Genomic DNA, 72,089 nt, shown 5'->3' with positions numbered 1-72,089 from the left:
GTGAAATTTACCAAAAATCACCGTGAAAGTGGTTTTGGAGAAAAGCACAATCTTCCTGTTCGGCAAATCTTTCCAATGTCATGTTTACAGAAAGAAATATCATGTTTTCTCAGGTTTCTGAAGCTTTCTTCCTAGAAAACTCGAATGTGTGGAGGATTTGACTCCAGGTGGAACCAATGAGCGTTTGCCAGCAGAAAACAAAAAGGGTCCTGCTAAAATGCATTCAAAACCTTAAAGTCCATAGAGAATATCCAGAAAACACAAACACACACAGAGGCTGTAGCAAGATGTGGGATTGAGATAGCTACAAATCACCAGATAGTTTTGTTTTCATCCAGGAGTATCTGGACAAATTGTTGTGGATTTCGGGTGAAATTTAACCAAAAATCTCCGTGAAAGTGTTTTTGGAGAATAGCACAATCTTCCTGTTCGGCAAATGTATCCAATGTGATGGTTACAGAAGGAAATATCATGTTTTCTCAGGTTTCTGAAGCTTTCTTCCTAGAAAACTCGAATGTGTGGAGGATTTGACTCTAGGTGGAACCAATTAGCGTTTGCCAGCAGAAAACAAAAAGGGTCCTGCTAAAATGCATTCAAAACCTTAAAGTCCATAGAGAATGTTCAGAAAACACAAACACACACAGAGGCTGTAGCAAGATCTGGGATTGAGATAGCTACAAATCACCAGATAGTTTTGTTTTCATCCAGGAGTATCCGGACAAATTGTAGTGGATTTCGGGTGAAATTTCACCAAAAATCACCGGGAAAATGGTTTTGGAGAAAAGCACAATCTTCCTGTTCGGCAAATGCATCCAATCTCATGTTTACAAATACAAATATCATGTTTTCTCAGGTTTCTGAAGCTTTCTTCCTAGAAAACTCGAATGTGTGGAGTATTTTACTCCAGGTTGAACCAATTAGTGTTTGCAGCAGAAAACAAAAAGGGTCCTGCTAAAATGCATTCAAAAACTTAAAGTCCATAGAGAATATCCAGAAAACACAAACACACACAGAGGCTGTAGCAAGATCTGGGATTGAGATAGCTACAAATCACCAGATAGTTTTGTTTTCATCCAGGAGTATCTGGACAAATTGTTGTGGATTTCGGGTGAAATTTACAAAAAATGACCGTGAAAGTGGTTTTGGAGAAAAGCACAATCTTCCTGTTCGGCAAGTGTATCCAATGTCATGTTTACAAATACAAATATCATGTTTTCTCAGGTTTCTGGAGCTTTCTTCCTAGAAAACTCGAATGTGTGGAGTATTTTACTCCAGGTTGAACCAATTAGTGTTTGCAGCAGAAAACAAAAAGGGTCCTGCTAAAATGCATTCAAAACCTTAAAGTCCATAGAGAATATCCAGAAAACACAAACACACACAGAGGCTGTAGCAAGATCTGGGATTGAGATAGCTACAAATCACCAGATAGTTTTGTTTTCATCCAGGAGTATCTGGACAAATTGTTGTGGATTTCGGGTGAAATTTACCAAAAATCACCGTGAAAGTGGTTTTGGAGAAAAGCACAATCTTCCTGTTTGGCAAATCTTTCCAATATCATGTTTACAAATACAAATATCATGTTTTCTAAGGTTTCTGAAGCTTTCTTCCTAGAAAACTCGAATGTGTGGAGGATTTGACTCCAGGTGGAACCAATGAGCGTTTGCCAGCAGAAAACAAAAAGGGTCCCCTAATAATGCATTCAAAACCTTAAAGTCCATAGAGAATATCCAGAAAACACAAACACACACAGAGGCTGTAGCAAGATGTGGGATTGAGATAGCTACTAATCACCAGATAGTTTTGTTTTCATCCAGGAGTATCTGGACAAATTGTTGTGGATTTCGGGTGAAATTTAACCAAAAATCACCGTGAAAGTGGTTTTGGAGAAAAGCACAATCTTCCTGTTCGGCAAATGTATCCAATGTGATGGTTACAGAAGGAAATATCATGTTTTCTCAGGTTTCTGAAGCTTTCTTCCTAGAAAACTCGAATGTGTGGAGGATTTGACTCTAGGTGGAACCAATTAGCGTTTGCCAGCAGAAAACAAAAAGGTCCTGCTAAAATGCATTCAAAACCTTAAAGTCCATAGAGAATGTTCAGAAAACACAAACAGACACAGAGGCTGTAGCAAGATCTGGGATTGAGATAGCTACAAACCACCAGATAGTTTTGTTTTCATCCAGGAGTATCTGGACAAATTGTTGTTGTTTTGAAGTGAAATTTAACCAAAAATCACCGTGAAAGTGGTTTTGGAGAAAAGCACAATCTTCCTGTTTGGCAAATGTATCCAATGTCATGTTTACAGAAAGAAATATCATGTTTTCTCAGGTTTCTGAAGCTTTCTTCCTAGAAAACTCGAATGTGTGGAGGATTTGACTCCAGGTGGAACCAATGAGCGTTTGCCAGCAGAAAACAAAAAGGGTCCTGCTAAAATGCATTCAAAACCTTAAAGTCCATAGAGAATATCCAGAAAACACAAACACACACAGAGGCTGTAGCAAGATCTGGGATTGAGATAGCTACAAATCACCAGATAGTTTTGTTTTCATCCAGGAGTATCTGGACAAATTGTTGTGGATTTCGGGTGAAATTTACCAAAAATGACCGTGAAAGTGGTTTTGGAGAAAAGCACAATCTTCCTCTTCGGCAAATGTATCCAATGTGATGGTTACAGAAGGAAATATCATGTTTTCTCAGGTTTCTGAATCTTTCTTCCTAGAACACTCGAATGTGTGGAGGATTTGACTCTAGGTGGAACCAATTAGCGTTTGCCAGCAGAAAACAAAAAGGGTCCTGATAAAATGCATTCAAAACCTTAAAGTCCATAGAGAATGTTCAGAAAACACAAACAGACACAGAGGCTGTAGCAAGATCTGGGATTGAGATAGCTACAAATCACCAGATAGTTTTGTTTTCATCCAGGAGTATCTGGACCAATTGTTGTGGATTTCGGGTGAAATTTAACCAAAAAATCACCGTGAAAGTGGTTTTGGAGAAAAGCACAATCTTTCTGTTAGCAAATGAATCCAATGTCATGTTTAGAAATGCAAACATCATGTTTTCTCAGGTTTCTGGATCTTTCTTCCTAGAAAACTCGAATGTGTGGAGTATTTGACTCCAGGTGGAACCAATTAGCTTTGCCAGCAGAAAACAAAAAGGGTCCCCTAATAATGCATTCAAAACCTTAAATTCCATAGAGAATATCCAGAAAACACAAACACACACAGAGGCTGTAGCAAGATCTGGAATTGAGATACCTACAAATCACCAGATAGTTTTCTTTTCCTCCAGGAGTATCTGGACCAATTGTTGTAGTTTTTAAGTGAAATTTAACCAAAAATCACCGTGAAAGGGGTTTTGGAGAAAAGCACAATCTTTCTGTTAGCAAATGAATCCAATGTCATGTTTAGAAATGCAAATATCATGTTTTCTCAGGTTTCTGGAGCTTTCTTCCTAGAAAACTCGAATGTGTGGAGTATTTGACTCCAGGTGGAACCAATTAGCGTTTGCCAGCAGAAAACAAAAAGGGTCCTGCTAAAATGCATTCAAAACCTTAAAGTCCATAGAGAATATCCAGAAAACACAAACACACACAGAGGCTGTAGCAAGATCTGGGATTGAGATAGCTACAAATCACCAGATAGTTTTGTTTTCATCCAGGAGTATCTGGACAAATTGTTGTGGATTTCGGGTGAAATTTACCAAAAATCACCGTGAAAGTGGTTTTGGAGAAAAGCACAATCTTCCTGTTCAGCAAATGCATCCAATGTGATGGTTACAGAAGGAAATATCATGTTTTCTCAGGTTTCTGAAGCTTTCTTCCTAGAAAACTCGAATGTGTGGAGGATTTGACTCTAGGTGGAACCAATTAGCGTTTGCCAGCAGAAAACAAAAAGGGTCCTGCTAAAATGCATTCAAAACCTTAAAGTCCATAGAGAATGTTCAGAAAACACAAACACACACAGAGGCTGTAGCAAGATCTGGGATTGAGATAGCTACAAATCACCAGATAGTTTTGTTTTCATCCAGGAGTATCCGGACAAATTGTAGTGGATTTCGGGTGAAATTTCACCAAAAATCACCGGGAAAATGGTTTTGGAGAAAAGCACAATCTTCCTGTTCGGCAAATGCATCCAATCTCATGTTTACAAATACAAATATCATGTTTTCTCAGGTTTCTGAAGCTTTCTTCCTAGAAAACTCGAATGTGTGGAGTATTTTACTCCAGGTTGAACCAATTAGTGTTTGCAGCAGAAAACAAAAAGGGTCCTGCTAAAATGCATTCAAAAACTTAAAGTCCATAGAGAATATCCAGAAAACACAAACACACACAGAGGCTGTAGCAAGATCTGGGATTGAGATAGCTACAAATCACCAGATAGTTTTGTTTTCATCCAGGAGTATCTGGACAAATTGTTGTGGATTTCGGGTGAAATTTACCAAAAATGACCGTGAAAGTGGTTTTGGAGAAAAGCACAATCTTCCTGTTCGGCAAGTGTATCCAATGTCATGTTTACAAATACAAATATCATGTTTTCTCAGGTTTCTGGAGCTTTCTTCCTAGAAAACTCGAATGTGTGGAGTATTTTACTCCAGGTTGAACCAATTAGTGTTTGCAGCAGAAAACAAAAAGGGTCCTGCTAAAATGCATTCAAAAACTTAAAGTCCATAGAGAATATCCAGAAAACACAAACACACACAGAGGCTGTAGCAAGATCTGGGATTGAGATAGCTACAAATCACCAGATAGTTTTGTTTTCATCCAGGAGTATCTGGACAAATTGTTGTGGATTTCGGGTGAAATTTAACCAAAAATCACCGTGAAAGTGGTTTTGGAGAAAAGCACAATCTTCCTGTTCGGCAAATCTTTCCAATGTCATGTTTACAAATACAAATATCATGTTTTCTAAGGTTTCTGAAGCTTTCTTCCTAGAAAACTCGAATGTGTGGAGGATTTGACTCCAGGTGGAACCAATGAGCGTTTGCCAGCAGAAAACAAAAAGGGTCCTGCTAAAATGCATTCAAAACCTTAAAGTCCATAGAGAATATCCAGAAAACACAAACACACACAGAGGCTGTAGCAAGATCTGGGATTGAGATAGCTACAAATCACCAGATAGTTTTGTTTTCATCCAGGAGTATCTGGACAAATTGTTGTGGATTTCGGGTGAAATTTAACCAAAAATCTCCGTGAAAGTGGTTTTGGAGAAAAGCACAATCTTCCTGTTCGGCAAATGTATCCAATGTGATGGTTACAGAAGGAAATATCATGTTTTCTCAGGTTTCTGAAGCTTTCTTCCTAGAAAACTCGAATGTGTGGAGGATTTGACTCTAGGTGGAACCAATTAGCGTTTGCCAGCAGAAAACAAAAAGGGTCCTGCTAAAATGCATTCAAAACCTTAAAGTCCATAGAGAATGTTCAGAAAACACAAACAGACACAGAGGCTGTAGCAAGATCTGGGATTGAGATAGCTACAAACCACCAGATAGTTTTGTTTTCATCCAGGAGTATCTGGACAAATTGTTGTTGTTTTGAAGTGAAATTTAACCAAAAATCACCGTGAAAGTGGTTTTGGAGAAAAGCACAATCTTCCTGTTTGGCAAATGTATCCAATGTCATGTTTACAGAAAGAAATATCATGTTTTCTCAGGTTTCTGAAGCTTTCTTCCTAGAAAACTGGAATGTGTGGAGGATTTGACTCCAGGTGGAACCAATTAGTGTTTGCCAGCAGAAAATAAAAAGGGTCCTGCTAAAATGCATTCAAAACCTTAAAGTCCATAGAGAATATCCAGAAAACACAAACACACACAGAGGCTGTAGCAAGATCTGGGATTGAGATAGCTACAAATCACCAGATAGTTTTGTTTTCATCCAGGAGTATCTGGACAAATTGTTGTGGATTTCGGGTGAAATTTACCAAAAATGACCGTGAAAGTGGTTTTGGAGAAAAGCACAATCTTCCTCTTCGGCAAATGTATCCAATGTGATGGTTACAGAAGGAAATATCATGTTTTCTCAGGTTTCTGAATCTTTCTTCCTAGAACACTCGAATGTGTGGAGGATTTGACTCTAGGTGGAACCAATTAGCGTTTGCCAGCAGAAAACAAAAAGGGTCCTGATAAAATGCATTCAAAACCTTAAAGTCCATAGAGAATGTTCAGAAAACACAAACAGACACAGAGGCTGTAGCAAGATCTGGGATTGAGATAGCTACAAATCACCAGATAGTTTTGTTTTCATCCAGGAGTATCTGGACCAATTGTTGTGGATTTCGGGTGAAATTTAACCAAAAAATCACCGTGAAAGTGGTTTTGGAGAAAAGCACAATTTTTCTGTTAGCAAATGAATCCAATGTCATGTTTAGAAATGCAAACATCATGTTTTCTCAGGATTCTGGATCTTTCTTCCTAGAAAACTCGAATGTGTGGAGTATTTGACTCCAGGTGGAACCAATTAGCTTTGCCAGCAGAAAACAAAAAGGGTCCCCTAATAATGCATTCAAAACCTTAAATTCCATAGAGAATATCCAGAAAACACAAACACACACAGAGGCTGTAGCAAGATCTGGAATTGAGATACCTACAAATCACCAGATAGTTTTCTTTACCTCCAGGAGTATCTGGACCAATTGTTGTAGTTTTTAAGTGAAATTTAACCAAAAATCACCGTGAAAGGGGTTTTGGAGAAAAGCACAATCTTCCTATTCAGCAAGTGTATCCAATGTCATGTTTCAAATACAAATATCATGTTTTCTCAGGTTTCTGAAGCTTTTTTCCTAGAAAACTCGAATGTGTGGAGGATTTGACTCCAGGTGGAACCAATGAGCGTTTGCCAGCAGAAAACAAAAAGGGTCCTGCTAAAATGCATTCAAAACCTTAAAGTCCATAGAGAATATCCAGAAAACACAAACACACACAGAGGCTGTAGCAAGATCTGGGATTGAGATAGCTACAAATCACCAGATAGTTTTGTTTTCATCCAGGAGTATCTGGACAAACTGTTGTGGATTTGAAGTGAAATTTAACTAAAAATCACCGTGAAAGTGGTTTTGGAGAAAAGCGCAATCTTCCTGTTCGGCAAATGCATCCAATGTCATGTTTACAAATACAAATATCATGTTTTCTCAGGTTTCTGTAGCTTTCTTCCTAGAAAACTCGAATGTGTGGAGTATTTCACTCCAGGTGGAACCAATTAGCGTTTGCCAGCAGAAAACAAAAAGGGTTCTGCTAAAATGCATTCAAAACCTTAAAGTCCATAGAGAATATACAGAAAACACAAACGCACACAGACGCTGTTTCAAGATCTGGGATTGAGATAGCTACAAATCACCAGATAGTTTTGTTTTCATCCAGGAGTATCTGGACAAATTGTTGTAGTTTTGAAGTGAAATTTAACCAAAAAATCACCGTGAAAGTGGTTTTGGAGAAAAGCGCAATCTTCCTGTTCGGCAAATGCATCCAATGTCATGTTTACAAATACAAATATCATGTTTTCTCAGGTTTCTGTAGCTTTCTTCCTAGAAAACTCGAATGTGTGGAGTATTTCACTCCAGGTGGAACCAATTAGCGTTTGCCAGCAGAAAACAAAAAGGGTTCTGCTAAAATGCATTCAAAACCTTAAAGTCCATAGAGAATATCCAGAAAACACAAACGCACACAGACGCTGTTTCAAGATCTGGGATTGAGATAGCTACAAATCACCAGATAGTTTTGTTTTCATCCAGGAGTATCTGGACCAATTGTTGTGGATTTTGGGTGAAATTTAACTAAAAATCACCGTGAAAGTGGTTTTGGAGAAAAGCACAATCTTCCTGTTCGGCAAATGTATCCAATGTCATGTTTACAGAAAGAAAAATCATGTTTTCTCAGGTTTCTGAAGCTTTCTTCCTAGAAAACTCGAATGTGTGGAGGAAATTGTTGTGGATTTCGGGTGAAATTTAACCTAAAATCACCGTGAAAGTGGTTTTCGAGAATAGCACAATCTTCCTGTTCAGCAAATGTATCCAATGTCATGTTTACAGAAAGAAATATCATGTTTTCTCAGGTTTCTGAAGCTTTCTTCCTAGAAAACTCGAATGTGTGGAGGATTTGACTCCAGGTGGAACCAATTAGCGTTTGCCAGCTGAAAACAAAAACTTACATGTTAAATGCATTCAAAACCGTAAAGTCCATAGAGAATGTCCAGAAAACACAAACACACACAGAGGCTGTAGCAAGATCTGGGATTGAGATAGCTACAAATCACCAGATAGTTTTGTTTTCATCCAGGAGTATCTGGACAAATTGTTGTAGTTTTGAAGTGAAATTTAACCAAAAAATCACCATTAAAGTGGGTTTGGAGAGAAGCACAATCTTTCTGATCAGCAAATGAATCCAATGTCATGTTTACAAAAACAAATATCATGTTTTCTCAGGTTTCTGGAGCTTTCTTCCTAGAAAACTCGAATGTGTGGAGGATTTGACTCCAGGTGGAACCAATTAGCGTTTGCCAGCAGAAAACAAAAAGGGTCCTGCTAAAATGCATTCAAAACCTTAAAGTCCATAGAGAATATCCAGAAAACACAAACACACACAGAGGCTGTAGCAAGATCTGGGATTGAGATAGCTACAAATCACCAGATAGTTTTGTTTTCATCCAGGAGTATCTGGACAAATTGTTGTGGATTTCGGGTGAAATTTAACCAAAAATCACCGTGAAAGTGTTTTTGGAGAAAAGCACAATCTTTCTGTTCAGCAAATGAATCCAATGTCATGTTTACAGAAAGAAATATCATGTTTTCTCAGGTTTCTGAAGCTTTCTTCCTAGAAAACTCGAATGTGTGGAGTATTTCACTCCAGGTGGAACCAATTAGCGTTTTCCAACAGAAAACAATAAGGGTCCTGCTAAAATGCATTGAAAACCATAAAGGCTATAGAGAGTGTCCAGAAAACAAAAACGCACACAGAGGCTGTAGCAAGATCTGGGATTGAGATAGCTACAAATCACCAGATAGTTTTGTTTTCATCCAGGACTATCTGGACCAATTGTTGTGGATTTCGGGAGAAATTTAACCTAAAATCACCGTGAAAGTGGTTTTGGAGAAAAGCACAATCTTTCTGTTCAGCAAATGAATCCAATGTTATGTTTATAAATACAAATATCATGTTTTCTCAGGTTTCTGAAGCTTTCTTCCTAGAAAACTCGAATGTGTGGAGGATTTGACTCCAGGTGGAACCAATTAGCGTTTGCCAGCAGAAAACAAAAAGGGTCCTGCTAAAATGCATTCAAAACCTTAAAGTCCATAGAGAATATCCAGAAAACACAAACACACACAGAGGCTGTAGCAAGATCTGGGATTGAGATAGCTACAAATCACCAGATAGTTTTGTTTTCATCCAGGAGTATCTGGACAAATTGTTGTGGATTTCGGGTGAAATTTAACCAAAAATCACCGTGAAAGTGGTTTTGGAGAAAAGCACAATCTTCCTGTTCGGCAAATGTATCCAATGTCATGTTTTCAGAAAGAAAAATCATGTTTTCTCAGGTTTCTGAAGCTTTCTTCCTAGAAAACTCGAATGTGTGGAGGAAATTGTTGTGGATTTCGGGTGAAATTTAACCTAAAATCACCGTGAAAGTGGTTTTCGAGAATAGCACAATCTTCCTGTTCAGCAAATGTATCCAATGTCATGTTTACAGAAAGAAATATCATGTTTTCTCAGGTTTCTGAAGCTTTCTTCCTAGAAAACTCGAATGTGTGGAGGATTTGACTCCAGGTGGAACCAATTAGCGTTTGCAAGCAGAACACAAAAACGGTCCTGCTAAAATGCATTCAAAATCTTAAAGTCCATAGAGAATATCCAGAAAACACAAACACACACAGAGGCTGTAGCAAGATCTGGGATTGAGATAGCTACAAATCACCAGATAGTTTTGTTTTCATCCAGGAGTATCTGGACAAATTGTTGTAGTTTTGAAGTGAAATTTAACCAAAAAATCACCATTAAAGTGGGTTTGGAGAGAAGCACAATCTTTCTGATCAGCAAATGAATCCAATGTCATGTTTACAAAAACAAATATCATGTTTTCTCAGATTTCTGTAGCTTTCTTCCTAGAAAACTCGAATGTGTGGAGGATTTGACTCCAGGTGGAACCAATTAGCGTTTGCCAGCAGAAAACAAAAAGGGTCCTGCTAAAATGCATTCAAAACCTTAAAGTCCATAGAGAATATCCAGAAAACACAAACACACACAGAGGCTGTAGCAAGATCTGGGATTGAGATAGCTACAAATCACCAGATAGTTTTGTTTTCATCCAGGAGTATCTGCACAAATTGTTGTAGTTTTGAAGTGAAATTTAACCAAAAATCACCGTGAAAGTGGTTTTGGAGAAAAGCACAATCTTCCTGTTCGGCAAATGCATCCCATGTCATGTTTACAGAAAGAAATATCATGTTTTCTCAGGTTTCTGAAGCTTTCTTCCTAGAAAACTCGAATGTGTGGAGGAAATTGTTGTGGATTTCGGGTGAAATTTAACCAAAAATCACCGTGAAAGTGGTTTTCGAGAACAGCACAATCTTCCTGTTCAGCAAATGTATCCAATGTCATGTTTACAGAAAGAAATATCATGTTTTCTCAGGTTTCTGAAGCTTTCTTCCTAGAAAACTCGAATGTGTGGAGGATTTGACTCCAGGTGGAACCAATTAGCGTTTGCCAGCAGAAAACAAAAAGGGTCCTGCTAAAATGCATTCAAAACCTTAAAGTCCATAGAGAATATCCAGAAAACACAAACACACACAGAGGCTGTAGCAAGATCTGGGATTGAGATAGCTATAAATCACCAGATAGTTTTGTTTTCATCCACGAGTATCTGGACCAATTGTTGTGGATTTCGGGAGAAATTTAACCTAAAATCACCGTGAAAGTGGTTTTGGAGAAAAGCACAATCTTTCTGTTCAGCAAATGAATCCAATGTTATGTTTATAAATACAAATATCATGTTTTCTCAGGTTTCTGAAGCTTTCTTCCTAGAAAACTCGAATGTGTGGAGGATTTGACTCCAGGTGGAACCAATTAGCGTTTGCCAGCAGAAAATAAAAAGGTTCCTGCTAAAATGCATTCAAAACCTTTAAGTCCATAGAGAATATCCAGAAAACACAAACACACACAGAGGCTGTAGCAAGATCTGGGATTGAGATAGCTACAAATCACCAGATAGTTTTGTTTTCATCCAGGAGTATCTGGACCAATTGTTGTGGATTTCGGGTGAAATTTAACCAAAAATGACCGTGAGAGTGGTTTTGGAGAAAAGCACAATCTTCCTGTTCTGCAAATGAATGCAATGTCATATTTACAGAAAGAAATATCATGTTTTCTAAGGTTTTTGATGCTTTCTTCCTAGAAAACTCGAATGTGTGGAGGATTTGACTCTAGGTGGAACCAATTAGCGTTTGCCAGCAGAAAACAAAAAGGGTCCTGCTAAAATGCATTCAAAACCTTAAAGTCCATAGAGAATATCCAGCAAACACAAACACACACAGAGGCTGTAGCAAGATCTGGGATTTAGATAGCTACAAATCACCAGATAGTTTTGTTTTCATCCAGGAGTATCTGGACTAATTGTTGTGGATTTCGGGTGAAATTTAACCAAAAATCCCCGTGAAAGTTGTTTTGGAGAAAAGCACAATCTTCCTGATCGGCAAATGTATCCAATGTCATGTTTACAGAAAGAAATATCATGTTTTCTCAGGTTTCTGAAGCTTTCTTCCTCGAAAACTCGAATGTGTGGAGCATTTGACTCCAGGTGGAACAAATTAGCGTTTGCCAGCAGAAAACAAAAAGGGTCCTGCTAAAATGCATTCAAAACCTTCAAGTCCATAGAGAATATCCAGAAAACACAAACACACACAGAGGCTGTAGCAAGATCTGGGATTGAGATAGCTACAAATCACCAGATAGTTTTGTTTTCATCCAGGAGTATCTGGACAAATTGTTGTATATTTCAGGTGAAATTTAACCAAAAATCACCGTGAAAATGGTTTTGGAGAAAAGCACAATCTTCCTGTTCGAAAAATGCATCCAATGTCATGTTTACAGAAAGAAATATCATGTTTTCTCAGGTTTCTGGAGCTTTCTTCCTAGAAAACTGGAATGTGTGGAGTATTTGACTCCAGGTGGAACCAATTAGCGTTTGCCAGCAGAAAACAAAAAGGGTCCTGCTAAAATGCATTCAAAACCTTAAAGTCCATAGAGAATATCCAGAAAACACAAACACACACAGAGGCTGTAGCAAGATCTGGGATTGAGATAGCTACAAATCACCAGATAGTTTTGTTTTCATCCAGGAGTATCTGGACAAATTGTTGTGGATTTCGGGTGAAATTTAACCAAAAATCACCGTGAAAGTGGTTTTGGAGAAAAGCACAATCTTCCTGTTCGGCAAATGTATCCAATGTCATGTTTACAGAAAGAAAAATCATGTTTTCTCAGGTTTCTGAAGCTTTCTTCCTAGAAAACTCGAATGTGTGGAGGAAATTGTTGTGGATTTTGGGTGAAATTTAACCAAAAATCACCTTGAAAGTGGTTTTCGAGAACAGCACAATCTTCCTGTTCAGCAAATGTATCCAATGTCATGTTTACAGAAAGAAATATCATGTTTTCTCAGGTTTCTGAAGCTTTCTTCCTAGAAAACTCGAATGTGTGGAGGATTTGACTCCAGGTGGAACCAATTAGCGTTTGCCAGCAGAAAACAAAAAGGGTCCTGCTAAAATGCATTCAAAACCTTAAAGTCCATAGAGAATATCCAGAAAACACAAACACACACAGAGGCTGTAGCAAGATCTGGGATTGAGATAGCTACAAATCACCAGATAGTTTTGTTTTCATCCAGGAGTATCTGGACCAATTGTTGTGGATTTCGGGTGAAATTTAACCAAAAATGACCGTGAAAGTGGTTTTGGAGAAAAGCACAATCTTCCTGTTCTGCAAATGAATGCAATGTCATATTTACAGAAAGAAATATCATGTTTTCTAAGGTTTTTGATGCTTTCTTCCTAGAAAACTCGAATGTGTGGAGGATTTGACTCTAGGTGGAACCAATTAGCGTTTGCCAGCAGAAAACAAAAAGGGTCCTGCTAAAATGCATTCAAAACCTTAAAGTCCATAGAGAATATACAGAAAACACAAACACACACAGAGGCTGTAGCAAGATCTGGGATTGAGATAGCTACAAATCACCAGATAGTTTTGTTTTCATCCAGGAGTATCTGGACAAATTGTTGTATATTTCAGGTGAAATTTAACCACAAATCACCGTGAAAATGGTTTTGGAGAAAAGCACAATCTTCCTGTTCGAAAAATGCATCCAATGTCATGTTTACAGAAAGAAATATCATGTTTTCTCAGGTTTCTGGAGCTTTCTTCCTCGAAAACTGGTATGTGTGGTGGATTTGACTCCAGGTGGAACCAATTAGCGTTTGCCAGCAGAAAACAAAAAGGGTCCTGCTAAAATGCATTCAAAACCTTAAAGTCCATAGAGAATATCCAGAAAACACAAACACACACAGAGGTTGTAGCAAGATCTGGGATTGAGATAGCTACAAATCACCAGATAGTTTTGTTTTCATCCAGGAGTATCTGGACCAATTGTTGTGGATTTTGGGTGAAATTTAACTAAAAATCACCGTGAAAGTGGTTTTGGAGAAAAGCACAATCTTCCTGTTCGGCAAATGTATCCAATGTCATGTTTACAGAAAGAAATATCATGTTTTCTCAGGTTTCTGGAGCTTTCATCCTAGAAATCTCGAATGTGTGGAGGATTTGACTGCAGGTGGAAACAATTAGCGTTTGCCAGCAGAAAACAATAAGGGTCCTGCTAAAATGCATTCAAAACCATATAGTCTATAGAGAATATCCAGAAAACACAAACACACACAGAGGCTGTAGCAAGATCTGGGATTGAGATAGCTACAAATCACCAGATAGTTTTGCTTTCATCCAGGAGTATCTGGACAAATTGTTGTAGTTTTGAAGTGAAATTTAACCAAAAAATTACCGTGAAAGTGGTTTTGGAGAAAAGCACAATCTTTCTGTTCGGCAAATGCATCCAATATCATGTTTACAAATACAAATATCATGTTTTCTCAGGTTTCTGGAGCTTTCTTCCTAGAAAACTCAAATGTGTGGAGTATTCGACTCCAGGTGGAACCAATTAGCGTTTGGCAGCAGAAAACAAAAAGGGTCCTGCTAAAATGCATTCAAAACCTTAAAGTCCATAGAGAATATCCAGAAAACACAAACACACACAGAGGCTGTAGCAAGATCTGGGATTGAGATAGCTACAAATCACCAGATAGTTTTGTTTTCATCCAGGAGTATCTGGACAAATTGTTGTGGTTTTCAAGTGAAATTTAACCAAAAAATCACCGTGAAAGTGGTTTTGGAGAAAAGCACAATCTTCCTGTTCAGCAAGTGTATCCAATGTCATTTTTACAAATACAAATTATGTTTTCTCAGGTTTCTGAAGCTTTCTTCCTAGAAAACTTGAATGTGTGGAGGATTTGACTTCAGGTGGAACCAATTAGCGTTTGCCAGCAGAAAACAAAAAGGGTCCTCCTAAAATCCATTCAAAACCTTAAAGTCCATAGAGAATATCCAGAAAACACAAACACACACAGAGGCTGTAGCAAGATCTGGGATTGAGATAGCTACAAATCACCAGATAGTTTTGTTTTCATCCAGGAATATCTGGACTAATTGTTGTGGATTTCAGGTGAAATGTAACCAAAAAATCACCGTGAAAGTGGTTTTGGAGAAAAGAACAATCTTCCTGTTCAGCAAATGTATCCAATGTCATGTTTACAGAAAGAAATATCATGTTTTCTCAGGTTTCTGAAGCTTTCTTCCTAGAAAACTCGAATGTGTGGAGTATTTCACTCCAGGTGGAACCAATTAGCGTTTGCCAGCAGAAAACAAAAAGGGTTCTGCTAAAATGCATTCAAAACCTTAAAGTCCATAGAGAATATACAGAAAACACAAACGCACACAGACGCTGTTTCAAGATCTGGGATTGAGATAGCTACAAATCACCAGATAGTTTTGTTTTCATCCAGGAGTATCTGGACAAATTGTTGTAGTTTTGAAGTGAAATTTAACCAAAAAATCACCGTGAAAGTGGTTTTGGAGAAAAGCGCAATCTTCCTGTTCGGCAAATGCATCCAATGTCATGTTTACAAATACAAATATCATGTTTTCTCAGGTTTCTGTAGCTTTCTTCCTAGAAAACTCGAATGTGTGGAGTATTTCACTCCAGGTGGAACCAATTAGCGTTTGCCAGCAGAAAACAAAAAGGGTTCTGCTAAAATGCATTCAAAACCTTAAAGTCCATAGAGAATATCCAGAAAACACAAACGCACACAGACGCTGTTTCAAGATCTGGGATTGAGATAGCTACAAATCACCAGATAGTTTTGTTTTCATCCAGGAGTATCTGGACCAATTGTTGTGGATTTTGGGTGAAATTTAACTAAAAATCACCGTGAAAGTGGTTTTGGAGAAAAGCACAATCTTCCTGTTCGGCAAATGTATCCAATGTCATGTTTACAGAAAGAAAAATCATGTTTTCTCAGGTTTCTGAAGCTTTCTTCCTAGAAAACTCGAATGTGTGGAGGAAATTGTTGTGGATTTCGGGTGAAATTTAACCTAAAATCACCGTGAAAGTGGTTTTCGAGAATAGCACAATCTTCCTGTTCAGCAAATGTATCCAATGTCATGTTTACAGAAAGAAATATCATGTTTTCTCAGGTTTCTGAAGCTTTCTTCCTAGAAAACTCGAATGTGTGGAGGATTTGACTCCAGGTGGAACCAATTAGCGTTTGCCAGCTGAAAACAAAAACTTACATGTTAAATGCATTCAAAACCGTAAAGTCCATAGAGAATGTCCAGAAAACACAAACACACACAGAGGCTGTAGCAAGATCTGGGATTGAGATAGCTACAAATCACCAGATAGTTTTGTTTTCATCCAGGAGTATCTGGACAAATTGTTGTAGTTTTGAAGTGAAATTTAACCAAAAAATCACCATTAAAGTGGGTTTGGAGAGAAGCACAATCTTTCTGATCAGCAAATGAATCCAATGTCATGTTTACAAAAACAAATATCATGTTTTCTCAGGTTTCTGGAGCTTTCTTCCTAGAAAACTCGAATGTGTGGAGGATTTGACTCCAGGTGGAACCAATTAGCGTTTGCCAGCAGAAAACAAAAAGGGTCCTGCTAAAATGCATTCAAAACCTTAAAGTCCATAGAGAATATCCAGAAAACACAAACACACACAGAGGCTGTAGCAAGATCTGGGATTGAGATAGCTACAAATCACCAGATAGTTTTGTTTTCATCCAGGAGTATCTGGACAAATTGTTGTGGATTTCGGGTGAAATTTAACCAAAAATCACCGTGAAAGTGTTTTTGGAGAAAAGCACAATCTTTCTGTTCAGCAAATGAATCCAATGTCATGTTTACAGAAAGAAATATCATGTTTTCTCAGGTTTCTGAAGCTTTCTTCCTAGAAAACTCGAATGTGTGGAGTATTTCACTCCAGGTGGAACCAATTAGCGTTTTCCAACAGAAAACAATAAGGGTCCTGCTAAAATGCATTGAAAACCATAAAGGCTATAGAGAGTGTCCAGAAAACAAAAACGCACACAGAGGCTGTAGCAAGATCTGGGATTGAGATAGCTACAAATCACCAGATAGTTTTGTTTTCATCCAGGACTATCTGGACCAATTGTTGTGGATTTCGGGAGAAATTTAACCTAAAATCACCGTGAAAGTGGTTTTGGAGAAAAGCACAATCTTTCTGTTCAGCAAATGAATCCAATGTTATGTTTATAAATACAAATATCATGTTTTCTCAGGTTTCTGAAGCTTTCTTCCTAGAAAACTCGAATGTGTGGAGGATTTGACTCCAGGTGGAACCAATTAGCGTTTGCCAGCAGAAAACAAAAAGGGTCCTGCTAAAATGCATTCAAAACCTTAAAGTCCATAGAGAATATCCAGAAAACACAAACACACACAGAGGCTGTAGCAAGATCTGGGATTGAGATAGCTACAAATCACCAGATAGTTTTGTTTTCATCCAGGAGTATCTGGACAAATTGTTGTGGATTTCGGGTGAAATTTAACCAAAAATCACCGTGAAAGTGGTTTTGGAGAAAAGCACAATCTTCCTGTTCGGCAAATGTATCCAATGTCATGTTTTCAGAAAGAAAAATCATGTTTTCTCAGGTTTCTGAAGCTTTCTTCCTAGAAAACTCGAATGTGTGGAGGAAATTGTTGTGGATTTCGGGTGAAATTTAACCTAAATCACCGTGAAAGTGGTTTTCGAGAATAGCACAATCTTCCTGTTCAGCAAATGTATCCAATGTCATGTTTACAGAAAGAAATATCATGTTTTCTCAGGTTTCTGAAGCTTTCTTCCTAGAAAACTCGAATGTGTGGAGGATTTGACTCCAGGTGGAACCATTTAGCGTTTGCAAGCAGAACACAAAAACGGTCCTGCTAAAATGCATTCAAAATCTTAAAGTCCATAGAGAATATCCAGAAAACACAAACACACACAGAGGCTGTAGCAAGATCTGGGATTGAGATAGCTACAAATCACCAGATAGTTTTGTTTTCATCCAGGAGTATCTGGACAAATTGTTGTAGTTTTGAAGTGAAATTTAACCAAAAAATCACCATTAAAGTGGGTTTGGAGAGAAGCACAATCTTTCTGATCAGCAAATGAATCCAATGTCATGTTTACAAAAACAAATATCATGTTTTCTCAGATTTCTGTAGCTTTCTTCCTAGAAAACTCGAATGTGTGGAGGATTTGACTCCAGGTGGAACCAATTAGCGTTTGCCAGCAGAAAACAAAAAGGGTCCTGCTAAAATGCATTCAAAACCTTAAAGTCCATAGAGAATATCCAGAAAACACAAACACACACAGAGGCTGTAGCAAGATCTGGGATTGAGATAGCTACAAATCACCAGATAGTTTTGTTTTCATCCAGGAGTATCTGCACAAATTGTTGTAGTTTTGAAGTGAAATTTAACCAAAAATCACCGTGAAAGTGGTTTTGGAGAAAAGCACAATCTTCCTGTTCGGCAAATGCATCCAATGTCATGTTTACAGAAAGAAATATCATGTTTTCTCAGGTTTCTGAAGCTTTCTTCCTAGAAAACTCGAATGTGTGGAGGAAATTGTTGTGGATTTCGGGTGAAATTTAACCAAAAATCACCGTGAAAGTGGTTTTCGAGAACAGCACAATCTTCCTGTTCAGCAAATGTATCCAATGTCATGTTTACAGAAAGAAATATCATGTTTTCTCAGGTTTCTGAAGCTTTCTTCCTAGAAAACTCGAATGTGTGGAGGATTTGACTCCAGGTGGAACCAATTAGCGTTTGCCAGCAGAAAACAAAAAGGGTCCTGCTAAAATGCATTCAAAACCTTAAAGTCCATAGAGAATATCCAGAAAACACAAACACACACAGAGGCTGTAGCAAGATCTGGGATTGAGATAGCTATAAATCACCAGATAGTTTTGTTTTCATCCACGAGTATCTGGACCAATTGTTGTGGATTTCGGGAGAAATTTAACCTAAAATCACCGTGAAAGTGGTTTTGGAGAAAAGCACAATCTTTCTGTTCAGCAAATGAATCCAATGTTATGTTTATAAATACAAATATCATGTTTTCTCAGGTTTCTGAAGCTTTCTTCCTAGAAAACTCGAATGTGTGGAGGATTTGACTCCAGGTGGAACCAATTAGCGTTTGCCAGCAGAAAATAAAAAGGTTCCTGCTAAAATGCATTCAAAACCTTTAAGTCCATAGAGAATATCCAGAAAACACAAACACACACAGAGGCTGTAGCAAGATCTGGGATTGAGATAGCTACAAATCACCAGATAGTTTTGTTTTCATCCAGGAGTATCTGGACCAATTGTTGTGGATTTCGGGTGAAATTTAACCAAAAATGACCGTGAGAGTGGTTTTGGAGAAAAGCACAATCTTCCTGTTCTGCAAATGAATGCAATGTCATATTTACAGAAAGAAATATCATGTTTTCTAAGGTTTTTGATGCTTTCTTCCTAGAAAACTCGAATGTGTGGAGGATTTGACTCTAGGTGGAACCAATTAGCGTTTGCCAGCAGAAAACAAAAAGGGTCCTGCTAAAATGCATTCAAAACCTTAAAGTCCATAGAGAATATCCAGCAAACACAAACACACACAGAGGCTGTAGCAAGATCTGGGATTTAGATAGCTACAAATCACCAGATAGTTTTGTTTTCATCCAGGAGTATCTGGACTAATTGTTGTGGATTTCGGGTGAAATTTAACCAAAAATCCCCGTGAAAGTTGTTTTGGAGAAAAGCACAATCTTCCTGATCGGCAAATGTATCCAATGTCATGTTTACAGAAAGAAATATCATGTTTTCTCAGGTTTCTGAAGCTTTCTTCCTCGAAAACTCGAATGTGTGGAGCATTTGACTCCAGGTGGAACAAATTAGCGTTTGCCAGCAGAAAACAAAAAGGGTCCTGCTAAAATGCATTCAAAACCTTCAAGTCCATAGAGAATATCCAGAAAACACAAACACACACAGAGGCTGTAGCAAGATCTGGGATTGAGATAGCTACAAATCACCAGATAGTTTTGTTTTCATCCAGGAGTATCTGGACAAATTGTTGTATATTTCAGGTGAAATTTAACCAAAAATCACCGTGAAAATGGTTTTGGAGAAAAGCACAATCTTCCTGTTCGAAAAATGCATCCAATGTCATGTTTACAGAAAGAAATATCATGTTTTCTCAGGTTTCTGGAGCTTTCTTCCTAGAAAACTGGAATGTGTGGAGTATTTGACTCCAGGTGGAACCAATTAGCGTTTGCCAGCAGAAAACAAAAAGGGTCCTGCTAAAATGCATTCAAAACCTTAAAGTCCATAGAGAATATCCAGAAAACACAAACACACACAGAGGCTGTAGCAAGATCTGGGATTGAGATAGCTACAAATCACCAGATAGTTTTGTTTTCATCCAGGAGTATCTGGACAAATTGTTGTGGATTTCGGGTGAAATTTAACCAAAAATCACCGTGAAAGTGGTTTTGGAGAAAAGCACAATCTTCCTGTTCGGCAAATGTATCCAATGTCATGTTTACAGAAAGAAAAATCATGTTTTCTCAGGTTTCTGAAGCTTTCTTCCTCGAAAACTCGAATGTGTGGAGGAAATTGTTGTGGATTTTGGGTGAAATTTAACCAAAAATCACCTTGAAAGTGGTTTTCGAGAACAGCACAATCTTCCTGTTCAGCAAATGTATCCAATGTCATGTTTACAGAAAGAAATATCATGTTTTCTCAGGTTTCTGAAGCTTTCTTCCTAGAAAACTCGAATGTGTGGAGGATTTGACTCCAGGTGGAACCAATTAGCGTTTGCCAGCAGAAAACAAAAAGGGTCCTGCTAAAATGCATTCAAAACCTTAAAGTCCATAGAGAATATCCAGAAAACACAAACACACACAGAGGCTGTAGCAAGATCTGGGATTGAGATAGCTACAAATCACCAGATAGTTTTGTTTTCATCCAGGAGTATCTGGACCAATTGTTGTGGATTTCGGGTGAAATTTAACCAAAAATGACCGTGAAAGTGGTTTTGGAGAAAAGCACAATCTTCCTGTTCTGCAAATGAATGCAATGTCATATTTACAGAAAGAAATATCATGTTTTCTAAGGTTTTTGATGCTTTCTTCCTAGAAAACTCGAATGTGTGGAGGATTTGACTCTAGGTGGAACCAATTAGCGTTTGCCAGCAGAAAACAAAAAGGGTCCTCCTAAAATGCATTCAAAACCTTAAAGTCCATAGAGAATATACAGAAAACACAAACACACACAGAGGCTGTAGCAAGATCTGGGATTGAGATAGCTACAAATCACCAGATAGTTTTGTTTTCATCCAGGAGTATCTGGACAAATTGTTGTATATTTCAGGTGAAATTTAACCACAAATCACCGTGAAAATGGTTTTGGAGAAAAGCACAATCTTCCTGTTCGAAAAATGCATCCAATGTCATGTTTACAGAAAGAAATATCATGTTTTCTCAGGTTTCTGGAGCTTTCTTCCTCGAAAACTGGTATGTGTGGTGGATTTGACTCCAGGTGGAACCAATTAGCGTTTGCCAGCAGAAAACAAAAAGGGTCCTGCTAAAATGCATTCAAAACCTTAAAGTCCATAGAGAATATCCAGAAAACACAAACACACACAGAGGTTGTAGCAAGATCTGGGATTGAGATAGCTACAAATCACCAGATAGTTTTGTTTTCATCCAGGAGTATCTGGACCAATTGTTGTGGATTTTGGGTGAAATTTAACTAAAAATCACCGTGAAAGTGGTTTTGGAGAAAAGCACAATCTTCCTGTTCGGCAAATGTATCCAATGTCATGTTTACAGAAAGAAATATCATGTTTTCTCAGGTTTCTGGAGCTTTCATCCTAGAAATCTCGAATGTGTGGAGGATTTGACTGCAGGTGGAAACAATTAGCGTTTGCCAGCAGAAAACAATAAGGGTCCTGCTAAAATGCATTCAAAACCATATAGTCTATAGAGAATATCCAGAAAACACAAACACACACAGAGGCTGTATCAAGATCTGGGATTGAGATAGCTACAAATCACCAGATAGTTTTGCTTTCATCCAGGAGTATCTGGACAAATTGTTGTAGTTTTGAAGTGAAATTTAACCAAAAAATTACCGTGAAAGTGGTTTTGGAGAAAAGCACAATCTTTCTGTTCGGCAAATGCATCCAATATCATGTTTACAAATACAAATATCATGTTTTCTCAGGTTTCTGGAGCTTTCTTCCTAGAAAACTCAAATGTGTGGAGTATTCGACTCCAGGTGGAACCAATTAGCGTTTGGCAGCAGAAAACAAAAAGGGTCCTGCTAAAATGCATTCAAAACCTTAAAGTCCATAGAGAATATCCAGAAAACACAAACACACACAGAGGCTGTAGCAAGATCTGGGATTGAGATAGCTACAAATCACCAGATAGTTTTGTTTTCATCCAGGAGTATCTGGACAAATTGTTGTGGTTTTCAAGTGAAATTTAACCAAAAAATCACCGTGAAAGTGGTTTTGGAGAAAAGCACAATCTTCCTGTTCAGCAAGTGTATCCAATGTCATTTTTACAAATACAAATTATGTTTTCTCAGGTTTCTGAAGCTTTCTTCCTAGAAAACTTGAATGTGTGGAGGATTTGACTTCAGGTGGAACCAATTAGCGTTTGCCAGCAGAAAACAAAAAGGGTCCTCCTAAAATGCATTCAAAACCTTAAAGTCCATAGAGAATATCCAGAAAACACAAACACACACAGAGGCTGTAGCAAGATCTGGGATTGAGATAGCTACAAATCACCAGATAGTTTTGTTTTCATCCAGGAATATCTGGACTAATTGTTGTGGATTTCAGGTGAAATGTAACCAAAAAATCACCGTGAAAGTGGTTTTGGAGAAAAGAACAATCTTCCTGTTCAGCAAATGTATCCAATGTCATGTTTACAGAAAGAAATATCATGTTTTCTCAGGTTTCTGAAGCTTTCTTCCTAGAAAACTCGAATGTGTGGAGTATTTCACTCCAGGTGGAACCAATTAGCGTTTGCCAGCAGAAAACAAAAAGGGTCCTGCTAAAATGCATTCAAAACCTTAAAGTCCATAGAGAATATCCAGAAAACACAAACACACACAGAGGCTGTAGCAAGATCTGGGATTGAGATAGCTACAAATCACCAGATAGTTTTGTTTTCATCCAGGAGTATCTGGACCAATTGTTGTGGATTTCGGGTGAAATTTAACCAAAAATCACCGTGAAAGTGGTTTTGGAGAATAGCACAATCTTCCTGTTCAGCAAATGTATCCAATGTCATGTTTACAGAAAGAAATATCATGTTTTCTCAGGTTTCTGAAGCTTTCTTCCTAGAAAACTTGAATGTGTGGAGGATTTGACTTCAGGTGGAACCAATTAGCGTTTGCAAGCAGAACACAAAAACGGTCCTGCTAAAATGCATTCAAAATCTTAAAGTCCATAGAGAATATCCAGAAAACACAAACACACACAGAGGCTGTAGCAAGATCTGGGATTGAGATCGCTACACATCACCAGATAGTTTTGTTTTCATCCAGGAGTATCTGGACAAATTGTTGTGGATTTCGGGTGAAATTTAACCAAAAAATCACCGTGAAAGTGGTTTTGGAGAAAAGCACAATCTTTCTGTTCGGCAAATGCATCCAATGTCATGTTTACAAATACAAATATCATGTTTTCTCAGGTTTCTGGAGCTTTCTTCCTAGAAAACTCGAATGTGTGGAGTATTTGACTCCAGGTGGAACCAATTAGCGTTTGCCAGCAGAAAACAAAAAGGGTTCTGCTAAAATGCATTCAAAACCTTAAAGTCCATAGAGAATATCCAGAAAACACAAACACACACAGAGGCTGTAGCAAGATCTGGGATTGAGATAGCTACAAATCACCAGATAGTTTTGTTTTCATCCAGAGTATCTGGACCAATAGTTGTGGATTTTGGGTGAAATTTAACCAAAAATCACCGTGAAAGTGGTTTTGGAGAAAAGCACAATTTTTCTCTTCGGCAAATGAATCCAATGTTATGTTTATAAATACAAATATCATGTTTTCTCAGGTTTCTGGAGCTTTCTTCCTAGAAAACTGGAATGTGTGGAGGATTTGACTCCAGGTGGAACCAGTTAGCGTTTGCCAGCAGAAAACAAAAAGGGTCCTGCTAAAATGCATTCAAAACCTAAAGTCCATAGAGTATATCCAGAAAACACAAACACACACAGAGGCTGTAGCAAGATCTGGGATTGAGATAGCTACAAATCACCAGATAGTTTTGTTTTCATCCAGGAGTATCTGGACAAATTGTTGTGGTTTTCGGGTGAAATTTAACCAAAAAATCACCGTGGAAGTGGTTTGGAGAAAAGCACAATCTTCCTGTTCAGCAACTGTATCCAATGTCATGTTTACAAATAGAAATATCATGTTTTCTCAGGTTTCTGAAGCTTTCTTCCTAGAAAACTCGAATGTGTGGAGTGTTTGACTCCAGGTGGAACCAATTAGCGTTTGCCAGTAGAAAACAAAAAGGGTCCTGCTAAAATGCATTCAAAACCTTAAAGTCCATAGAGAATATCCAGAAAACACAAACACACACAGAGGCTGTAGCAAGATCTGGGATTGAGATAGCTACAAATCACCAGACAGTTTTGTTTTCATCCAGGAGTATCTGGACAAATTGTTGTGGATTTCGGGTGAAATTTAACCAAAAATCACCGTGAAAGTGGTTTTGGAGAAAAGCACTATCTTCCTGTTCGCCAAATGTGTCCAATGTCATGTTTACAGAAAGAAATATCATGTTTTCTCAGGTTTCTGAAGCTTTCTTCCTAGAAAACTGGAATGTGTGGAGGATTTGACTCCAGGTGGAACCAATTAGTGTTTGCCAGCAGAAAATAAGAAGGGTCCTGCTAAAATGCATTCAAAACCTTAAAGTCCATAGAGAATATCCAGAAAACACAAACACACACAGAGGCTGTAGCAAGATCTGGGATTGAGATAGCTACAAATCACCAGATAGTTTTGTTTTCATCCAGGAGTATCTGGACAAATTGTTGTAGTTTTGAAGTGAAATTTAACCAAAAAAATCACAGTGAAAGTGGTTTTGGAGAAAAGCACAATCTTTCTGTTCAGCAAATGCATCCAATGTCATGTTTACGGAAAGAAATATTATGTTTTCTCAGGTTTCTGGAGCTTTCTTCCTAGAAAACTCGAATGTGTGGAGTATTTGACTCCAGGTGGAATCAATTAGCGTTTGCCAGCAGAGAACAAAAAGGGTCCTGCTAAAATGCATTCAAAACCTTAAAGTCCATAGAGAATATCCAGAAAACACAAACACACACAGAGGCTGTAGCAAGATCTGGGATTGAGATAGCTACAAATCACCAGATAGTTTTGTTTTCATCCAGGAGTATCTGGACCAATTGTTGTGGATTAAGGGAGAAATTTAACCTAAAATCACCGTGAAAGTGGTTTTGGAGAAAAGCACAATCTTCCTGTTCGGCAAATGCATCCAATGTCATGTTTACAGAAAGAAATATCATGTTTTCTCAGGTTTCTGAAGCTTTCTTCCTCGAAAACTGGAATGTGTGGAGGATTTGACTCCAGGTGGAACCAATTAGCGTTTGCCAGCAGAAAACAAAAACTTACATGCTAAAATGCATTCAAAACCTTAAAGTCCATAGAGAATATCCAGAAAACACAAACACACACAGAGGCTGTAGCAAGATCTGGGATTGAGATAGCTACAAATCACCAGATAGTTTTGTTTTCATCCAGGAGTATCTGGACAAATTGTTGTGGATTTCGGGTGAAATTTAACCAAAAATCACGGTGAAATTGGTTTTGGAGAAAAGCACAATCTTCCTGTTCAGCAAATGTATCCAATGTCATGTTTACAGAAAGAAATATCATGTTTTCTCAGGTTTCTGAAGCTTTCTTCCTAGACAACTCGAATGTGTGGAGTATTTCACTCCAGGTGGAACCAATTAGCGTTTGCCAACAGAAAACAATAAGGTTCCTGCTAAAATGCATTGAAAACCATAAAGTCTATAGAGAGTGTCCAGCAAACAAAAACGCACACAGAGGCTGTAGCAAGATCTGGGATTGAGATAGCTACACATCACCAGATAGTTTTGTATTCATCCCGGAGTATCTGGACCAATTGTTGTGGATTTCGGGTGAAATTTAACCAAAAATCACCATTAAAGTGGTTTTGGAGAGAAGCACAATCTTTCTGATCAGCAAATGAATCCAATGTCATGTTTACAAAAACAAATATCATGTTTTCTCAGGTTTCTGGAGCTTTCTTCCTAGAAAACTCGAATGTGTGGAGGATTTGACTCCAGGTGGAACCAATTAGCGTTTGCCAGCAGAAAACAAAAAGGGTCCTGCTAAAATGCATTCAAAACCTTAAAGTCCATAGAGAATATCCAGAAAACACAAACACACACAGAGGCTGTAGCAAGATCTGGGATTGAGATAGCTACAAATCACCAGATAGTTTTGTTTTCATCCAGGAGTATCTGGACCAATTGTTGTGGATTTCGGGTGAAATTTAACCAAAAATCACCGTGAAAGTGGTTTTGGAGAATAGCACAATCTTCCTGTTCAGCAAATGTATCCAATGTCATGTTTACAGAAAGAAATATCATGTTTTCTCAGGTTTCTGAAGCTTTCTTCCTAGAAAACTCGAATGTGTGGAGTATTTGACTCCAGGTGGAACCAATTAGCGTTTGCAAGCAGAACACAAAAACGGTCCTGCTAAAATGCATTCAAAATCTTAAAGTCCATAGAGAATATCCAGAAAACACAAACACACACAGAGGCTGTAGCAAGATCTGGGATTGAGATCGCTACACATCACCAGATAGTTTTGTTTTCATCCAGGAGTATCTGGACAAATTGTTGTGGATTTCGGGTGAAATTTAACCAAAAATCACCGTGAAAGTGGTTTTAGAGAAATGCACAATCTTCCTGTTCAGGCAGTGTATCCAATGTCATGTTTACAAATACAAATATCATGTTTTCTCAGGTTTCTGAAGCTTTCTTCCTAGAAAACTCGAATGTGTGGAGTATTTGACTCCAGGTGGAACCAATTAGCGTTTGCCAGCAGAAAACAAAAAGGGTCCTGCTAAAATGCATTCAAAACCTTAAAGTCCATAGAGAATATCCAGAAAACACAAACACACACAGAGGCTGTAGCAAGATCTGGGATTGAGATAGCTACAAATCACCAGATAGTTTTGTTTTCATCCAGGAGTATCTGGACAAATTGTCGTGGATTTCGGGTGAAATTTAACCAAAAAATCACCGTGAAAGTGGTTTTCGAGAAAAGCACAATCTTTCTGTTCGTCAAATGCATCCAATGTCATGTTTCCAAATACAAATATCATGTTTTCTCAGGTTTCTGGAGCTTTCTTCCTAGAAAACTCGAATGTGTGGAGTATTTGACTCCAGGTGGAACCAATTAGCGTTTGCCAGCAGAAAACAAAAAGGGTTCTGCTAAAATGCATTCAAAACCTTAAAGTCCATAGAGAATATCCAGAAAACACAAACACACACAGAGGCTGTAGCAAGATCTGGGATTGAGATAGCTACAAATCACCAGATAGTTTTGTTTTCATCCAGGAGTATCTGGACAAATTGTTGTGGATTTCGGGTGAAATTTAACCAAAAATCACGGTGAAATTGGTTTTGGAGAAAAGCACAATCTTCCTGTTCGGCAAATGTATCCAATGTCATGTTTACAGAAAGAAATATCATGTTTTCTCAGGTTTCTGAAGCTTTCTTCCTAGACAACTCGAATGTGTGGAGTATTTCACTCCAGGTGGAACCAATTAGCGTTTGCCAACAGAAAACAATAAGGGTCCTGCTAAAATGCATTGAAAACCATAAAGTCTATAGAGAGTGTCCAGAAAACAAAAACGCACACAGAGGCTGTAGCAAGATCTGGGATTGAGATAGCTACACATCACCAGATAGTTTTGTTTTCATCCCGGAGTATCTGGACCAATTGTTGTGGATTTCGGGTGAAATTTAACCAAAAATCACCGTGAAAGTGGTTTTGGAGAAAAGCACAATCTTTCTCTTCGGCAAATGAATCCAATGTTATGTTTATAAATACAAATATCATGTTTTCTCAGGTTTCTGGAGCTTTCTTCCTAGAAAACTGGAATGTGTGGAGGTTTTGACTCCAGGTGGAACCAGTTAGCGTTTGCCAGCAGAAAACAAAAAGGGTCCTGCTAAAATGCATTCAAAACCTTAAAGTCCATAGAGAATATCCAGAAAACACAAACACACACAGAGGCTGTAGCAAGATCTGGGATTGAGATAGCTACAAATCACCAGATAGTTTTGTTTTCATCCAGGAGTATCTGGACAAATTGTTGTGGTTTTCGGGTGAAATTTAACCAAAAAATCACCGTGAAAGTGGTTTGGAGAAAAGCACAATCTTCCTGTTCAGCAACTGTATCCAATGTCATGTTTACAAATACAAATATCATGTTTTCTCAGGTTTCTGAAGCTTTCTTCCTAGAAAACTCGAATGTGTGGAGTGTTTGACTCCAGGTGGAACCAATTAGCGTTTGCCAGCAGAAAACAAAAAGGGTTCTGCTAAAATGCATTCAAAACCTTAAAGTCCATAGAGAATATCCAGAAAACACAAACACACACAGAGGCTGTAGCAAGATCTGGGATTGAGATAGCTACAAATCACCAGATAGTTTTGTTTTCATCCAGGAGTATCTGGACAAATTGTTGTGGATTTCGGGTGAAATTTAAACAAAAATCACCGTGAAAGTGGTTTTGGAGAAAAGCACAATCTTCCTGTTCGGCAAATGTGTCCAATGTCATGTTTACAGAAAGAAATATCATGTTTTCTCAGGTTTCTGAAGCTTTCTTCCTCGAAAACTCGAATGTGTGTAGGATTTGACTCCAGGTGGAACCAATTAGTGTTTGCCAGCAGAAAACAAAAAGGGTCCTTTTAAAATGCATTCAAAACCTTAAAGTCCATAGAGAATATCCAGAAAACACAAACACACACAGAGGCTGTAGCAAGATCTGGGATTGAGATAGCTACAAATCACCAGATAGTTTTGTTTTCATCCAGGAGTATCTGGACAAATTGTTGTAGTTTTGAAGTGAAATTTAATCCAAAATTCACCGTGAAAGTGGTTTTGGAGAATAGCACAATCTTTCTGTTCAGCAAATGCATCCCATGTCATGTTTACAAATACAAATATCATGTTTTCTCAGGTTTCTGGAGCTTTCTTCCTAGAAAACTCGAATGTATGGAGTATTTGACTCCAGGTGGAATCAATTAGCGTTTGCCAGCAGAGAACAAAAAGGGTCCTGCTAAAATGCATTCAAAACCTTAAAGTCCATAGAGAATATCCAGAAAACACAAACACACACAGAGGCTGTAGCAAGATCTGGGATTGAGATAGCTACAAATCACCAGATAGTTTTGTTTTCATCCAGGAGAATCTGGACCAATTGTTGTGGATTTCGGGAGAAATTTAACCTAAAATCACCGTGAAAGTGGTTTTGGAGAAAAGCACAATCTTCCTGTTCGGCAAATGCATCCAATGTCATGTTTACAGAAAGAAATATCATGTTTTCTCAGGTTTCTGAAGCTTTCTTCCTCGAAAACTGGAATGTGTGGAGGATTTGACTCCAGGTGGAACCAATTAGCGTTTGCCAGCAGAAAACAAAAACTTACATGCTAAAATGCATTCAAAACCTTAAAGTCCATAGAGAATATCCAGAAAACACAAACACACACAGAGGCTGTAGCAAGATCTGGGATTGAGATAGCTACAAATCACCAGATAGTTTTGTTTTCATCCAGGAGTATCTGGACAAATTGTTGTGGATTTCGGGTGAAATTTAACCAAAAATCACCGAGAAAGTGGTTTTGGAGAAAAGCACAATCTTCCTGTTCGGCAAAGGTATCCAATATCATGTTTACAGAAAGAAATATCATGTTTTCTCAGGTTTCTGAAGCTTTCTTCCTCAAAAACTGGAATGTGTGGAGGATTTGACTCCAGGTGGAACCAATTAGCGTTTGCCAGCAGAAAATAAAAAGGGTCCTGCTAAAATGCATTCCAAACCTTAAAGTCCATAGAGAATATCCAGAAAACACAAACACACACAGAGGCTGTAGCAAGATCTGGGATTGAGAGAGCTACAAATCACCAGATAGTTTTGTTTTCATCCAGGTGTATCTGGACAAATTGTAGATTTGAAGTGAAATTTAACCAAAAAATCACCGTGAAAGTGGTTTTCGAGAAAAGCACAATCTTTCTGTTCAGCAAATGAATCCAATGTTATGTTTATAAATACAAATATCATGTTTTCTCAGGTTTCTGAAGCTTTCTTCCTCGAAAACTGGAATGTGTGGAGGATTTGACTCCAGGTGGAACCAATTAGCGTTTGCCAGCAGAAAACAAAAACTTACATGCTAAAATGCATTCAAAACCTTAAAGTCCATAGAGAATATCCAGAAAACACAAACACACACAGAGGCTGTAGCAAGATCTGGGATTGAGATAGCTACAAATCACCAGATAGTTTTGTTTTCATCCAGGAGTATCTGGACCAATTGTTGTGGATTTCGGGTGAAATTTAACCAAAAATCACCGTGAAAGTGGTTTTGGAGAATAGCACAATCTTTCTGTTCAGCAAATGTATCCAATGTCATGTTTACAGAAAGAAATATCATGTTTTCTCAGGTTTCTGAAGCTTTCTTCCTAGAAAACTTGAATGTGTGGAGGATTTGACTCCAGGTGGAACCAATTAGCTTTTGCAAGCAGAACACAAAAAGGGTCCTGCTAAAATGCATTCAAAACCTTAAAGTCCATAGAGAATATCCAGAAAACAAAAACACACACAGAGGCTGTAGCAAGATCTGGGATTGAGATAGCTACAAATCACCAGATAGTTTTGTTTTCATCCAGGAGTATCTGCACAAATTGTTGTGGTTTTCAAGTGAAATGTAACCAAAAAATCACCGTGAAAGTGGTTTTGGAGAAAAGCACAATCTTCCTGTTCAGCAAGTGTATCCAATGTCATGTTTACAAATACAAATATCATGTTTTCTCAGGTTTCTGAAGCTTTCTTCCTAGAAAACTTGAATGTGTGGAGGATTTGACTCCAGGTGGAACCAATTAGCGTTTGCCAGCAGAAAACAAAAAGGGTCCTGCTAAAATGCATTCAAAACCTTAAAGTCCATAGAGAATATCCAGAAAACACAAACACACACAGAGGCTGTAGCAAGATCTGGGATTGAGATACTACAAATCACCAGATAGTTTTGTTTTCATCCAGGAGTATCTGGACTAATTGTTGTGGATTTCGGGTGAAATTTAACCAAAAATCACCGTGAAAGTGGTTTTGGAGAAAAGCACAATCTTCCTGTTCAGCAAATGTATCCAATGTCATGTTTACAGAAAGAAATATCATGTTTTCTCAGGTTTCTGAAGCTTTCTTCCTAGAAAACTCGAATGTGTGGAGTATTTCACTCCAGGTGGAACAAATTAGCGTTTGCCAACAGAAAACAATAAGGGTCCTGCTAAAATGCATTGAAAACCATAAAGTCTATAGAGAGTGTCCAGAAAACAAAAACGCACACAGAGGCTGTAGCAAGATCTGGGATTGAGATAGCTACACATCACCAGATAGTTTTGTTTTCATCCAGGAGTATCTGGACCAATTGTTGTGGATTTCGGGTGAAATTTAACCAAAAATCACCGTGAAAGTGGTTTTGGAGAAAAGCACAATCTTCCTGTTCGGCAAATGTATCCAATGTCATGTTTACAGAAAGAAATATCATGTTTTCTCAGGTTTCTGAAGCTTTCTTCCTAGAAAACTCGAATGTGTGGAGGATATGACTCCAGGTGGAACCAATTAGCGTTTGCCAGCAGAAAACAAAAAGGGTCCTGCTAAAATGCATTCAAAACCTTAAAGTCCATAGAGAATATCCAGAAAACACAAACACACACAGAGGCTGTAGCAAGATCTGGGATTGAGATAGCTACACATCACCAGATAGTTTTGTTTTCATCCCGGAGTATCTGGACCAATTGTTGTGGATTTCGGGTGAAATTTAACCAAAAATCACCGTGAAAGTGGTTTTGGAGAAAAGCACAATCTTTCTCTTCGGCAAATGAATCCAATGTTATGTTTATAAATACAAATATCATGTTTTCTCAGGTTTCTGGAGCTTTCTTCCTAGAAAACTCGAATGTATGGAGGTTTTGACTCCAGGTGGAACCAGTTAGCGTTTGCCAGCAGAAAACAAAAAGGGTCCTGCTAAAATGCATTCAAAACCTTAAAGTCCATAGAGAATATCCAGAAAACACAAACACACACAGAGGCTGTAGCAAGATCTGGGATTGAGATAGCTACAAATCACCAGATAGTTTTGTTTTCATCCAGGAGTATCTGGACAAATTGTTGTGGATTTCGGGTGAAATTTAACCAAAAAATCACCGTGAAAGTGGTTTGGAGAAAAGCACAATCTTCCTGTTCAGCAACTGTATCCAATGTCATGTTTACAAATACAAATATCATGTTTTCTCAGGTTTCTGAAGCTTTCTTCCTAGAAAACTCGAATGTGTGGAGTGTTTGACTCCAGGTGGAACCAATTAGCGTTTGCCAGCAGAAAACAAAAAGGGTTCTGCTAAAATGCATTCAAAACCTTAAAGTCCATAGAGAATATCCAGAAAACACAAACACACACAGAGGCTGTAGCAAGATCTGGGATTGAGATAGCTACAAATCACCAGATAGTTTTGTTTTCATCCAGGAGTATCTGCACAAATTGTTGTGGTTTTCAAGTGAAATGTAACCAAAAAATCACCGTGAAAGTGGTTTTGGAGAAAAGCACAATCTTCCTGTTCAGCAAGTGTATCCAATGTCATGTTTACAAATACAAATATCATGTTTTCTCAGGTTTCTGAAGCTTTCTTCCTAGAAAACTTGAATGTGTGGAGGATTTGACTCCAGGTGGAACCAATTAGCGTTTGCCAGCAGAAAACGAAAAGGGTCCTGCTAAAATGCATTCAAAACCTTAAAGTCCATAGAGAATATCCAGAAAACACAAACACACACAGAGGCTGTAGCAAGATCTGGGATTGAGATACTACAAATCACCAGATAGTTTTGTTTTCATCCAGGAGTATCTGGACTAATTGTTGTGGATTTCGGGTGAAATTTAACCAAAAATCACCGTGAAAGTGGTTTTGGAGAAAAGCACAATCTTCCTGTTCAGCAAATGTATCCAATGTCATGTTTACAGAAAGAAATATCATGTTTTCTCAGGTTTCTGAAGCTTTCTTCCTAGAAAACTCGAATGTGTGGAGTATTTCACTCCAGGTGGAACAAATTAGCGTTTGCCAACAGAAAACAATAAGGGTCCTGCTAAAATGCATTGAAAACCATAAAGTCTATAGAGAGTGTCCAGAAAACAAAAACGCACACAGAGGCTGTAGCAAGATCTGGGATTGAGATAGCTACACATCACCAGATAGTTTTGTTTTCATCCAGGAGTATCTGGACCAATTGTTGTGGATTTCGGGTGAAATTTAACCAAAAATCACCGTGAAAGTGGTTTTGGAGAAAAGCACAATCTTCCTGTTCGGCAAATGTATCCAATGTCATGTTTACAGAAAGAAATATCATGTTTTCTCAGGTTTCTGAAGCTTTCTTCCTAGAAAACTCGAATGTGTGGAGGATTTGACTCCAGGTGGAACCAATTAGCGTTTGCCAGCAGAAAACAAAAAGGGTCCTGCTAAAATGCATTCAAAACCTTAAAGTCCATAGAGAATATCCAGAAAACACAAACACACACAGAGGCTGTAGCAAGATCTGGGATTGAGATAGCTACACATCACCAGATAGTTTTGTTTTCATCCCGGAGTATCTGGACCAATTGTTGTGGATTTCGGGTGAAATTTAACCAAAAATCACCGTGAAAGTGGTTTTGGAGAAAAGCACAATCTTTCTCTTCGGCAAATGAATCCAATGTTATGTTTATAAATACAAATATCATGTTTTCTCAGGTTTCTGGAGCTTTCTTCCTAGAAAACTGGAATGTGTGGAGGTTTTGACTCCAGGTGGAACCAGTTAGCGTTTGCCAGCAGAAAACAAAAAGGGTCCTGCTAAAAGGCATTCAAAACCTTAAAGTCCATAGAGAATATCCAGAAAACACAAACACACACAGAGGCTGTAGCAAGATCTGGGATTGAGATAGCTACAAATCACCAGATAGTTTTGTTTTCATCCAGGAGTATCTGGACAAATTGTTGTGGATTTCGGGTGAAATTTAACCAAAAAATCACCGTGAAAGTGGTTTGGAGAAAAGCACAATCTTCCTGTTCAGCAACTGTATCCAATGTCATGTTTACAAATACAAATATCATGTTTTCTCAGGTTTCTGAAGCTTTCTTCCTAGAAAACTCGAATGTGTGGAGTGTTTGACTCCAGGTGGAACCAATTAGCGTTTGCCAGCAGAAAACAAAAAGGGTTCTGCTAAAATGCATTCAAAACCTTAAAGTCCATAGAGAATATCCAGAAAACACAAACACACACAGAGGCTGTAGCAAGATCTGGGATTGAGATAGCTACAAATCACCAGATAGTTTTGTTTTCATCCAGGAGTATCTGGACAAATTGTTGTGGATTTCGGGTGAAATTTAAACAAAAATCACCGTGAAAGTGGTTTTGGAGAAAAGCACAATCTTCCTGTTCGGCAAATGTGTCCAATGTCATGTTTACAGAAAGAAATATCATGTTTTCTCAGGTTTCTGAAGCTTTCTTCCTCGAAAACTCGAATGTGTGTAGGATTTGACTCCAGGTGGAACCAATTAGTGTTTGCCAGCAGAAAACAAAAAGGGTCCTTTTAAAATGCATTCAAAACCTTAAAGTCCATAGAGAATATCCAGAAAACACAAACACACACAGAGGCTGTAGCAAGATCTGGGATTGAGATAGCTACAAATCACCAGATAGTTTTGTTTTCATCCAGGAGTATCTGGACAAATTGTTGTAGTTTTGAAGTGAAATTTAATCCAAAATTCACCGTGAAAGTGGTTTTGGAGAATAGCACAATCTTTCTGTTCAGCAAATGCATCCAATGTCATGTTTACAAATACAAATATCATGTTTTCTCAGGTTTCTGGAGCTTTCTTCCTAGAAAACTCGAATGTATGGAGTATTTGACTCCAGGTGGAATCAATTAGCGTTTGCCAGCAGAGAACAAAAAGGGTCCTGCTAAAATGCATTCAAAACCTTAAAGTCCATAGAGAATATCCAGAAAACACAAACACACACAGAGGCTGTAGCAAGATCTGGGATTGAGATAGCTACAAATCACCAGATAGTTTTGTTTTCATCCAGGAGAATCTGGACCAATTGTTGTGGATTTCGGGAGAAATTTAACCTAAAATCACCGTGAAAGTGGTTTTGGAGAAAAGCACAATCTTCCTGTTCGGCAAATGCATCCAATGTCATGTTTACAGAAAGAAATATCATGTTTTCTCAGGTTTCTGAAGCTTTCTTCCTCGAAAACTGGAATGTGTGGAGGATTTGACTCCAGGTGGAACCAATTAGCGTTTGCCAGCAGAAAACAAAAACTTACATGCTAAAATGCATTCAAAACCTTAAAGTCCATAGAGAATATCCAGAAAACACAAACACACACAGAGGCTGTAGCAAGATCTGGGATTGAGATAGCTACAAATCACCAGATAGTTTTGTTTTCATCCAGGAGTATCTGGACAAATTGTTGTGGATTTCGGGTGAAATTTAACCAAAAATCACCGTGAAAGTGGTTTTGGAGAAAAGCACAATCTTCCTGTTCGGCAAAGGTATCCAATATCATTTTTACAGAAAGAAATATCATGTTTTCTCAGGTTTCTGAAGCTTTCTTCCTCAAAAACTGGAATGTGTGGAGGATTTGACTCCAGGTGGAACCAATTAGCGTTTGCCAGCAGAAAATAAAAAGGGTCCTGCTAAAATGCATTCCAAACCTTAAAGTCCATAGAGAATATCCAGAAAACACAAACACACACAGAGGCTGTAGCAAGATCTGGGATTGAGATAGCTACAAATCACCAGATAGTTTTGTTTTCATCCAGGTGTATCTGGACAAATTGTAGATTTGAAGTGAAATTTAACCAAAAAATCACCGTGAAAGTGGTTTTCGAGAAAAGCACAATCTTTCTGTTCAGCAAATGAATCCAATGTTATGTTTATAAATACAAATATCATGTTTTCTCAGGTTTCTGAAGCTTTCTTCCTCGAAAACTGGAATGTGTGGAGGATTTGACTCCAGGTGGAACCAATTAGCGTTTGCCAGCAGAAAACAAAAAGGGTCCTGCTAAAATGCATTGAAAACCTTAAAGTCCATAGAGAATATCCAGAAAACACAAACACACACAGAGGCTGTAGCAAGATCTGGGATTGAGATAGCTACAAATCACCAGATAGTTTTGTTTTCATCCAGGAGTATCTGGACCAATTGTTGTGGATTTCGGGTGAAATTTAACCAAAAATCACCGTGAAAGTGGTTTTGGAGAATAGCACAATCTTTCTGTTCAGCAAATGTATCCAATGTCATGTTTACAGAAAGAAATATCATGTTTTCTCAGGTTTCTGAAGCTTTCTTCCTAGAAAACTTGAATGTGTGGAGGATTTGACTCCAGGTGGAACCAATTAGCTTTTGCAAGCAGAACACAAAAAGGGTCCTGCTAAAATGCATTCAAAACCTTAAAGTCCATAGAGAATATCCAGAAAACAAAAACACACACAGAGGCTGTAGCAAGATCTGGGATTGAGATAGCTACAAATCACCAGATAGTTTTGTTTTCATCCAGGAGTATCTGCACAAATTGTTGTGGTTTTCAAGTGAAATGTAACCAAAAAATCACCGTGAAAGTGGTTTTGGAGAAAAGCACAATCTTCCTGTTCAGCAAGTGTATCCAATGTCATGTTTACAAATACAAATATCATGTTTTCTCAGGTTTCTGAAGCTTTCTTCCTAGAAAACTTGAATGTGTGGAGGATTTGACTCCAGGTGGAACCAATTAGCGTTTGCCAGCAGAAAACAAAAAGGGTCCTGCTAAAATGCATTCAAAACCTTAAAGTCCATAGAGAATATCCAGAAAACACAAACACACACAGAGGCTGTAGCAAGATCTGGGATTGAGATACTACAAATCACCAGATAGTTTTGTTTTCATCCAGGAGTATCTGGACTAATTGTTGTGGATTTCGGGTGAAATTTAACGAAAAATAACCGTGAAAGTGGTTTTGGAGAAAAGCACAATCTTCCTGTTCAGCAAATGTATCCAATGTCATGTTTACAGAAAGAAATATCATGTTTTCTCAGGTTTCTGAAGCTTTCTTCCTAGAAAACTCGAATGTGTGGAGTATTTCACTCCAGGTGGAACAAATTAGCGTTTGCCAACAGAAAACAATAAGGGTCCTGCTAAAATGCATTGAAAACCATAAAGTCTATAGAGAGTGTCCAGAAAACAAAAACGCACACAGAGGCTGTAGCAAGATCTGGGATTGAGATAGATACACATCACCAGATAGTTTTGTTTTCATCCAGGAGTATCTGGACCAATTGTTGTGGATTTCGGGTGAAATTTAACCAAAAATCACCGTGAAAGTGGTTTTGGAGAAAAGCACAATCTTCCTGTTCGGCAAATGTATCCAATGTCATGTTTACAGAAAGAAATATCATGTTTTCTCAGGTTTCTGAAGCTTTCTTCCTAGAAAACTCGAATGTGTGGAGGATTTGACTCCAGGTGGAACCAATTAGCGTTTGCCAGCAGAAAACAAAAAGGGTCCTGCTAAAATGCATTCAAAACCTTAAAGTCCATAGAGAATATCCAGAAAACACAAACACACACAGAGGCTGTAGCAAGATCTGGGATTGAGATAGCTACAAATCACCAGATAGTTTTGTTTTCATCCAGGAGAATCTGGACCAATTGTTGTGGATTTCGGGAGAAATTTAACCTAAAATCACCGTGAAAGTGGTTTTGGAGAAAAGCACAATCTTCCTGTTCGGCAAATGCATCCAATGTCATGTTTACAGAAAGAAATATCATGTTTTCTCAGGTTTCTGAAGCTTTCTTCCTCGAAAACTGGAATGTGTGGAGGATTTGACTCCAGGTGGAACCAATTAGCGTTTGCCAGCAGAAAACAAAAACTTATATGCTAAAATGCATTCAAAACCTTAAAGTCCATAGAGAATATCCAGAAAACACAAACACACACAGAGGCTGTAGCAAGATCTGGGATTGAGATAGCTACAAATCACCAGATAGTTTTGTTTTCATCCAGGAGTATCTGGACAAATTGTTGTGGATTTCGGGTGAAATTTAACCAAAAATCACCGTGAAAGTGGTTTTGGAGAAAAGCACAATCTTCCTGTTCGGCAAAGGTATCCAATATCATGTTTACAGAAAGAAATATCATGTTTTCTCAGGTTTCTGAAGCTTTCTTCCTCAAAAACTGGAATGTGTGGAGGATTTGACTCCAGGTGGAACCAATTAGCGTTTGCCAGCAGAAAATAAAAAGGGTCCTGCTAAAATGCATTCCAAACCTTAAAGTCCATAGAGAATATCCAGAAAACACAAACACACACAGAGGCTGTAGCAAGATCTGGGATTGAGAGAGCTACAAATCACCAGATAGTTTTGTTTTCATCCAGGTGTATCTGGACAAATTGTAGATTTGAAGTGAAATTTAACCAAAAAATCACCGTGAAAGTGGTTTTCGAGAAAAGCACAATCTTTCTGTTCAGCAAATGAATCCAATGTTATGTTTATAAATACAAATATCATGTTTTCTCAGGTTTCTGAAGCTTTCTTCCTCGAAAACTGGAATGTGTGGAGGATTTGACTCCAGGTGGAACCAGTTAGCGTTTGCCAGCAGAAAACAAAAAGGGTCCTGCTAAAATGCATTGAAAACCTTAAAGTCCATAGAGAATATCCAGAAAACACAAACACACACAGAGGCTGTAGCAAGATCTGGGATTGAGATAGCTACAAATCACCAGATAGTTTTGTTTTCATCCAGGAGTATCTGGACCAATTGTTGTGGATTTCGGGTGAAATTTAACCAAAAATCACCGTGAAAGTGGTTTTGGAGAATAGCACAATCTTTCTGTTCAGCAAATGTATCCAATGTCATGTTTACAGAAAGAAATATCATGTTTTCTCAGGTTTCTGAAGCTTTCTTCCTAGAAAACTTGAATGTGTGGAGGATTTGACTACAGGTGGAACCAATTAGCTTTTGCAAGCAGAACACAAAAAGGGTCCTGCTAAAATGCATTCAAAACCTTAAAGTCCATAGAGAATATCCAGAAAACAAAAACACACACAGAGGCTGTAGCAAGATCTGGGATTGAGATAGCTACAAATCAACAGATAGTTTTGTTTTCATCCAGGAGTATCTGCACAAATTGTTGTGGTTTTCAAGTGAAATGTAACCAAAAAATCACCGTGAAAGTGGTTTTGGAGAAAAGCACAATCTTCCTGTTCAGCAAGTGTATCCAATGTCATGTTTACAAATACAAATATCATGTTTTCTCAGGTTTCTGAAGCTTTCTTCCTACAAAACTTGAATGTGTGGAGGATTTGACTCCAGGTGGAACCAATTAGCGTTTGCCAGCAGAAAACAAAAAGGGTCCTGCTAAAATGCATTCAAAACCTTAAAGTCCATAGAGAATATCCAGAAAACACAAACACACACAGAGGCTGTAGCAAGATCTGGGATTGAGATACTACAAATCACCAGATAGTTTTGTTTTCATCCAGGAGTATCTGGACTAATTGTTGTGGATTTCGGGTGAAATTTAACCAAAAATCACCGTGAAAGTGGTTTTGGAGAAAAGCACAATCTTCCTGTTCAGCAAATGTATCCAATGTCATGTTTACAGAAAGAAATATCATGTTTTCTCAGGTTTCTGAAGCTTTCTTCCTAGAAAACTCGAATGTGTGGAGTATTTCACTCCAGGTGGAACAAATTAGCGTTTGCCAACAGAAAACAATAAGGGTCCTGCTAAAATGCATTGAAAACCATAAAGTCTATAGAGAGTGTCCAGAAAACAAAAACGCACACAGAGGCTGTAGCAAGATCTGGGATTGAGATAGCTACACATCACCAGATAGTTTTGTTTTCATCCAGGAGTATCTGGACCAATTGTTGTGGATTTCGGGTGAAATTTAACCAAAAATCACCGTGAAAGTGGTTTTGGAGAAAAGCACAATCTTCCTGTTCGGCAAATGTATCCAATGTCATGTTTACAGAAAGAAATATCATGTTTTCTCAGGTTTCTGAAGCTTTCTTCCTAGAAAACTCGAATGTGTGGAGGATTTGACTCCAGGTGGAACCAATTAGCGTTTGCCAGCAGAAAACAAAAAGGGTCCTGCTAAAATGCATTCAAAACCTTAAAGTCCATAGAGAATATCCAGAAAACACAAACACACACAGAGGCTGTAGCAAGATCTGGGATTGAGATAGCTACAAATCACCAGATAGTTTTGTTTTCATCCAGGAGTATCTGGACCAATTGTTGTGGTTTTCGGGTGAAATTTAACCAAAAATCACCGTGAAAGTGGTTTTGGAGAATAGCACAATCTTCCTGTTCAGCAAATGTATCCAATGTCATGTTTACAGAAAGAAATATCATGTTTTCTCAGGTTTCTGAAGCTTTCTTCCTAGAAAACTTGAATGTGTGGAGGATTTGACTTCAGGTGGAACCAATTAGCGTTTGCAAGCAGAACACAAAAACGGTCCTGCTAAAATGCATTCAAAATCTTAAAGTCCATAGAGAATATCCAGAAAACACAAACACACACAGAGGCTGTAGCAAGATCTGGGATTGAGATCGCTACACATCACCAGATAGTTTTGTTTTCATCCAGGAGTATCTGGACAAATTGTTGTGGATTTCGGGTGAAATTTAACCAAAAAATCACCGTGAAAGTGGTTTTAGAGAAATGCACAATCTTCCTGTTCAGCCAGTGTATCCAATGTCATGTTTACAAAAACAAATATCATGTTTTCTCAGGTTTCTGGAGCTTTCTTCCTAGAAAACTCGAATGTGTGGAGTATTTGACTCCAGGTGGAACCAATTAGCGTTTGCCAGCAGAAAACAAAAAGGGTCCCCTAATAATGCATTCAAAACCTTAAAGTCCATAGAGAATATCCAGAAAACACAAACACACACAGAGGCTGTAGCAAGATCTGGGATTGAGATAGCTACAAATCACCAGATAGTTTTGTTTTCATCCAGGAGTATCTGGACAAATTGTCGTGGATTTCGGGTGAAATTTAACAAAAAATCACCGTGAAAGTGGTTTTCGAGAAAAGCACAATCTTTCTGTTCGTCAAATGCATCCAATGTCATGTTTACAAATACAAATATCATGTTTTCTCAGGTTTCTGGAGCTTTCTTCCTAGAAAACTCGAATGTGTGGAGTATTTGACTCCAGGTGGAACCAATTAGCGTTTGCCAGCAGAAAACAAAAAGGGTTCTGCTAAAATGCATTCAAAACCTTAAAGTCCATAGAGAATATCCAGAAAACACGAACACACACAGAGGCTGTAGCAAGATCTGGGATTGAGATAGCTACAAATCACCAGACAGTTTTGTTTTCATCCAGGAGTATCTGGACAAATTGTTGTGGATTTCGGGTGAAATTTAACCAAAAATCACGGTGAAATTGGTTTTGGAGAAAAGCACAATCTTCCTGTTCGGCAAATGTATCCAATGTCATGTTTACAGAAAGAAATATCATGTTTTCTCAGGTTTCTGAAGCTTTCTTCCTAGACAACTCGAATGTGTGGAGTATTTCACTCCAGGTGGAACCAATTAGCGTTTGCCAACAGAAAACAATAAGGGTCCTGCTAAAATGCATTGAAAACCATAAAGTCTATAGAGAGTGTCCAGAAAACAAAAACGTACACAGAGGCTGTAGCAAGATCTGGGATTGAGATAGCTACTAATCACCAGATAGTTTTGTTTTCATCCCGGAGTATCTGGACCAATTGTTGTGGATTTCGGGTGAAATTTAACCAAAAATCACCATTAAAGTGGTTTTGGAGAGAAGCACAATCTTTCTGATCAGCAAATGAATCCAATGTTATGTTTATAAATACAAATATCATGTTTCCTCAGGTTTCTGGAGCTTTCTTCCTAGAAAACTGGAATGTGTGGAGGATTTGACTCCAGGTGGAACCAATTAGCGTTTGCCAGCAGAAAACAAAAAGGGTCCTGCTAAAATGCATTCAAAACCTTAAAGTCCATAGAGAATATCCAGAAAACACAAACACACACAGAGGCTGTAGCAAGATCTGGGATTGAGATAGCTACAAATCACCAGATAGTTTTGTTTTCATCCAGGAGTATCTGGACAAATTGTTGTGGTTTTCGGGTGAAATTTAACCAACAAATCACCGTGCAAGTGTTTTGGAGAAAAGCACAATCTTCCTGTTCAGCCAGTGTATCCAATGTCATGTTTACAAAAACAAATATCATGTTTTCTCAGGTTTCTGGAGCTTTCTTCCTAGAAAACTCGAATGTGTGGAGTATTTGACTCCAGGTGGAACCAATTAGCGTTTGCCAGCAGAAAACAAAAAGGGTCCCCTAATAATGCATTCAAAACCTTAAAGTCCATAGAGAATATCCAGAAAACACAAACACACACAGAGGCTGTAGCAAGATCTGGGATTGAGATAGCTACAAATCACCAGATAGTTTTGTTTTCATCCAGGAGTATCTGGACAAATTGTCGTGGATTTCGGGTGAAATTTAACCAAAAAATCACCGTGAAAGTGGTTTTCGAGAAAAGCACAATCTTTCTGTTCGTCAAATGCATCCAATGTCATGTTTACAAATACAAATATCATGTTTTCTCAGGTTTCTGGAGCTTTCTTCCTAGAAAACTCGAATGTGTGGAGTATTTGACTCCAGGTGGAACCAATTAGCGTTTGCCAGCAGAAAACAAAAAGGGTTCTGCTAAAATGCATTCAAAACCTTAAAGTCCATAGAGAATATCCAGAAAACACAAACACACACAGAGGCTGTAGCAAGATCTGGGATTGAGATAGCTACAAATCACCAGACAGTTTTGTTTTCATCCAGGAGTATCTGGACAAATTGTTGTGGATTTCGGGTGAAATTTAACCAAAAATCACGGTGAAATTGGTTTTGGAGAAAAGCACAATCTTCCTGTTCGGCAAATGTATCCAATGTCATGTTTACAGAAAGAAATATCATGTTTTCTCAGGTTTCTGAAGCTTTCTTCCTAGACAACTCGAATGTGTGGAGTATTTCACTCCAGGTGGAACCAATTAGCGTTTGCCAACAGAAAACAAAAAGGGTCCTGCTAAAATGCATTGAAAACCATAAAGTCTATAGAGAGTGTCCAGAAAACAAAAACGTACACAGAGGCTGTAGCAAGATCTGGGATTGAGATAGCTACTAATCACCAGATAGTTTTGTTTTCATCCCGGAGTATCTGGACCAATTGTTGTGGATTTCGGGTGAAATTTAACCAAAAATCACCATTAAAGTGGTTTTGGAGAGAAGCACAATCTTTCTGATCAGCAAATGAATCCAATGTTATGTTTATAAATACAAATATCATGTTTCCTCAGGTTTCTGGAGCTTTCTTCCTAGAAAACTGGAATGTGTGGAGGATTTGACTCCAGGTGGAACCAATTAGCGTTTGCCAGCAGAAAACAAAAAGGGTCCTGCTAAAATGCATTCAAAACCTTAAAGTCCATAGAGAATATCCAGAAAACACAAACACACACAGAGGCTGTAGCAAGATCTGGGATTGAGATAGCTACAAATCACCAGATAGTTTTGTTTTCATCCAGGAGTATCTGGACAAATTGTTGTGGTTTTCGGGTGAAATTTAACCAAAAAATCACCGTGAAAGTGTTTTGGAGAAAAGCACAATCTTCCTGTTCAGCAACTGTATCCAATGTCATGTTTACAAATACAAATATCATGTTTTCTCAGGTTTCTGAAGCTTTCTTCCTAGAAAACTCGAATGTGTGGAGTGTTTGACTCCAGGTGGAACCAATTAGCGTTTGCCAGCAGAAAACAAAAAGGGTCCTGCTAAAATGCATTCAAAACCTTAAAGTCCATAGAGAATATCCAGAAAACACAAACACACACAGAGGCTGTAGCAAGATCTGGGATTGAGATAGCTACAAATCACCAGATAGTTTTGTTTTCATCCAGGAGTATCTGGACCAATTGTTGTGGATTTCGGGTGAAATTTAACCAAAAATCACCGTGAAAGTGGTTTTGGAGAATAGCACAATCTTCCTGTTCAGCAAATGTATCCAATGTCATGTTTACAGAAAGAAATATCATGTTTTCTCAGGTTTCTGAAGCTTTCTTCCTAGAAAACTTGAATGTGTGGAGGATTTGACTTCAGGTGGAACCAATTAGCGTTTGCAAGCAGAACACAAAAACGGTCCTGCTAAAATGCATTCAAAATCTTAAAGTCTATAGAGAATATCCAGAAAACACAAACACACACAGAGGCTGTAGCAAGATCTGGGATTGAGATCGCTACACATCACCAGATAGTTTTGTTTTCATCCAGGAGTATCTGGACAAATTGTTGTGGATTTCGGGTGAAATTTAACCAAAAAATCACCGTGAAAGTGGTTTTAGAGAAATGCACAATCTTCCTGTTCAGCCAGTGTATCCAATGTCATGTTTACAAATACAAATATCATGTTTTCTCAGGTTGCTGAAGCTTTCTTCCTAGAAAACTCGAATGTGTGGAGTATTTGACTCCAGGTGGAACCAATTAGCGTTTGCCAGCAGAAAACAAAAAAGGGTCCTGCTAAAATGCATTCAAAACCTTAAAGTCCATAGAGAATATCCAGAAAACACAAACACACACAGAGGCTGTAGCAAGATCTGGGATTGAGATAGCTACAAATCACCAGATAGTTTTGTTTTCATCCAGGAGTATCTGGACAAATTGTCGTGGATTTCGGGTGAAATTTAACCAAAAAATCACCGTGAAAGTGGTTTTCGAGAAAAGCACAATCTTTCTGTTCGTCAAATGCATCCAATGTCATGTTTACAAATACAAATATCATGTTTTCTCAGGTTTCTGGAGCTTTCTTCCTAGAAAACTCGAATGTGTGGAGTATTTGACTCCAGGTGGAACCAATTAGCGTTTGCCAGCAGAAAACAAAAAGGGTTCTGCTAAAATGCATTCAAAACCTTAAAGTCCATAGAGAATATCCAGAAAACACGAACACACACAGAGGCTGTAGCAAGATCTGGGATTGAGATAGCTACAAATCACCAGACAGTTTTGTTTTCATCCAGGAGTATCTGGACAAATTGTTGTGGATTTCGGGTGAAATTTAACCAAAAATCACGGTGAAATTGGTTTTGGAGAAAAGCACAATCTTCCTGTTCGGCAAATGTATCCAATGTCATGTTTACAGAAAGAAATATCATGTTTTCTCAGGTTTCTGAAGCTTTCTTCCTAGACAACTCGAATGTGTGGAGTATTTCACTCCAGGTGGAACCAATTAGCGTTTGCCAACAGAAAACAATAAGGGTCCTGCTAAAATGCATTGAAAACCATAAAGTCTATAGAGAGTGTCCAGAAAACAAAAACGCACACAGAGGCTGTAGCAAGATCTGGGATTGAGATAGCTACACATCACCAGATAGTTTTGTATTCATCCCGGAGTATCTGGACCAATTGTTGTGGATTTCGGGTGAAATTTAACCAAAAATCACCATTAAAGTGGTTTTGGAGAGAAGCACAATCTTTCTGATCAGCAAATGAATCCAATGTCATGTTTACAAAAACAAATATCATGTTTTCTCAGGTTTCTGGAGCTTTCTTCCTAGAAAACTCGAATGTGTGGAGTATTTGACTCCAGGTGGAACCAATTAGCGTTTGTCAGCAGAAAACAAAAAGGGTTCTGCTAAAATGCATTCAAAACCTTAAAGTCCATAGAGAATATCCAGAAAACACAAACACACACAGAGGCTGTAGCAATATCTGGGATTGAGATAGCTACTAATCACCAGATAGTTTTGTTTTCATCCAGGAGTATCTGGACAAATTGTTGTGGATTTCGGGTGAAATTTAACCAAAAATCACCGTGAAAGTGGTTTTGGAGAAAAGCACAATCTTTCTCTTCGTCAAATGAATCCAATGTTATGTTTATAAATACAAATATCATGTTTCCTCAGGTTTCTGGAGCTTTCTTCCTAGAAAACTGGAATGTGTGGAGGATTTGACTCCAGGTGGAACCAATTAGCGTTTGCCAGCAGAAAACAAAAAGGGTCCTGCTAAAATGCATTCAAAACCTTAAAGTCCATAGAGAATATCCAGAAAACACAAACACACACAGAGGCTGTAGCAAGATCTGGGATTGAGATAGCTACAAATCACCAGATAGTTTTGTTTTCATCCAGGAGTATCTGGACAAATTGTTGTGGTTTTCGGGTGAAATTTAACCAAAAAATCACCGTGAAAGTGGTTTGGAGAAAAGCACAAGCTTCCTGTTCAGCAACTGTATCCAATGTCATGTTTACAAATACAAATATCATGTTTTCTCAGGTTTCTGAAGCTTTCTTCCTAGAAAACTCGAATGTGTGATGTGTTTGACTCCAGGTGGAACCAATTAGCGTTTGCCAGCAGAAAACAAAAAGGGTCCTGCTAAAATGCATTCAAAACCTTAAAGTCCATAGAGAATATCCAGAAAACACAAACACACACAGAGGCTGTAGCAAGATCTGGGATTGAGATAGCTACAAATCACCAGATAGTTTTGTTTTCATCCAGGAGAATCTGGACCAATTGTTGTGGATTTCGGGTGAAATTTAACCAAAAATCACCGTGAAAGTGGTTTTGGAGAATAGCACAATCTTCCTGTTCAGCAAATGTATCCAATGTCATGTTTACAGAAAGAAATATCATGTTTTCTCAGGTTTCTGAAGCTTTCTTCCTAGAAAACTCGAATGTGTGGAGAGTTTGACTCCAGGTGGAACCAATTAGCGTTTGCCAGCAGAAAACAAAAAGGGTCCTGCTAAAATGCATTCAAAACCTTAAAGTCCATAGAGAATATCCAGAAAACACAAACACACACAGAGGCTGTAGCAAGATCTGGGATTGAGATAGCTACAAATCACCAGATAGTTTTGTTTTCATCCAGGAGTATCTGGACAAATTGTTGTAGTTTTGAAGTGAAATTTAATCCAAAATTCACCGTGAAAGTGGTTTTGGAGAAAAGCACAATCTTCCTGTTCGGCAAATGTATCCAATGTCATGTTTACAGAAAGAAATATCATGTTTTCTCAGGTTTCTGAAGCTTTCTTCCTAGACAACTCGAATGTGTGGAGTATTTGACTCCAGGTGGAACCAATTAGCGTTTGCCAACAGAAAACAATAAGGGTCCTGCTAAAATGCATTGAAAACCATAAAGTCTATAGAGAGTGTCCAGAAAACAAAAACGCACACAGAGGCTGTAGCAAGATCTGGGAGTGAGATAGCTACACATCACCAGATAGTTTTGTTTTCATCCCGGAGTATCTGGACCAATTGTTGTGGATTTCGGGTGAAATTTAACCAAAAATCACCATTAAAGTGGTTTTGGAGAGAAGCACAATCTTTCTGATCAGCAAATGAATCCAATGTCATGTTTACAAAAACAAATATCATGTTTTCTCAGGTTTCTGGAGCTTTCTTCCTAGAAAACTCGAATGTGTGGAGTAGTTGACTCCAGGTGGAACCAATTAGCGTTTGCCAGCAGAAAACAAAAAGGGTCCTGCTAAAATGCATTCAAAACCTTAAAGTCCATAGAGAATATCCAGAAAACACAAACACACACAGAGGCTGTAGCAATATCTGGGATTGAGATAGCTACTAATCACCAGATAGTTTTGTTTTCATCCAGGAGTATCTGGACAAATTGTTGTGGATTTCGGGTGAAATTTAACCAAAAATCACCGTGAAAGTGGTTTTGGAGAAAAGCACAATCTTTCTCTTCGGCAAATGAATCCAATGTTATGTTTATAAATACAAATATCATGTTTTCTCAGGTTTCTGGAGCTTTCTTCCTAGAAAACTGGAATGTGTGGAGGATTTGACTCCAGGTGGAACCAGTTAGCGTTTGCCAGCAGAAAACAAAAAGGGTCCTGCTAAAATGCATTCAAAACCTTAAAGTCCATAGAGAATATCCAGAAAACACAAACACACACAGAGGCTGTAGCAAGATCTGGGATTGAGATAGCTACAAATCACCAGATAGTTTTGTTTTCATCCAGGAGTATCTGGAAAAATTGTTGTGGTTTTCGGGTGAAATTTAACCAAAAAATCACCGTGAAAGTGGTTTGGAGAAAAGCACAATCTTCCTGTTCAGCAACTGTATCCAATGTCATGTTTACAAATACAAATATCATGTTTTCTCAGGTTTCTGAAGCTTTCTTCCTAGAAAACTCGAATGTGTGGAGTGTTTGACTCCAGGTGGAACCAATTAGCGTTTGCCAGCAGAAAACAAAAAGGGTCCTGCTAAAATGCATTCAAAACCTTAAAGTCCATAGAGAATATCCAGAAAACACAAACACACACAGAGGCTGTAGCAAGATCTGGGATTGAGATAGCTACAAATCACCAGATAGTTTTGTTTTCATCCAGGAGTATCTGGACAAATTGTTGTGGATTTCGGGTGAAATTTAAACAAAAATCACCGTGAAAGTGGTTTTGGAGAAAAGCACAATCTTCCTGTTCGGCAAATGTGTCCAATGTCATGTTTACAGAAAGAAATATCATGTTTTCTCAGGTTTCTGAAGCTTTCTTCCTCGAAAACTCGAATGTGTGTAGGATTTGACTACAGGTGGAACCAATTAGTGTTTGCCAGCAGAAAACAAAAAGGGTCCTGCTAAAATGCATTCAAAACCTTAAAGTCCATAGAGAATATCCAGAAAACACAAACACACACAGAGGCTGTAGCAAGATCTGGGATTGAGATAGCTACAAATCACCAGATAGTTTTGTTTTCATCCAGGAGTATCTGGACAAATTGTTGTAGTTTTGAAGTGAAATTTAACCAAAAAAATCACAGTGAAAGTGGTTTTGGAGAAAAGCACAATCTTTCTGTTCAGCAAATGCATCCAATGTCATGTTTACGGAAAGAAATATCATGTTTTCTCAGGTTTCTGGAGCTTTCTTCCTAGAAAACTCGAATGTGTGGAGTATTTGACTCCAGGTGGAATCAATTAGCGTTTGCCAGCAGAGAACAAAAAGGGTCCTGCTAAAATGCATTCAAAACCTTAAAGTCCATAGAGAATATCCAGAAAACACAAACACACACAGAGGCTGTAGCAAGATCTGGGATTGAGATAGCTACAAATCACCAGATAGTTTTGTTTTCATCCAGGAGTATCTGGACAAATTGTTGTGGATTTCGGGAGAAATTTAACCTAAAATCACCGTGAAAGTGGTTTTGGAGAAAAGCACAATCTTCCTGTTCGGCAAATGCATCCAATGTCATGTTTACAGAAAGAAATATCATGTTTTCTCAGGTTTCTGAAGCTTTCTTCCTCGAAAACTGGAATGTGTGGAGGATTTGACTCCAGGTGGAACCAATTAGCGTTTGCCAGCAGAAAATAAAAAGGGTCCTGCTAAAATGCATTCAAAACGTTAAAGTCCATAGAGAATATCCAGAAAACACAAACACACATAGAGGCTGTAGCAAGATCTGGGATTGAGATAGCTACAAATCACCAGATAGTTTTGTTTTCATCCAGGAGTATCTGGACCAATTGTTGTGGATTTCGGGTGAAATTTAACCAAAAATCACCGTGAAAGTGGTTTTGGAGAAAAGCACAATCTTCCTGTTCGGCAAATGTATCCAATGTCATGTTTACAGAAAGAAATATCATGTTTTCTCAGGTTTCTGAAGCTTTCTTCCTAGACAACTCGAATGTGTGGAGTATTTCACTCCAGGTGGAACCAATTAGCGTTTGCCAACAGAAAACAATAAGGGTCCTGCTAAAATGCATTGAAAACCATAAAGTCTATAGAGAGTGTCCAGAAAACAAAAACGCACACAGAGGCTGTAGCAAGATCTGGGATTGAGATAGCTACTAATCACCAGATAGTTTTGTTTTCATCCCGGAGTATCTGGACCAATTGTTGTGGATTTCGGGTGAAATTTAACCAAAAATCACCATTAAAGTGGTTTTGGAGAGAAGCACAATCTTTCTGATCAGCAAATGAATCCAATGTTATGTTTATAAATACAAATATCATGTTTCCTCAGGTTTCTGGAGCTTTCTTCCTAGAAAACTGGAATGTGTGGAGGATTTGACTCCAGGTGGAACCAATTAGCGTTTGCAAGCAGAACACAAAAACGGTCCTGCTAAAATGCATTCAAAATCTTAAAGTCCATAGAGAATATCCAGAAAACACAAACACACACAGAGGCTGTAGCAAGATCTGGGATTGAGATCGCTACACATCACCAGATAGTTTTGTTTTCATCCAGGAGTATCTGGACAAATTGTTGTGGATTTCGGGTGAAATTTAACCAAAAAATCACCGTGAAAGTGGTTTTAGAGAAATGCACAATCTTCCTGTTCAGCCAGTGTATCCAATGTCATGTTTACAAATACAAATATCATGTTTTCTCAGGTTGCTGAAGCTTTCTTCCTAGAAAACTCGAATGTGTGGAGTATTTGACTCCAGGTGGAACCAATTAGCGTTTGCCAGCAGAAAACAAAAAAGGGTCCTGCTAAAATGCATTCAAAACCTTAAAGTCCATAGAGAATATCCAGAAAACACAAACACACACAGAGGCTGTAGCATGATCTGGGATTGAGATAGCTACAAATCACCAGATAGTTTTGTTTTCATCCAGGAGTATCTGGACAAATTGTCGTGGATTTCGGGTGAAATTTAACCAAAAAATCACCGTGAAAGTGGTTTACGAGAAAAGCACAATCTTTCTGTTCGTCAAATGCATCCAATGTCGTGTTTACAAATACAAATATCATGTTTTCTCAGGTTTCTGGAGCTTTCTTCCTAGAAAACTCGAATGTGTGGAGTATTTGACTCCAGGTGGAACCAATTAGCGTTTGCCAGCAGAAAACAAAAAGGGTTCTGCTAAAATGCATTCAAAACCTTAAAGTCCATAGAGAATATCCAGAAAACACGAACACACACAGAGGCTGTAGCAAGATCTGGGATTGAGATAGCTACAAATCACCAGACAGTTTTGTTTTCATCCAGGAGTATCTGGACAAATTGTTGTGGATTTCGGGTGAAATTTAACCAAAAATCACGGTGAAATTGGTTTTGGAGAAAAGCACAATCTTCCTGTTCGGCAAATGTATCCAATGTCATGTTTACAGAAAGAAATATCATGTTTTCTCAGGTTTCTGAAGCTTTCTTCCTAGACAACTCGAATGTGTGGAGTATTTCACTCCAGGTGGAACCAATTAGCGTTTGCCAACAGAAAACAATAAGGGTCCTGCTAAAATGCATTGAAAACCATGAAGTCTATAGAGAGTGTCCAGAAAACAAAAACGCACACAGAGGCTGTAGCAAGATCTGGGATTGAGATAGCTACACATCACCAGATAGTTTTGTATTCATCCCGGAGTATCTGGACCAATTGTTGTGGATTTCGGGTGAAATTTAACCAAAAATCACCATTAAAGTGGTTTTGGAGAGAAGCACAATCTTTCTGATCAGCAAATGAATCCAATGTCATGTTTACAAAAACAAATATCATGTTTTCTCAGGTTTCTGGAGCTTTCTTCCTAGAAAACTCGAATGTGTGGAGTATTTGACTCCAGGTGGAACCAATTAGCGTTTGTCAGCAGAAAACAAAAAGGGTCCTGCTAAAATGCATTCAAAACCTTAAAGTCCATAGAGAATATCCAGAAAACACAAACACACACAGAGGCTGTAGCAATATCTGGGATTGAGATAGCTACTAATCACCAGATAGTTTTGTTTTCATCCAGGAGTATCTGGACAAATTGTTGTGGATTTCGGGTGAAATTTAACCAAAAATCACCGTGAAAGTGGTTTTGGAGAAAAGCACAATCTTTCTCTTCGGCAAATGAATCCAATGTTATGTTTATAAATACAAATATCATGTTTCCTCAGGTTTCTGGAGCTTTCTTCCTAGAAAACTGGAATGTGTGGAGGATTTGACTCCAGGTGGAACCAATTAGCGTTTGCCAGCAGAAAACAAAAAGGGTCCTGCTAAAATGCATTCAAAACCTTAAAGTCCATAGAGAATATCCAGAAAACACAAACACACACAGAGGCTGTAGCAAGATCTGGGATTGAGATAGCTACAAATCACCAGATAGTTTTGTTTTCATCCAGGAGTATCTGGACAAATTGTTGTGGTTTTCGGGTGAAATTTAACCAAAAAATCACCGTGAAAGTGGTTTGGAGAAAAGCACAAGCTTCCTGTTCAGCAACTGTATCCAATGTCATGTTTACAAATACAAATATCATGTTTTCTCAGGTTTCTGAAGCTTTCTTCCTAGAAAACTCGAATGCGTGGAGTGTTTGACTCCAGGTGGAACCAATTAGCGTTTGCCAGCAGAAAACAAAAAGGGTCCTGCTAAAATGCATTCAAAACCTTAAAGTCCATAGAGAATATCCAGAAAACACAAACACACACAGAGGCTGTAGCAAGATCTGGGATTGAGATAGCTACAAATCACCAGATAGTTTTGTTTTCATCCAGGAGTATCTGGACCAATTGTTGTGGATTTCGGGTGAAATTTAACCAAAAATCACCGTGACAGTGGTTTTGGAGAATAGCACAATCTTCCTGTTCAGCAAATGTATCCAATGTCATGTTTACAGAAAGAAATATCATGTTTTCTCAGGTTTCTGAAGCTTTCTTCCTAGAAAACTCGAATGTGTGGAGTGTTTGACTCCAGGTGGAACCAATTAGCGTTTGCCAGCAGAAAACAAAAAGGGTCCTGCTAAAATGCATTCAAAACCTTAAAGTCCATAGAGAATATCCAGAAAACACAAACACACACAGAGGCTGTAGCAAGATCTGGGATTGAGATAGCTACAAATCACCAGATAGTTTTGTTTTCATCCAGGAGTATCTGGACAAATTGTTGTAGTTTTGAAGTGAAATTTAATCCAAAAATCACGGTGAAATTGGTTTTGGAGAAAAGCACAATCTTCCTGTTCGGCAAATGTATCCAATGTCATGTTTACAGAAAGAAATATCATGTTTTCTCAGGTTTCTGAAGCTTTCTTCCTAGACAACTCGAATGTGTGGAGTATTTCACTCCAGGTGGAACCAATTAGCGTTTGCCAACAGAAAACAATAAGGGTCCTGCTAAAATGCATTGAAAACCATAAAGTCTATAGAGAGTGTCCAGAAAACAAAAACGCACACAGAGGCTGTAGCAAGATCTGGGAGTGAGATAGCTACACATCACCAGATAGTTTTGTTTTCATCCCGGAGTATCTGGACCAATTGTTGTGGATTTCGGGTGAAATTTAACCAAAAATCACCATTAAAGTGGTTTTGGAGAGAAGCACAATCTTTCTGATCAGCAAATGAATCCAATGTCATGTTTACAAAAACAAATATCATGTTTTCTCAGGTTTCTGGAGCTTTCTTCCTAGAAAACTCGAATGTGTGGAGTAGTTGACTCCAGGTGGAACCAATTAGCGTTTGCCAGCAGAAAACAAAAAGGGTCCTGCTAAAATGCATTCAAAACCTTAAAGTCCATAGAGAATATCCAGAAAACACAAACACACACAGAGGCTGTAGCAATATCTGGGATTGAGATAGCTACTAATCACCACATAGTTTTGTTTTCATCCAGGAGTATCTGGACAAATTGTTGTGGATTTCGGGTGAAATTTAACCAAAAATCACGGTGAAAGTGGTTTTGGAGAAAAGCACAATCTTTCTCTTCGGCAAATGAATCCAATGTTATGTTTATAAATACAAATATCATGTTTTCTCAGGTTTCTGGAGCTTTCTTCCTAGAAAACTGGAATGTGTGGAGGATTTGACTCCAGGTGGAACCAGTTAGCGTTTGCCAGCAGAAAACAAAAAGGGTCCTGCTAAAATGCATTCAAAACCTTAAAGTCCATAGAGAATATCCAGAAAACACAAACACACACAGAGGCTGTAGCAAGATCTGGGATTGAGATAGCTACAAATCACCAGATAGTTTTGTTTTCATCCAGGAGTATCTGGAAAAATTGTTGTGGCTTTCGGGTGAAATTTAACCAAAAAATCACCGTGAAAGTGGTTTGGAGAAAAGCACAATCTTCCTGTTCAGCAACTGTATCCAATGTCATGTTTACAAATACAAATATCATGTTTTCTCAGGTTTCTGAAGCTTTCTTCCTAGAAAACTCGAATGTGTGGAGTGTTTGACTCCAGGTGGAACCAATTAGCGTTTGCCAGCAGAAAACAAAAAGGGTCCTGCTAAAATGCATTCAAAACCTTAAAGTCCATAGAGAATATCCAGAAAACACAAACACACACAGAGGCTGTAGCAAGATCTGGGATTGAGATAGCTACAAATCACCAGATAGTTTTGTTTTCATCCAGGAGTATCTGGACAAATTGTTGTGGATTTCGGGTGAAATTTAACCAAAAATCACCGTGAAAGTGGTTTTGGAGAAAAGCACAATCTTCCTGTTCGGCAAATGTGTCCAATGTCATGTTTACAGAAAGAAATATCATGTTTTCTCAGGTTTCTGAAGCTTTCTTCCTCGAAAACTCGAATGTGTGTAGGATTTGACTCCAGGTGGAACCAATTAGTGTTTGCCAGCAGAAAACAAAAAGGGTCCTGCTAAAATGCATTCAAAACCTTAAAGTCCATAGAGAATATCCAGAAAACACAAACACACACAGAGGCTGTAGCAAGATCTGGGATTGAGATAGCTACAAATCACCAGATAGTTTTGTTTTCATCCAGGAGTATCTGGACAAATTGTTGTAGTTTTGAAGTGAAATTTAATCCAAAATTCACCGTGAAAGTGGTTTTGGAGAAAAGCACAATCTTTCTGTTCAGCAAATGCATCCAATGTCATGTTTACAAATACAAATATCATGTTTTCTCAGGTTTCTGGAGCTTTCTTCCTAGAAAACTCGAATGTATGGAGTATTTGCCTCCAGGTGGAACCAATTAGCGTTTGCCAGCAGAAAACAAAAAGGGTTCTGCTAAAATTCATTCAAAACCTTAAAGTCCATAGAGAATATCCAGAAAACACAAACACACACATAGGCTGTAGCAAGATCTGGGATTGAGATAGCTACAAATCACCAGACAGTTTTGTTTTCATCCAGGAGTATCTGGACAAATTGTTGTGGATTTCGGGTGAAATTTAACCAAAAATCACCGTGAAAGTGGTTTTGGAGAAAAGCACTATCTTCCTGTTCGCCAAATGTGTCCAATGTCATGTTTACAGAAAGAAATATCATGTTTTCTCAGGTTTCTGAAGCTTTCTTCCTAGAAAACTCGAATGTGTGGAGGATTTGACTCCAAGTGGAACCAATTAGTGTTTGCCAGCAGAAAATAAAAAGGGTCCTGCTAAAATGCATTCAAAACCTTAAAGTCCATAGAGAATATCCAGAAAACACAAACACACACAGAGGCTGTAGCAAGATCTGGGATTGAGATAGCTACAAATCACCAGATAGTTTTGTTTTCATCCAGGAGTATCTGGACAAATTGTTGTAGTTTTGAAGTGAAATTTAACCAAAAAAATCACAGTGAAAGTGGTTTTGGAGAAAAGCACAATCTTTCTGTTCAGCAAATGCATCCAATGTCATGTTTACGGAAAGAAATATCATGTTTTCTCAGGTTTCTGGAGCTTTCTTCCTAGAAAACTCGAATGTGTGGAGGATTTGACTCCAAGTGGAACCAATTAGTGTTTGCCAGCAGAAAATAAAAAGGGTCCTGCTAAAATGCATTCAAAACCTTAAAGTCCATAGAGAATATCCAGAAAACACAAACACACACAGAGGCTGTAGCAAGATCTGGGATTGAGATAGCTACAAATCACCAGATAGTTTTGTTTTCATCCAGGAGTATCTGGACAAATTGTTGTAGTTTTGAAGTGAAATTTAACCAAAAAAATCACAGTGAAAGTGGTTTTGGAGAAAAGCACAATCTTTCTGTTCAGCAAATGCATCCAATGTCATGTTTACGGAAAGAAATATCATGTTTTCTCAGGTTTCTGGAGCTTTCTTCCTAGAAAACTCGAATGTGTGGAGTATTTGACTCCAGGTGGAATCAATTAGCGTTTGCCAGCAGAGAACAAAAAGGGTCCTGCTAAAATGCATTCAAAACCTTAAAGTCCATAGAGAATATCCAGAAAACACAAACACACACAGAGGCTGTAGCAAGATCTGGGATTGAGATAGCTACAAATCACCAGATAGTTTTGTTTTCATCCAGGAGTATCTGGACCAATTGTTGTGGATTTCGGGAGAAATTTAACCTAAAATCACCGTGAAAGTGGTTTTGGAGAAAAGCACAATCTTCCTGTTCGGCAAATGCATCCAATGTCATGTTTACAGAAAGAAATATCATGTTTTCTCAGGTTTCTGAAGCTTTCTTCCTCGAAAACTGGAATGTGTGGAGGATTTGACTCCAGGTGGAACCAATTAGCGTTTTCCAACAGAAAACAATTAGTGTCCTGCTAAAATGCATTCAAAACCTTAAAGTCCATACAAAATGTCCAGAAAACACAAACACACACAGAGGCTGTAGCAAGATCTGGGATTGAGATAGCTACAAATCACCAGATAGTTTTGTTTTCATCCAGGAGTATCTGGACCAATTGTTGTGGATTTCGGGTGAAATTTAACCAAAAATCACCGTGAAAGTGGTTTTGGAGAATAGCACAATCTTCCTGTTTGGCAAGTGTATCCAATGTCATGTTTACAAATACAAATATCATGTTTTCTCAGGTTTCTGAAGCTTTCTTCCTAGAAAACTCGAATGTGTGGAGGATTTGACTTCAGGTGGAACCAATTAGCGTTTGCCAGCAGAAAACTAAATGGGTCCTGCTAAAATGCATTCAAAACATTAAAGTCCATAGAGAATATCCAGAAAACACAAACACACACAGAGGCTGTAGCAAGATCTGGGATTGAGATAGCTACAAATCACCAGATAGTTTTGTTTTCCTCCAGGAGTATCTGGACAAATTGTTGTGGATTTCGGGTGAAATTTAAACAAAAATCACCGTGAAAGTGGTTTTGGAGAAAAGCACAATCTTCCTGTTCGGCAAATGTATCCAATGTCATGTTTACAGAAAGAAATATCATGTTTTCTCAGGTTGCTGAAGCTTTCTTCCTAGAAAACTTGAATGTGCGGAGTATTTGACTCCAGGTGGAACCAATTAGCGTTTGCCAGCAGAAAACAAAAAGGGTCCTGCTAAAATGCATTCAAAACCTTAAAGTCCACAGAGAATATCCAGAAAACACAAACACACACAGAGGCTGTAGCAAGATCTGGGATTGAGATAGCTACAAATCACCAGATAGTTTTGTTTTCATCCAGGAGTATCTGGACAAATTGTTATGGATTTCGGGTGAAATTTAACCAAAAATCACCGTGAAAGTGGTTGTAGAGAAACGCACAATCTTCCTGTTCGGTAAATGTATCCAATGTCATGTTTACAAATACAAATATCATGTTTCCTCAGGTTTCTGAATCTTTCTTCCTAGAAAACTCGAATGTGTGGAGGATTTGATTCCAGGTTGAACCAATTAGCGTTTGCCAGCAGAAAACAAAAAGGGTCCTGCTAAAATGCATTCAAAACCTTAAAGTCAATAGAGAATGTCCAGAAAACACAAATGCACACAGAGGCTGTAGCAAGATCTGGGATTGAGATAGCCACAACACACCAGATAGGTTTGTTTTCATCCATGAGTATCTGGACAAATTGTTGTAGTTTTGAAGTGAAATTGAATCAAAAATTCACCGTGAAAGTGGTTTTGGAGAAAAGCACAGTCTTTCTGTTCAGCAAATGCATCCAATGTCATGTTTACAGAAAGAAATATCATGTTTACTCAGGTTTCTGGAGCTTTCTTCCTAGAAAACTCGAATGTGTGGAGTATTTTACTCCAGGTGGAATCAATTAGAGTTTGCCAGCAGAAAACAAAAAGGGTCCTACTAAAATGCATTCAAAACCTTAAAGTCCATAGAGAATATCCAGAAAACACAAACACACACAGAGGCTGTAGCAAGATCTGGGATTTAGATAGCTATAAATCACCAGATAGTTTTGTTTTCATCCAGGAGTATCTGGACCAATTGTTGTGGATTTCGGGAGAAATTTAACCTAAAATCACCGTGAAAGTGGTTTTGGAGAAAAGCACAATCTTCCTGTTGGGCAAATGTATCCAATGTCATGTTTACAGAAAGAAATATCATGTTTTCTCAGGTTTCTGAAGCTTTCTTCCTAGAAAACTCGAATGTGTGGAGGATTTGACTCCAGGTGGTACCAATTAGCGTTTGCCAGCAGAAAACAAAAAGGGTCCTGCTAAAATGCATTCAAAACCTTAAAGTCCATAGAGAATATCCAGAAAACACAAACACACACAGAGGCTGTAGCAAGATCTGGGATTGAGATAGCTACAAATCACCAGATAGTTTTTTGTTTTCATCCAGGAGTATCTGGACAAATTGTGGATTTTGGGTGAAATTTAACCAAAAATCACAGTGAAAGTGGTTTTGGAGAAAAGCACAATCTTCCTGTTCGGCAAATGTATCCAATGTCATGTTTACAGAAAGAAATATCATGTTTTCTCAGGTTTCTGAAGCTTTCTTCCTAGAAAACTCGAATGTGTGGAGGATTTGACTCCAGGTGGAACCAATTAGCGTTTGCCAGCAGAAAACAAAAAGGGTCCTGCTAAAATGCATTCAAAACCTTAAAGTCCATAGAGAATATCCAGAAAACACAAACACACACAGAGGCTGTAGCAAGATCTGGGATTGAGATAGCTACAAATCACCAGATAGTTTTGTTTTCATCCAGGAGTATCTGGACCAATTGTTGTGGATTTCGGGTGAAATTTAACCAAAAATCAACTTGAAAGCGGTTTTGGAGAAAAGCACAATCTTTCTGTTCAGCAAATGCATCCAATGTCATCTTTACAAATACAAATATCATGTTTTCTCAGGTTTCTGGAGCTTTCTTCCTAGAAAACTCGAATGTGTGGAGGATTTGACTCCAGGTGGAACCAATTAGCGTTTTGCAGCAGAAAACAAAAAGGGTCCTGCTAAAATGCATTCAAAACCTTAAAGTCCATAGAGAATATCCAGGAAACACAAACACACACAGAGGCTGTAGCAAGATCTGGGATTGAGATAGCTACAAATCACCAGATAGTTTTGTTTTCATCCAGGAGTATCTGGACAAATTGTTGTAGTTTTGAAGTGAAATTTAACCAAAAATCACCGTGAAACTGGTTTTGGAGAAAAACACAATCTTAATGTTCGGCAAGTGTATCCAATGTCATGTTTACAAATACAAATATCATATTTTCTCAGGTTTCTGGAGCTTTCTTCCTAGAAAACTCGAATGCGTGGAGGATTTGACTCCAGGTGGAACCAATTAGCATTTGCCAGCAGAAAACTAAATGGGTCCTGCTAAAATGCATTCAAAACCTTAAAGTCCATAGAGGATATCCAGAAAACACAAACACACACAGAGGCTGTAGCAAGATCTGGGATTGAGATAGCTACAAATCAAGAGATAGATTTGTTTTCATCCAGGAGTATCTGGACAAATTTTTGTGGATTTTGGGTGAAATTTAAACAAAAATCACCGTGAACGTGGTTTTGGAGAAAAGCACAATCTTCCTGTTCGGCAAATGTATCCAATGTCATGTTTACAGAAAGAAATATCATGTTTTCTCAGGTTTCTGAAGCTTTCTTCCTAGAAAACTCGAATGTGTGGAGTATTTGACTCCAGGTGGAACCAATTAGCGTTTGCCAGCAGAAAACAAAAAGGGTCCTGCTAAAATGCATTCAAAACCTTAAAGTCCATAGAGCATATCCAGAAAACACAAACACACACAGAGGCTGTAGCAAGATCTGGATTGAGATAGCTACAAATCACCAGATAGTTTTGTTTTCATCCAGGAGTATCTGGACAAATTGTTGTGGATTTCGGGTGTAATTTAACCAAAAATCACCGTGAAAGTAGTTTTGGAGGAAAGCACAATCTTCCTTTTCAGCAAATGCATCCAAGGTCTAGTTTACAGAAAGAAATATCCTGTTTTCTCAGGTTCCTAAAGCTTTCTTCCTAGAAAACTCGAATGTGTGGAGGATTTGACTCCAGGTGGAAGCAATTAGCGTTTGCCAGCAGAAAACAAAAAGGGCGCTGCTTAAATGCATTCAAAACCTTAAAGTCCATAGAGAATATCCAGAAAACACAAACACACACAGAGGCTGTAGCAAGATCTGGGATTGAGATAGCTACAAATCACCAGATAGTTTTGTTTTCTTCCAGGAGTATCTGGACAAATTGTTGTAGTTTAGAAGTGAAATTTAACCAAAAATCACCGTGAAAGTGGTTTTGGAGAAAAGCACAATCTTCCTTTTCGGCAAATGCTTCCAAGGTCATGTTTACAGAAAGAACTATCATGTTTTTTCAGGTTTCTGAAGCTCTCTTCGTAGAAAACTCGAATGTGTGGAGTATTTGACTCCAGGTGGAACCAATTAGCGTTTGCCAGCAGAAAACAAAAAGGGTCCTGCTAAAATGCATTCAAAACCTTAAAGTCCATAGAGCATATCCAGAAAACACAAACACACACAGAGGCTGTAGCAAGATCTGGATTGAGATAGCTACAAATCAACTGATAGTTTTGTTTTCATCCAGGAGTATCTGGACAAATTGTTGTGGATTTCGGGTGTAATTTAACCAAAAATCACAGTGAAAGTGGTTTTGGAGGAAAGCACAATCTTCCTATTCAGCAAATGCATCCAAGGTCATGTTTACAGAAAGAAATATCCTGTTTTCTCAGGTTTCTGAAGCTTTCTTCCTAGAAAACTCGAATGTGTGGAGTATTTGACTCCAGGTGGAACCAATTAGCGTTTGCCAGCAGAAAACAAAAAGGGTCCTGCTAAAATGCATTCAAAACCTTAAAGTCCATAGAGAATATCCAGCAAACACAAACACACACAGAGGCTGTAGCAAGATCTGGGATTGAGATAGCTACAAATCACCAGATAGATTTGTTTTCATCCAGGAGTACCTGGACAAATTGTTGTGGATTCCGGGTGAAATTTAACCAAAAAATCACCATTAAAGTGGTTTTGGAGAAAAGCACAATCTTCCTGTTCAGCAAATGTATCCAATGTCATGTTTACAGAAAGAAATATCATGTTTTCTCAGGTTTCTGAAGCTTTCTTCCTAGAAAACTGGAATGTGTGGAGGATTTGACTCCAGGTGGAACCAATTAGCGTTTGCCAGCAGAAAACAAAAAGGGTCCTGCTAAAAGGCATTCAAAACCTTAAAGTCCATAGAGAATATCCAGAAAACACAAACACACACAGAGGCTGTAGCAAGATCTGGGATTGAGATAGCTATAAATCACCAGATAGTTTTGTTTTCATCCAGGAGTATCTGGACAAATTGTTGTGGATTTCGGGTGAAATTTAACCAAAAATCACCGTGACAGTGGTTATGGAGGAAAGCACAATCTTCCTTTTCAGCAAATGCATCCAAGGTCATGTTTAAAAATGCTAATATCATGTTATCTCAGGTTTCTGAAGCTTTCTTCCTAGAAAACTCGAATGTGTGGAGGATTTGACTCCAGGTGGAACCAATTAGCGTTTGCCAGCAGAAAACAAAAAGGGTCCTGCTAAAATGCATTCAAAACTTTAAAGTCCATAGAGAATATCCAGAAAGCACAAACACACACAGAGGCTGTAGCAAGATCTGGGATTGAGATAGCTACAAATCACCAGATAGTTTTGTTTTCATCCAGGAGTATCTGGACAAATTGTTGTGGATTTTGGGTGAAATTTAACCAAAAATCACCGTGAAAGTGGTTTTGGAGGAATGCACAATCTTTCTGTTCAGTAAATGTATCCAATGTCATGTTTACAGAAAGAAATATCATGTTTTCTCAGGTTTCTGGAGCTTTCTTCCTAGACAACTCGAATGTGTGGAGTATTTGACTCCAGGTGGAACCAATTAGCGTTTGCCAGCAGAAAACAAAAAGGGTCCTGCTAAAATGCATTCAAAACCTTAAAGTCCACAGAGAATATCCAGAAAACACAAACACACACAGAGGCTGTAGCAAGATCTGGGATTGAGATAGCTACAAATCACCAGATAGTTTTGTTTTCATCATGGAGTATCTGGACCAATTGTTGTGGATTTCGGGTGAGATTTAACAAAAATGACCGTGAAAGTGGTTTTGGAGAAAAGCACAATCTTCCTGTTCGGCAAATGAATGCAATGTCATATTTACAGAAAGAAATATCATGTTTTCTCAGGTTTTTGATGCTTTCTTCCTAGAAAACTCGAATGTGTGGAGGATTTGACTCCAGGTGGAACCAATTAGCGTTTGCCAGCAGAAAACAAAAAGGGTCCTTTTAAAATGCCTTCAAAACCTTAAAGTCCACAGAGAATATCCAGAAAACACAAACACACACAGAGGCTGTAGCAAGATCTGGGATTGAGATAGCTACAAATCACCAGATAGTTTTGTTTTCATCCAGGAGTATCTGGACGAATTGTTATGGATTTCGGGTGAAATTTAACCAAAAATCACCGTGAAAGTGGTTGTAGAGAAACGCACAATCTTCCTGTTCAGTAAATGTATCCAATGTCATGTTTACAAATACAAATATCATGTTTTCTCAGGTTTCTGAATCTTTCTTCCTAGAAAACTCGAATGTGTGGAGTATTTGACTCCAGGTGGAACCAATTAGCGTTTGCCAGCAGAAAACATTAAGGGTCCTGCTAACATGCATTCAAAACCTTAAAGTCCATAGAGAATATCCAGAAAACACAAACACACACAGAGGCTGTAGCAAGATCTGGGATTGAGATAGCTACAAATCACCAGATAGTTTTGTTTTCATCCAGGAGTATCTGGACAAATTGTTTTAGGTTTGAAGTGAAATTTAACCAAAAAATCACCGTGAAAGTGGTTTTGGAGAGAAGCACAATCTTTCTGTTCAGCAAATGAATCCAATGTCATGTTTACAAATACAAATATCATGTTTTCTCAGGTTTTTGGAGCTTTCTTCCTAGAAAACTCGAATGTGTGGAGGATTTGACTCCAGGTGGAACCAATTAGCGTTTGCCAGCAGAAAACAAAAAGGGTCCTGCTAAAATGCATTCAAAACCTTAAAGTCCATAGAGAATGTCCAGAAAACACAAACACACACAGAGGCTGTAGCAAGATCTGGGATTGAGATAGCTACAAATCACCAGATAGTTTTGTTTTCATCCAGGAGTATCTGGATAAATTGTTGTGGATTTCTTGTGAAATTTAACCAAAAATCACCGTGAAAGTGGTTATGGAGGAAAGCACAATCTTCCTTTTCCGCAAATGCATCAAAGGTCATGTTTACAAATGCAAATATCATGTTATCTCAGGTTTCTGAAGCTTTCTTCCTAGAAAACTCGAATGTGTGGAGTATTTGACTCCAGGTGGAACCAATTAGCGTTTTCCAGCAGAAAACAAAAAGGGTCCTGCTAAAATGCATTCAAAACCTTACAGTCCATAGAGAATATCCAGAGAACAAAAACACACACAGAGGCTGTAGCAAGATCTGGGATTGAGATAGCTACAAATCACCAGATAGTTTTGTTTTCATCCAGGAGTATCTGGGCAAATTGTTGTGGATTTTGGGTGAAATTTAACCAAAAATCACCGTGAAAGTGGTTTTGGAGGAAAGCACAATCTTTCTGTTCAGCAAATAAATCCAATGTCATGTTTACAAATGCAAATATCATGTTTTCTCAGATTTCTGGAGCTTTCTTCCTAGACAACTCGAATGTGTGGAGTATTTGACTCCAGGTGGAACCAATTAGCGTTTGCCAGCAGAAAACAAAAAGGGTCCTGCTAAAATGCATTCAAAACCTTAAAGTCCATAGAGAATATCCAGAAAACACAAACACACACAGAGGCTGTAGCAAGATCTGGGATTGAGATAACTACAAATCACCAGATAGTTTTGTTTTCATCCAGGAGTATCTGGACAAATTGTTGTAGGTTTGAAGTGAAATTTAACCAAAAAATGACCGTGAAAGTGGTTTTGGAGAGAAGCACAATCTTTCTGTTCAGCAAATGAATCCAATCTCATGTTTATAAATACAAATATCATGTTTTCTCAGGTTTTTGGAGCTTTCTTCCTAGACAACTCGAATGTGTGGAGTATTTGACTCCAGGTGGAACCAATTAGCATTTGCCAGCAGAAAATAAAAAGGGTCCTGCTAAAATGCATTCAAAACCGTAAAGTCCATAGAGAATGTCCAGAAAACACAAACACACACAGAGGCTGTAGCAAGATCTGGGATTGAGATAGCTACAAATCACCAGATAGTTTTGTTTTCATCCAGGAGTATCTGGACAAATTGTGGATTTTGTGTGAAATTTAACCAAAAATCACCGTGAAAGTGGTTTTGGAGAAAAGCACAATCTTCCTGTTCAGCAAATGAATCCAATGTCATTTTTACAGAAAGAAATATCATGTTTTCTCAGGTTTCTGAAGCTTTCTTCCTAGAAAACTCGAATGTGTGGAGTATTTGACTCCAGGTGGAACCAATTAGCATTTGCCAGCAGAAAACAAAAAGGGTCCTGCTAAAATGCATTCAAAACCTTAAAGTCCATAGAGAATATCCAGAAAACACAAACACACACAGAGGCTGTAGCAAGATCTGGGATTGAGATAGCTACAAATCACCAGATAGTTTTGTTTTCATCCAGGTGTATCTGGATAAATTGTTGTGGATTTCGGGTGAAATTTAACCAAAAATCACCGTGAAAGTGGTTTTGGAGAAAAGCACAATCTTCCTGTTTGGCAAATGAATCCAATGTCATGTTTACAAATACAAATATCATGTTTTCTCAGGTTTCTGAAGCTTTCTTCCTAGAAAACTCGAATGTGTGGAGGATTTGACTCCAGGTGGAACCAATTAGCGTTTGCCAGCAGAAAACAAAAAGGGTCCTGCTAATATGCATTCAAAACTTTAAAGTCCACAGAGAATATCCAGAAAACACAAACACACACAGAGGATGTAGCAAGATCTGGGATTGAGATAGCTACAAATCACCAGATAGTTTTGTTTTCATCCAGGAGTATCTGGATAAATTGTTGTAGTTTTGAAGTGAAATTTAACCAAAAAATCACCGTGAAAGTGGTTTTGGAGGAAAGCAGAATCTTAATGTTCAGCAAATAAATCCAATGTCATGTTTACAAATGCAAATATCATGTTTTCTCAGGTTTCTGAAGCTTTCTTCCTAGAAAACTCGAATGTGTGGAGTATTTGACTCCAGGTGGAACCAATTAGCGTTTTGCAGCAGAAATCAAAAAGGGTCCTGCTAAAATGCATTCAAAACCTTAAAGTCCATAGAGAATATCCAGAAAACACAAACACACACAGAGGCTGTAGCAAGATCTGGGATTGAGATAACTACAAATCACCAGATAGTTTTGTTTTCATCCAGGAGTATCTGGACAAATTGTTGTAGGTTTGAAGTGAAATTTAACCAAAAAATCACCGGGAAAGTTGTTTTGGAGAGAAGCACAATCTTTCTGTTCAGCAAATGAATCCAATGTCATGTTTACAAATACAAGTATCATGTTTTCTCTGGTTTCTTAAGCTTTCTTCCTAGAAAACTCGAATGTGTGGAGGATTTGACTCCAGGTGGAACCAATTAGCGTTTGCCAGCAGAAAACAAAAAGGGTCCTGCTAAATGCATTCAAAACCTTAAAGTCCATAGAGAATATCCAGAAAACACAAACACACACAGAGGCTGTAGCAAGATCTGGGATTGAGATAGCTACAAATCACCAGATAGTTTTGTTTTCATCCAGGAGTATGTGCAAAAATTTTTGTAGTTTTGAAATGAAATTTAACCAAAAAATCACCGTGAAAGTGGTTTTGGAGAAAAGCACAATCTTCCTGTTCAGCAAATGTATCCAATGTCATGTTTACAGAAGGAAATATCATGTTTTCTCAGGTTTCTGAAGCTTTCTTCCTAGAAAACTCGAATGTGTGGAGTATTTGACTCCAGGTGGAACCAATTAGCGTTTGCCAGCAGAATACAAAAAGGGTCCTGCTAAAATGCATTCCAAACCTTAAAGTGCACGGAGAATATCCAGAAAACACAAACACACACAGAGGCTGTAGCAAGCTCTGGGATTGAGATAGCTACAAATCACCAGATAGTTTTGTTTTCATCCAGGAGTATCTGGACAAATTGTTGTAGTTTTGAAGTGAAATTTAACCAAAAAATCACCGTGAAAGTGGTTTTGGAGGAAAGCACAATCTTAATGTTCAGCAAATAAATCCAATGCCATGTTTACAAATGCAAATATCATGTTTTCTCAGGTTTCTGAAGCTTTCTTCCTAGAAAACTCGAATGTGTGGAGTATTTGACTCCAGGTGGAACCAATTAGCGTTTTCCAGCAGAAAACAAAAAGGGTCCTGCTAAAATGCATTCAAAACCTTAAAGTCCATAGAGAATATCCAGAAAACACAAACACACACAGAGGCTGCAGCAAGATCTGGGATTGAGATAGCTACAAATCACCAGATAGTTTTGTTTTCATCCAGGAGTATCTGGATAAATTGTTGTGGATTTCTTGTGAAATTTAACCAAAAATCACCGTGAAAGTGGTTATGGAGGAAAGCACAATCTTCCTTTTCCGCAAATGCATCAAAGGTCATGTTTACAAATGCAAATATCATGTTATCTCAGGTTTCTGAAGCTTTCTTCCTAGAAAACTCGAATGTGTGGAGTATTTGACTCCAGGTGGAACCAATTAGCGTTTTCCAGCAGAAAACAAAAAGGGTCCTGCTAAAATGCATTCAAAACCTTACAGTCCATAGAGAATATCCAGAAAACAAAAACACACACAGAGGCTGTAGCAAGATCTGGGATTGAGATAGCTACAAATCACCAGATAGTTTTGTTTTCATCCAGGAGTATCTGGGCAAATTGTTGTGGATTTTGGGTGAAATTTAACCAAAAATCACCGTGAAAGTGGTTTTGGAGGAAAGCACAATCTTTCTGTTCAGCAAATAAATCCAATGTCATGTTTACAAATGCAAATATCATGTTTTCTCAGATTTCTGGAGCTTTCTTCCTAGACAACTCGAATGTGTGGAGTATTTGACTCCAGGTGGAACCAATTAGCGTTTGCCAGCTGAAAACAAAAAGGGTCCTGCTAAAATGCATTCAAAACCTTAAAGTCCATAGAGAATATCCAGAAAACACAAACACACACAGAGGCTGTAGCAAGATCTGGGATTGAGATAACTACAAATCACCAGATAGTTTTGTTTTCATCCAGGAGTATCTGGACAAATTGTTGTAGGTTTGAAGTGAAATTTAACCAAAAAATGACCGTGAAAGTGGTTTTGGAGAGAAGCACAATCTTTCTGTTCAGCAAATGAATCCAATCTCATGTTTATAAATACAAATATCATGTTTTCTCAGGTTTTTGGAGCTTTCTTCCTAGACAACTCGAATGTGTGGAGTATTTGACTCCAGGTGGAACCAATTAGCATTTGCCAGCAGAAAATAAAAAGGGTCCTGCTAAAATGCATTCAAAACCGTAAAGTCCATAGAGAATGTCCAGAAAACACAAACACACACAGAGGCTGTAGCAAGATCTGGGATTGAGATAGCTACAAATCACCAGATAGTTTTGTTTTCATCCAGGAGTATCTGGACAAATTGTGGATTTTGTGTGAAATTTAACCAAAAATCACCGTGAAAGTGGTTTTGGAGAAAAGCACAATCTTCCTGTTCAGCAAATGAATCCAATGTCATTTTTACAGAAAGAAATATCATGTTTTCTCAGGTTTCTGAAGCTTTCTTCCTAGAAAACTCGAATGTGTGGAGTATTTGACTCCAGGTGGAACCAATTAGCGTTTGCCAGCAGAAAACAAAAAGGGTCCTGCTAAAATGCATTCAAAACCTTAAAGTCCATAGAGAATATCCAGAAAACACAAACACACACAGAGGCTGTAGCAAGATCTGGGATTGAGATAGCTACAAATCACCAGATAGTTTTGTTTTCATCCAGGTGTATCTGGATAAATTGTTGTGGATTTCGGGTGAAATTTAACCAAAAATCACCGTGAAAGTGGTTTTGGAGAAAAGCACAATCTTCCTGTTTGGCAAATGAATCCAATGTCATGTTTACAAATACAAATATCATGTTTTCTCAGGTTTCTGAAGCTTTCTTCCTAGAAAACTCGAATGTGTGGAGGATTTGACTCCAGGTGGAACCAATTAGCGTTTGCCAGCAGAAAACAAAAAGGGTCCTGCTAATATGCATTCAAAACTTTAAAGTCCACAGAGAATATCCAGAAAACACAAACACACACAGAGGATGTAGCAAGATCTGGGATTGAGATAGCTACAAATCACCAGATAGTTTTGTTTTCATCCAGGAGTATCTGGATAAATTGTTGTAGTTTTGAAGTGAAATTTAACCAAAAAATCACCGTGAAAGTGGTTTTGGAGGAAAGCAGAATCTTAATGTTCAGCAAATAAATCCAATGTCATGTTTACAAATGCAAATATCATGTTTTCTCAGGTTTCTGAAGCTTTCTTCCTAGAAAACTCGAATGTGTGGAGTATTTGACTCCAGGTGGAACCAATTAGCGTTTTGCAGCAGAAATCAAAAAGGGTCCTGCTAAAATGCATTCAAAACCTTAAAGTCCATAGAGAATATCCAGAAAACACAAACACACACAGAGGCTGTAGCAAGATCTGGGATTGAGATAACTACAAATCACCAGATAGTTTTGTTTTCATCCAGGAGTATCTGGACAAATTGTTGTAGGTTTGAAGTGAAATTTAACCAAAAAATCACCGGGAAAGTTGTTTTGGAGAGAAGCACAATCTTTCTGTTCAGCAAATGAATCCAATGTCATGTTTACAAATACAAGTATCATGTTTTCTCTGGTTTCTTAAGCTTTCTTCCTAGAAAACTCGAATGTGTGGAGGATTTGACTCCAGGTGGAACCAATTAGCGTTTGCCAGCAGAAAACAAAAAGGGTCCTGCTAAATGCATTCAAAACCTTAAAGTCCATAGAGAATATCCAGAAAACACAAACACACACAGAGGCTGTAGCAAGATCTGGGATTGAGATAGCTACAAATCACCAGATAGTTTTGTTTTCATCCAGGAGTATGTGCAAAAATTTTTGTAGTTTTGAAATGAAATTTAACCAAAAAATCACCGTGAAAGTGGTTTTGGAGAAAAGCACAATCTTCCTGTTCAGCAAATGTATCCAATGTCATGTTTACAGAAGGAAATATCATGTTTTCTCAGGTTTCTGAAGCTTTCTTCCTAGAAAACTCGAATGTGTGGAGTATTTGACTCCAGGTGGAACCAATTAGCGTTTGCCAGCAGAATACAAAAAGGGTCCTGCTAAAATGCATTCAAAACCTTAAAGTGCACGGAGAATATCCAGAAAACACAAACACACACAGAGGCTGTAGCAAGCTCTGGGATTGAGATAGCTACAAATCACCAGATAGTTTTGTTTTCATCCAGGAGTATCTGGACAAATTGTTGTAGTTTTGAAGTGAAATTTAACCAAAAAATCACCGTGAAAGTGGTTTTGGAGGAAAGCACAATCTTAATGTTCAGCAAATAAATCCAATGCCATGTTTACAAATGCAAATATCATGTTTTCTCAGGTTTCTGAAGCTTTCTTCCCAGAAAACTCGAATGTGTGGAGTATTTGACTCCAGGTGGAACCAATTAGCGTTTTCCAGCAGAAAACAAAAAGGGTCCTGCTAAAATGCATTCAAAACCTTAAAGTCCATAGAGAATATCCAGAAAACACAAACACACACAGAGGCTGCAGCAAGATCTGGGATTGAGATAACTACAAATCACCAGATAGTTTTGTTTTCATCCAGGAGTATCTGGACAAATTGTTGTAGTATTGAAGTGAAATTTAACCTAAAATCACCGTGAAAGTGGTTTTGGAGAGAAGCGCAATCTTTCTGTTCAGCAAATGAATCCAATGTCATGTTTGCAAATACAAATATCATGTTTTCTCAGGTTTTTGGAGCTTTCTTCCTAGAAAACTCGAATGTATGGAGGATTTGACTCCAGGTGGAACCAATTAGCGTTTGCCAGCAGAAAATAAAAAGGGTCCTGCTAACATGCATTCAATACCGTAAAGTCCATAGAGAATGTCCAGAAAACACAAACACACACAGAGGCTGTAGCAAGATCTGGGATTGAGATAGCTACAAATCACCAGATAGTTTTGTTTTCATCCAGGAGTATCTGGACAAATTGTTGTGGAATTCGGGTGAAATTTAACCAAAAATCACCGTGAAAGTGGTTTTGGAGAAAAGCACAATCTTCCTGTTCGGCAAATGTATCCAATGTCATGTTTACAGAAGGAAATATCATGTTTTCTCAGGTTTCTGAAGCTTTCTTCCTAGAAAACTCGAATGTGTGGAGTATTTGACTCCAGGTGGAACCAGTTAGCGTTTGCCAGCAGAAATCAAAAAGGGTCCTGCTAAAATGCATTCAAAACCTTAAAGTCCATAGAGAATATCCAGAAAACACAAACACACACAGAGCCTGTAGCAAGATCTCAGATTGAGATAGCTACAAATCACCAGATAGTTTTGTTTTCATCCAGGAGTATCTGGACAAATTATTGTAATTTTGAAATGAAATTTAACCAAAAAATCACCGTGAAAGTGGTTTTGGAGAAAAGCACAATTTTCCTGTTCAGCAAATGTATCCAAGGTCATGTTTACAGAAGAAATATCATGTTTTCTCAGGTTTCTGAAGCTTTCTTCCTAGAAAACTCGAATGTGTGGAGTATTTGACTCCAGGTGGAACCAATTAGCGTTTGCTAGCAGAAAACAAAAAGGGTACTGCTAAAATGCTTTCAAACCTTAAAGTCCACAGAGAATATCCAGAAAACACAAACACACACAGAGGCTGTAGCAAGATCTGGGATTGAGATAGCTACAAATCACCAGATAGTTTTGTTTTCATCCAGGAGTATCTGGACAAATTGTTGTAGTTTTGAAGTGAAATTTAACCAAAAAATCACCGTGAAAGTGGTTTTGGAGGAAAGCACAATCTTAATGTTCAGCAAATAAATCCAATATCATGTTTTCAAATGCAAATATCATGTTTTCTCAGGTTTCTGTGGCTTTCTTCCTAGACAACTCGAATGTGTGGAGTATTTGACTCCAGGTGGAACCAATTAGCGTTTGCCAGCAGAAAACAAAAAGGGTCCTTCTAACATGCATTCAAAACCTTAAAGTCCATAGAGAATATCCAGAAAACACAAACACACACAGAGGCTGTAGCAAGATCTGGGATTGAGATAGCTACAAATCACCAGATAGTTTTGTTTTCATCCAGGAGTATCTGGACAAATTGTGGAATTCGGGTGAAATTTAACCAAAAATCACCGTGAAAGTGGTTTTGGAGAAAAGCACAATCTTCCTGTTCGGCAAATGTATCCAATGTCATGTTTACAGAAGGAAATATCATGTTTTCTCAGGTTTCTGAAGCTTTCTTCCTAGAAAACTCGAATGTGTGGAGGATTTGACTCCAGGTGGAACCAATTAGCGTTTGCCAGCAGAAATCAAAAAGGGCCCTGCTAAAATGCATTCAAAACCTTAAAGTCCATAGAGAATATCCAGAAAACACAAACACACACAGAGGCTGTAGCAAGATCTGGGATTGAGATAGCTACAAATCACCAGATAGTTTTGTTTTCATCCAGGAGAATCTGGACAAATTGTTGTGGATTTCGGGTGAAATTTAACCAAAAAATCACCGTGAAAGTGGTTTTGGAGAAAAAGACAATCTTTCTGTTCAGCAAATGAATCCAATGTCATGTTTACAAATACAAATATCATTTTTTATCTGGTTTCTGAAGCTTTCTTCCTAGAAAACTCGAATGTGTGGAGGATTTGACTCCAGGTGGAACCAATTAGCGTTTGCCAGCAGAGAACAAAAAGGGTCCTGCTAAAATGCATTCAAAACCGTAAAGTCCATAGAGAATATCCAGAAAACACAAACACACACAGAGGCTGTAGCAAGATCTGGGATTGAGATAGCTACAAATCACCAGATAGTTTTGTTTTCATCCAGGAGTATCTGGACAAATTGTTGTAGTTTTGAAGTAAAATTTAACCAAA

The sequence above is a fragment of the Oryctolagus cuniculus genome, chromosome 20, assembly GCF_051225735.1.
Source record: "Oryctolagus cuniculus isolate XC-2025 breed Fujian yellow rabbit chromosome 20, ASM5122573v1, whole genome shotgun sequence".
Lineage (NCBI taxonomy): Eukaryota > Metazoa > Chordata > Mammalia > Lagomorpha > Leporidae > Oryctolagus > Oryctolagus cuniculus.
Note: the sequence above shows the minus strand (reverse complement) of the source record.